General features: G+C 49.2%; 1 protein-coding gene across 1 annotated transcript in view; it reads left to right on the top strand.

Moving 5' to 3' along the window:
* The first annotated feature begins 71,358 nt into the window (after window positions 1-71,358).
* Window positions 71,359-72,089, top strand: part of LOC136508389 (5'-adenylylsulfate reductase-like 6) — a 9,099-nt gene continuing 8,368 nt past the window's right edge. Inside the window, exon 1 of the mRNA XM_066503059.1 lies at window positions 71,359-71,646. Within this exon, the coding sequence (XP_066359156.1) occupies window positions 71,449-71,646 (198 nt within the window). The 5' untranslated portion in view covers window positions 71,359-71,448. The remainder of the gene's footprint in view (window positions 71,647-72,089) is intronic.

Here is a 72,089-nt window from a genome sequence, read left to right as displayed (position 1 = left end):
TTCATTAAATTAAAATGCATCATAAGGAGTAGCAATATGGATGTGCATACATGCCGATGCATTTTATTTATTGATATGAGTAGTTATGTCCAAAATTCAAATGAACTTAAAACTATTTTAAAATGGATTTGAAAATTTCTTTCACATAAAAGAAAAAGAAAGGAAATTAGAAAAACCCTCTTCCTATCTCTTTTCGGCCTAGTGGCCTAGCTAGCCCGGCCTGTTCCACAACCGGCGGCCCACTCTCCCTCTCTCTCCTGGTGCCTCCTCACTCCAATCCCATAGGCCCAACCGTAAAGGCCCAGCAGGCCTAGTCACTCGGCATAGCATGCGCCCGACCTGCTCTGCCTCCTCTCTTCCTCTGTCCGGCTGACACCTAGGCCCACTAGTCAGCTCCTTCCCCTATCTTCCGCTCGTGTTCAAACCGGACACCATCGCCGCTGAGTCCGCGCCCGCTCCATCTCCTCCTTGCCATGCTCCCCACGCCGCATCACCCCCATAAATAGTGGTTGCATCCGCGCCGCCTCTCGATTAAGTCCCAAAAGCTAGCCGCCTCCCCTCAAGTTGCCAAAGCCGCTTCGCTCAAGCCGCAGCGCTACCATAACCCTAGCTCTGCCGCTGCCATGCTTGCCTCGCCACTGCTTAACCTCGCTGTCGACGTGGTTCACTTGCCTGCCTTCACATCTCAGTAAGGAGCCCTATGGCACCTCGTGCCCTCTTTCTCTCGCCCTGTGACGTTCACACGCCACTGTCGATTCTTCGCTAGCGACCCTTAGCCGCCCTAGGGAGCCACAGACCGTAGTCGAGCATCCGCCGTCGTTCCTAACCTTTCGGATGTGTTCGCGGCTCACCTCTCTCCCTCCCCGTGCCACTCTCTTGGCCAGCAGCGGCCGGAGTCGCCGCCTTAGCAAACTCTGGTGAGGAGCGGAGCTCCCAACCATGGTGCTGCCGCCTAGAAGCAGCACGTCGGCGACCTCGACTTCCCCTTTCACTCACGACCATCCAATCTAAGATCAAGGGACAGAATTAGAACATACCGATTCGTCTGGCAAGTTTGTAAAAAGGCCCTTATAATTGTTTGGGTCACAACCCGCCGTCCCTGGTATCTTTCAAAAGAGCCCCTGTCTTTCTTCAAAATAGGATCCGCAGTCCTCGGCCAGATTTAGAAACTTGATTTTATTTATTTTAATTCAAAAATTAAGTTTCATCTATTTATAAAATTGTCATTACCTTCTGTAGGCCATATTTTCTCTGTTTTAACTCTGATTTGACCCGTTCAACTTGCATTAGGTTCGTTATTCCATAGTCTACATATTCATACTACTGTTAGATATGTTTTTAACTTTTAAAATTCAAGGTTACATTTATTATATTATTTTAATAAAGGAAATCTTGTTTATTTCATATCTTCTACGTTTTAACTTCGAATTGACCTGTTCAAGTTGTGCTAGATTCATTACAATGAGATCTATGTGTTAGTAACAATGTTTATCATGTCACTATTTCTAGAATTTAATGGTTTAACTCCTAACTTGAATAATAATTATGCAACTAGATTTTATAAATAAAATATGATTTGTTTTACTTTAGTTTTATAATCTAAATTTGACTTAATTCAATTTATATAAGCTTTTATATAGTTAAAACATGTGAAGCTTATAGTTTTATATTTTCTCTTATGAGTAGATCTTTCGGGAGCCGTTTCTTTCAAATCGTAGCTTCGATTAGTGTATCTCTTGCGATTGTGTGTTCGTAGCGATGTGTAGAATCTTGTTTCAAACTCTTTTACTTATTTTTCTATGATTGATGTACTGTTTTAATTTAGATCTATTGTTTGCTTCACGTATGATTGCATGGATGCTTGTGTGGTGCTTTATGATCATGTCCAGTTGGTGAGCTATATGGGGTGAATCAAGAAGCAAATCTTTGAAGATTTGGACTAGAAGAAGATCTGAGTTTTAAGGCAAATATAGCATGGGATCTTCTTTGTTATCCTATACACCTTTAATCTTTTAATTCATACTGCATGTGTCAACCTTGAATACCACTAAGGATTTCCTAGTACTTTGTTACCTCATACCTTGATACCTATGGGGTATTGCATTGGGTAGTATGATGCTAGTGCTCAACTAAAGCCATGATCTTGTAACTTGACTAATGGTATATGCAATAAATACTAAAAGATACTTTTTAGCAACATGGAACAAGGGGGCTAGAGCATTGGGCTATTTTATAATGCTCTAGATTCGTCTCGCTAAGGACTTATCTGTAAGTGATCATCCAGGACTTACAGTATAACTGTGAGGGCTACATGGCTCTGGCTTTAGCTCAGTATGAGGACCTTTTCTAGCTTGTTAGAGGTTACCTTTATGGCATAAGAATGGCTTGACGAATCGGGTATAGGATAGCCTCTACTCTTATGTGTATAGGTTGCATGTCATTGTGCCATTCGACAGGGGGGGTTCCTATATCTGTTTGCTAAGTGAATCTAATGGCCCTAACTTGTTAGATGAACCTTTGAAAGGCTTCATAGTGAACCCTGCTGACCTTCCTTGGAGGTGGGTCAAGAGATTAGCTACCTCAGGTGAAAGGGTAAATCATGACTCATAGTGAAAGTGTACATCCTCTGCAGAGTGTAAAACTGGTATATCAGCCATGCTCACGATTACGAGTGGCCTTGGACCCTTACGGAATAGATGATGAACATTAATGATACTGAGGATAAAGATGCTCACTAATGATTATTGTTTATGCTATTCATTATTCATGTTTACCTGATCATGTGTTTATATGGGCTTGTGAATAAACTTGTTGCCACCCAATTGCTAAAAGATGACTCATTAAAAGCTAATCATAGTTAAACCAGTGTCAACCTTTTGAGCCTCATGAACCCCATGATATATTTGTTGTGTACGATATGTACTTACGTTTGCTTTATTTTTCAATTATTTGGATAAAAATCCCAGATGGGTACCAGATTGCTAGAGTTTGGAGGAGTTAGACTTGTGATCAACCAGTCTGTTGTCCATGTGGAATTGGAGTCTTCACCCGAAGATCGGAGTTGTCTTTCCACCGTTTGTTGTCTAAGGTTATATCCTGTATACTAAGTATGTTATATATTAAGCATTGTCTATTGATATTACCTTTATTTGTAGCTATATGTGAGATTTGACTTCATGGGCTCACATATGGTGTATATCTGGTTTTGTTCTTAAAACCGGGTACTACACTTTTTGGATGGTTTTGCTGATATTGCAGAGGGCCCAGCTATATGATGTTTCCTCTTTCTCTTATTTAAAAACATCACAACTTTTTTGTATGAAATCGTATGAACACAAACTTAATATAAAAATTATAGAGATTGATTTCTACAACTTTGTTATGAAAGTTTGCATTCATGAAAAGGTTGTAGATCGTGTAAATCTCTACAATGTTGATATAAAAGTTTGTATTGGTATGGCTTCATGTGAAAAAGTTATGATTTTTTATATAAGAGAGCCCATCGGATAGGTGGACTTTAAAATAGGGGGATATTTTGTTCGGTTTGAAAGTTAATGTGTGTTTGTTCCCGATACTGAAGTTTGAGAGGGTTTCCAAATTCAGCGACTAGATTAGTGTGAATGGAACTTTACTCTTTCTCAAATCAATGAGGGTGGTTCTATGGTCCAACTTCTATAATACCTTAGGTGAGACAAATTGGCAACTAAGAACATCTTCAGAAGCTTTATATAATTTACTTGCTAACTTAATGACTTTTGCAAGTTAATAAAATAAGTAACAACCTCAATTTATCTTTCCCTCTAATAGTTTGCTATACTAGCTTTTTAAAAAAAACAAAACAGGATACACAACTTAATTTTTTTTGTAGCATCCTAGCAATGCACATCCCCATCGCTGCTCATGGTGGTCTGCAGGGCCGTGCGCCAGTTGTGATCGCAAAGTTGTCAAGGAAGCCGGTGTGGGAGGAGGTGGCCAGCGAAAGTGCTTTGGGAAAGGAAGCTCTTTAATGGCAACTGGAGGACCTAGGGACTCTTCTGCTTTCTACAATAAGGCAGCCCGATTGCTAAGAGTCCCATTGTGGGCGGCAGACGGTTGGATTGATGATGTGGTCAGCTTGGCAATGGCCAGAGGAAGCTACACATGTATCGGCTTGATAGGTTGCAATGGATTGCAGTGGCTAGCCCTGCATGCACGGCATGGATTAGTCCAGTGCGGGGCAGCGTCGACAAGCGGTGCAAGCGGAGGCGATGGCATGGCTGCTTGCAGCGTCCTGCAGCAGTTAGCCTACATGACAATGACCGGCTCAGTGTGGGACATCGTTGGTAACAGATGGCACGTCGACATGATGGCTTTGCCATCCATTGATGGTGGTGCTTTGTGGTGACTACAGGAGCGCGGGTGCGGTGCTTGTGGATTGGTGGTAGCTGACTAGCTATCTATTGCCCTTGTTGCTTTGCTTGAGTGGAGCATTGTTGCGACAATGTTGTGCGGCACGTGTTGAGGTCTTGGTCCTACCGATTGCTATCAATAGTTTGAGATAGTTGCTTTACAGGTGTTAGTTTAGCTTTGTTGTCTTCGTTATTGTTGTCTATTGTTGTTGCTTTGTTGCAATGCATAATCTAATTATTGTTGCAATGCTTCTTTTTAATATAATCGATAGCTTCTCCTGCCTGATTCTTAGAAAAAATTACTTCATAAAAAAGGTACTTCATAGTCCCTCATGGCTTGATAGCGATTGATGATGTGAAAATCCTTGACTTCCAAAAAAAACTCAAGCTCAATAAGTGTGACCCATCAATCATTCAAGTATTGGTCTCACATCCTATTTCTCAACTTATTCTTTACAAAATTCATTATTGAAAACACTCTCAACACTAGCCGTTGCTACAGGAAGTACTAGCACCAACTTATGAAGCCTACACATAGTCTCATGTTTGGTGTGCTTCTTTGTTTCAACACGCAAAACGAAAGGTCAGCAACTCTTCAGTTTTCTAAATTTTCATCTCAACGCACATCAGTAGTAAAGAGTTCAAGTTGATGATAAGCACATCTTTAATAAAAGAATTGAAGTTGACAAGGGAGATGGTCTAACTCTCTTGTTGAGAAATCATTAGGACAAATTGATCGAGCAAGCTTAACCAAATTGACTTTGTCATAAGCAGCAAATAAATCAGCTGGATCAAATATAATGATGCCATGCTGGGGTGTTTGGTTTCACTGCATCGGATGTTTGGATATTAATTAGGAGTATTAAATATAGACTAATTACAAAACTAATTGCACGGATAGAGACTAATTTGCAAGACGGATCTATTAAACCTAATTAGTCAATGATTTGATAATGTGGTGCTTTAGTAAACATGTGCTAATAATGAATTAATTATGCTTAATATAAATTCGTCTCGTAAATTAGTCTCCATATATGAAATTAATTTTATAATTAGCTTATATTTAATCCTCCTAACTAGCATCTGAAAGTCCGATATGATCCAAACACCCCTAAGAAACAAATCTGTGTTTACATCTTCGCACCTATCGTTGAACTCTCGAAGTTGTCTTTCAATGAGAACATGTCAACATGCATGATAATGGCAGCTAGGCGCTGCTAGGGTATCTGCCTCGCAGGCTCACAGTCACACTCACATGCCTGCTGCGGCCTTGTAGAAGAAACAAGAAAGACTACGATCGTCTACAGGGAGGGGAAAACTCGAGGAGAGGGTGGGCAAGCGCGTGTAGCAAGCACCTGAAAGCCTGAACTCTGAAGCCTCAACAAAAGCCAAAGTTTCAGGCTTTAAGCGCACCTGCACCGTGCCACTGCCAACGAATGCCAACGAATGCCTTCAGAACCGATTCGGCGCGCTCACAAGTGTCTCCATTCGGCATCAGTGCATGCATGCATCACACCGTGCGTTGTCGGTCTGCACTCTCTAGTGCTGCACCCTATATCATACTCGGCAGCGCTAGCGTCTAGACACCTGCGTTGCACTACCGTTTTCCACGCTCAGGCCAGCACATCCGAGCCCGCATTTCGCGCGTTCACACGGGCCCGCGCCGCCCTGACGATGCCCGCGTCACCAGACCGCGCGCATGGTCTGATCGCGCCCCTCCGTTTCTCTCACGCGCATTGCAACAGCTGATCTACTTTTGCAACAACTAAATAAAACACTTACAACATATGTCTGAAACAGCTAAAACAATTGCAACATACATTTGAAATACTTGTAAAACACCAGAAAAAACTTAAAAACACATGTGTAGCCATTGCAAACATATGCAAACATCAAGATGAAACACTTACAACGTACGTAAACACTTGCATATATATGCAACATCCCAATCTAGTTTTGCAACATCCAAATAAAAAAAACATTTAGAACATACACTTAAAATATACATGTATACCCCATTGCAACATGTGCAACATCCCTATAAAACACTTGCAACATACCTCTAAAACATCTGAAATATTTAAAATGTACACTTACAACATGCATCGTATCTCGGTGTGGCCTCCTCCGCCGTCTACATCGGGGCGCCGCAGCCGTAGCAGGAGGCGAGGCTGGAGGGCTTCCACGCCAGAGCCCGATGCTTCTCCTTGCGTAGCAGCGGTCGAGGGACCGGTTGCCAGCGTGGGCACGGCGGTGCCCGCGCCGTCAAGCGAAGCGGGCGGCAGAGCAGAAGCAGCGGCAGGAAGCAGCGAGGCGTTGTGGTGGAGCAGGGGAAGGAGCAGCCCGGGGTGACCATCGACGGCGGAGCAGGCCACAAAGCAGGAGCAATGGGGCAGCCGACGGAGCAGGAGCAGGCAGGGTCACCGTCGACGTACGGAGCAGAGCGGAGCAAGTCTCTCGTCTCCTCCTAGAAATGGACGAGAATACCATAATAAAAAAAACAAGGGAGCATAGAGCAACGGTTTACTGGGCTAGTATGCAGGTCCATGAAGGGACGTATGGACGGACGAACGCCTACGTAGCATTTCTCCCACAACTAAAAAGACTAAAGAGTGGACACTGTTTTGGTGCGAGATTCTACTATGGGTCCATGGTTCTGCCTTCTGTGATCCTGCACCCCTCGCTCCTTCTTCCCCATCCTTTTTGCAACAAAATTCAAAAGGAAGGAAAGTCTATCGATCCCGCACCCCTCGCTCCCTTCCCCCTTCACCGCGGTCCGCATCCACTGCGCCACGTAGCCTGCGATACCGCAGCCTTGTGCCCCGTCCCTCGCTACGCCTCACGTCACGCCCGATCTTCCCTCCTCCTCGCGCCTCCCATCGATGATCCCGAGACCTCGCACTCTCCCTCACTCTGCCGTCGCCAGCAACACCGCCTCCTGCTCGCGCCAGAGTTGCTCCGGCGACCCGACACCGTTGGACGCCGCTGCCGCCCCGACGCGCCACCGCGGGATCCTCAGGTGTGCCAATCCCTTCCTGTTGTGCGAAACCAAGCACCGAACCCTAACAGATCCCCAGGTGTGCCTTTCACATGGCTGCAGGCCAGGAAGACACGAATATGCAAATAAGGTAAATGACATTTCCTTACTTCTTCTAGTTTCTAATTCCTATATGACTTTAGAGAAAAAACATTAGTACTCAGGGTTGATGGTATGGTTGGCATGAAGAAAAAAAACTTTAGAACATTACTGATGTAGTGTCAAAACATGAAATAGTTTTTTACATTAGTTATTTAGCGTCTTTTTTTCTAAGAAATATGATATATCACACTAAGCAGTCCATTGGCTTTACAGCTGCAAGCCTGGTGTTCACCGACATTTGGTCCGGTCATTATGACTCTATGATATTTCTGGGTATGACTACTATGAAATTTCAATGAATCGAGCTCTCTTTCTATTTGTGACTGGAGATGGCCATGTAGTTGCTTCTATTTCGATCTGATCAGGTTTGGTCTGCCACTAATTCCTCTTTTTTTGATAATTCCTCTTTTTCTGCAAGATTTGTTGGTGCATAGTTTTCTCATATAATCCGTCTGACAGTCCTCGTCATTACTAAGAATATGTTGCGCTTTGGTACAAGTAGTAAGACATAATGGTGAAAAAGATCTAAAATGTACATATGATGTAATCCTTTGTTTCTTGACCTATGAGATTAATTCCCCAGCTATGTTGCTTTAGCAAAGTTGTTGCATAGTATAATGCTCTGGAACTATGGCTACTTCCTATTGAAAGCACAATGATGACAGCTTTGGTGTTTCAGTTCCCCAAGGGCATGTAGGCTTGGTCTGTGACCTGATGCCTTCTATAATATTTAATTTATACTATTGTTTGTGTCGGGTATCGATATTAGGGATACCCAAAGCAAGAAAGTTAGCGTCCACGCTGACTTCCTTGAATGGAGCAAGACATATTAAAAGGTTTTACCCGACCCCAAGGCCGCGGGCTCCGTCACGCCCGACCTCGAGGCCGTGGGCTCCGTCTCACCCGACCCATTGGGTACGGATTTCGTCTCGCTCGACCCCTTGGGTGCGAGCTCCATCTTGCCTGACCCTAAGGACGCGGTTTCCGTCTCGCCCGACCCCTTGGGTGTGGGCTCCGTCTCGCCTGATCCCTTGGGTACGGGCTCCGTCTCGACTAACCCCAAGGACACGGTTTCTGTCTCGCCCGAGGCCGCGGGCTCCGTCTCGTTTGACCCCAAGGACGCGATTTCCGTCTCGTCTGACGGGGACCCATACCGCCGCCAACCACTCTAGGTCCAAGCGTATGGGCCTGGGTCAAAACTCTAACACCAAGAAATAGACTGGCATGCCTCGATGTAACCTGTGGCCATGACGAGCCATACCGGAGGACTCAGATCAAGAACAGTGACAGGCGTGCCTGTGCTGTTCTGCCTAACCCTCGTAGGAACGCTAATAGGCGCGTCAGTTCACCACGACATCCACCGGGACAGAATGGAACGCCATGACCAGCAGATGACGTTTGCGCATGGCACCAATGATGAACAGGGCCACAACGTGGAACCATCCCTGTTGACATCTACAGGATCGGTGAGACCCGCATGAAGGAGAAGAAGGACCCAGCGACCTTGGAAGCCTTCTTCCCCCCCCCCCCCCTCTCTCATTCTTCTCCTCTTCCTCCGCTGTAACCCGCGCTTCCCTTCGCCTATAAAAGGGGAAGCCGGGTGCCCCATGAAGGGGGGATGAAAAAAGAGAACCAAAACATAAGAACACGACATGAATGCATGGCTGAGCGGCAAGGAAGCTCTCAGCTCTCGTTTACTCCTTCCACTAGAGACTTGAGATCCTCTCTCTCTCTCTCTCCTGTTTCTAACCCCTACTGCAAACCAAGTGCCGGTAACACGAGCAGCAGCGAACTGGACGTAGGGGCGTTCCGCCCAAACCAGTATAAACCCTTGTGTCCTCTAAGCACACCATCCGAGCTAGATGTGTAAATACAAATTTACTCGTCAGTGGTCCAAAAAACACCGACAGTTGGCGTGCCAGGTAGGGGTCTTTTTGCACATCTCGATGTCCACATCAGGCCTCGGATGGCTAGTCATGGCGTCAGCTAGGTCCCGGGTGCGCACATGCACTTCGGGAACCTAGACTTCATCGTTATGATGGGGGGAGAGTTGGTGTAGGCTCCTATCATTGTCCAACTTCTCCACTCCACCGGCCTCAACACTATTGTCGAGGCGCTTGAGGAGTTATGGCTGCATGCACCGGAGGCTCACGCCCCTAGGAGCGACCAGCTCCTTGGCTTCGATTACGGGAGGCTAGAGCGCCCGCTCGGCGCCTTCCTAGGACCCCGACCATCCTGGGAGGACCTGGGCCACCTCACCTTCTTGTTCGCCAATGTCATGATGCAGCTTGCCGGAGGAGAGTCGCTCTCCCCATAATACCTCATCTAAAGCGCCCCGACAGCACTCCTGTCCATTCTGCGTAATGCCGCAGAGACCGTTGGCCATCTTGTAGCGCAACGCACGCCCTCATCCCCTACGAATGACGAGTTCATGGGGATGACCGAATATGTCATGGAATCTTTCCACAACCTCCTCATGGGAGAATTGGAGTCGCCCTTCGACTCCAACTCCAGCAGGGGGAGACATCACCCCTTGCGTGAATGTTTCATGCCAGGTACCCTCGAGGGATACCTCAAAAGCATCCACGAGGGAGGGGCTACCCTAGTAGATGACCTCAACGATGAGGTCGAGGGGGACATAGGGGCCCCACCTCACCTGCGGGTAGAGTAGCTGAGGGCGCGACACCAAGAGCTCGAAGAAGCACAACTCTAGCTCGAGCAAGAACACGTGAAGCTCGAGGGAGAGATCGAACGCCATGGAGATGGTGGGCGTGCGTGTGTTGTGGCCTACGATGTGAATCAGAGGATCATCAAGGATGACAAAGCCCTTCCACACTTCACCTAGGCAAGCCAAAACATCACTGCCACAGCGGCCTTACTCCGAGGGCTACCGGAGCCCGCGACACCCGAGGATCGTTAGGCCCATCATGAGATTGGAACGCTACTCGAGCGTGCGGTGGCGCAGCAGGTCGAGAGCTCGCTGTCCCAATGACACGAGCTCGACGCCAGCCAGCGCACGCCCTCAGAGCAACCCAACAAGGATGTGTTAGTCCACCAGGGGTAGCAAGGCGGTAGGGCACGCGCCGCGGTCCCGGTGCATGAACATCTCGGCCTCCACCATGACGCACGCAACACCCTCGATACCCATAGGCGTACCCACGGCGATGCGAGGGAGGAGGCTATCCACGGGTACCACCCTCGTCGTGGCGGACGCTACAACAGTGGCAAGGACCAAAGCCCGAGCCCCAACTTGCCGGTGCCTTAGGTCTTTGGACGGCACACCCTCAATGTCATCTTCCCACCACGGTACCTACCACCGACCAACATCCCAAAATACTCTAGGGAAACAAACCCCGGACTATGGCTCGAGGATTATCGGCTTGCTTGCCAAGCCAGTGGAGCGGATAGTGATGATTTCATTATCCGCAACCTTCCATTGTTCCTGGCCAATTCGGCGCTGATGAGGACATCGCCACGCTGGACACACCGACGCCATGGTCTTCCCCAAGTTGCAATTCATTTCCAACTCAGCTGCCACGTCGTCCTCGGATTCAGCAGACACGTTGTTACTGTTTCGGTCATAACTTCCTCATACGACATCGAAACGGGCCATTCTTGGATGCGTTGGAAAGGGGACGACGATGCCGTCGTTTTGGATCTGGTCCCAGCTCCAGAAGGTCCGTGGATCATTCTGTGTGACCACGGCAAGGTGCTGCGTCACCTATTTGGGCCAACTTGGCCATGTATCGTGTCGGGCCTTAAGCCCAAGTTGTGGGCGCCCAACCCCTGGCCGTCCCCAACCCTAGGTCGAGTCTTAGACTATAAACACAGCCGCCGCCGCTGCTACACAATTGGCTTTTGTTTAGAGTTTAGTTTTCCCTCGAGAAACTGAATCGTTCATTGTAACTGTGGTGACAAATCCTTTTACAGTGATCCAGGGCCCCCGTTCTTGATCTCCTCCACTGTGTCGATTAGTCCTTTGGAACCAAGTTCTTGAACCCTCTATTGATATTCGCGTCATTCATATTTGCAATTTCAGATTGCGTGTTTTACCTTCTTGCTTGTGCTCTTCGATTCGCTTGCAGGAAAAGCCTTCTTGGCGAGGTCAATCAAGTTGTGCTTGGTTGATAACCAACGGAGCGGTGGTGTAACGGTTGCAGGGTTTGAATCGTGTCTGATTTGAAGCCGGATCGCCAACATCGAGATCTCCACAAATCGAACTTACCGGCTACCTCTCGGAAGATCGGGCCTGTACTCATCAATTGGTATCAGAGATTTCAGGTTTACCGTGAGGTATAATCTCGTTTGCCTTAGATTCATATTTGTTCATTACCTAGAGTCCACAAAAAGCCCAAAAATATTTCAATTTCCGCTGTCCTATCGCCCTTTGTGCCTTTGCAATTTCGTTTCAGATTCGTGTTGTTGAGTTTGTGTCCGTGGTCGAGTCTTGTTGTTGGTTTAGGATTGTGTTCGTGGTCATAGTTCAATCGCCCGTTGCTGTGATTTTGTTTTCCGCCGCTATCCCATCCACCGTTCCCAAACAACAAGTCGAAGCCACCACATTACTTGACTTGCCCCGCTAGCCGCCTTGTGTAACTTCTCGCCGCCGCGTAAACCCTAGATAGGTTGCCAGCCGCTCTTATTTTGCCTGCATCGCAGCCCTCCTTACATCATCAGGCGAATACCTACTGCTGTGATCGGTGTTAGAGTTTAGGGACGCTTTGCCCTAACTGCCGCCGCCGTGTTGTGCCTCCCGGAAAACATACCTTGAGATACCTTCGGTAAAACAGGCATAACTTTTCGCTCGTTTATCAGAAAAATCTGAAATTTTTTGTGCAGCTTCTTAACACCATTTGGACCCGACCCAAACACTGCCCTGTTTGGTTTCATCAGAATTGCCAAAAAAATTCGGGAAAATATAGAAAAAAAATTGTCAAAGTTTTTGCACGCTTTTCAGAGAACGTGCTGAATTTCTGTAGACCACATCCCACCTCAGTTGTAGGTGCCAATTTTTGTGGTTGCATCTTTTGTGATCCTTGTTCAGAGAAAAGTATAAAAAAATAGTAAAAAAAAGTTTGTTTCCTACTAGTGCCTTTTGGAAAAATCCGGGAAAAATTCAGGAAAAAGGAGAAATCCGGGTTATTTGCTTGTTCTGTGAGTTCTTTCGATCGTCCTTTGTTTTCACCTTGTTGCGCTACGTCTTGACACGTCTTAGCCAGCACCTGTGATTTGTACTTTGGATCCAGATTGAACAATCGCTACTCTACACTCGTTAATTGCTAATCCTTGCTGTCATATTGTGTGCCTACCCATAGCTCCACATATTCTTCTGTCAGCACAGGTTCATCTTGCAACTGTTACCCACGCTCAACAACAGATTGCTTCGCCACTTTGGTTTTGCTCCTATTTGGCGTTGGTAAGAATACAGGCAAGACGGTGGTAAGCCGCTTGTGATTTTGCATTCCACTTTCACCACCACCACTTGTTTCCTTTTAGTTGATAGGGATAATACTTTGGTGTTGTCTTTTTCTATCTTCTAACCATGGCAGGAACTCCGACGGACTTCAATGAGTGCGTGTCCAAGGGCGAGCTTGCAACGTTCATGACTGAACAACGCAATCTTATGACCGAGTTGACGCGCAATGTGAACAATCTGGTCACCCGCATTGAACAGCTTGAGCAACGCCCTCCACCTTATCGTGCTGATGATGAAGATGCTGGTGATGAAGATGCGTATGCTGACGGTGGTGCCCGTCGCCGCCTCAACTTCAATCATCGCGGTATGGCAGGTAATAATCATGGTAATAATGATCCTTTTGCTAAAATTAAATTTAGTCTACCACCTTTTGCTGGTAATGTTGATCCAGAGGCATATTTAGATTGGGAGCTTGCTGTTCAACAAAAATTTGATTCTCATAATGTTCCTGCTGAGCATAGAGTTAGACTTGCTACTAGTGAGTTTACTAATTTTGCTTTGTTCTGGTGGAGTGATCTTTGCAATGCCAATAATGCTGCTGCTGTGCCTCAAACTTGGAATGTTTTAAAGCAACGTATGAAATCTCATTTTGTTCCTCCTTATTACCAACGTGATTTACGTTTGAAACTACAAACTTTAAAACAAGGTGATAAAGGAGTAGAAGCATACTATCAAGAATTGCTTATTGGTTTAGCACATTGTGGTATAAATGAAGATGATGATGATGCTAGTGCTAGATTTTTTGGTGGTTTAAACCATGATATACAGAACATACTTGATTACAAAGAATGGCGCAATTTTTCCCAATTGTATCATCTTGCTATTAAGGCCGAACGAGAAGTACAGGGACGCAAACAACACCAGCCTCTCAGGTCTAACAATGGGAGGAATTTTCAGCAGCGTTCCGAGCCGGAGACGCCCAACCTTCCTGTTGCACCACAGCCATCTACACCTCCATTTTCTTCCGGAGTAAGTAAATTGTCTAATGTGCAGTTTCCACAGCTGAAGAAAGGTGGCACTCCGGGTGCTTCTACTAGCTCCTCCTCGTCCAGCTCTAAAATCATTTGCCACCGATGCAAAGGCATGGGACATGTCATGAAGGAATGCCCCAGTCGTCGCGCTTTCATTGCTACCGAGGATGGATATGTAAGTGCTAGTGATGTTGAAGATGATTTAGCCCTTGCTGCTAACATTGATGCAAATCCCATCGAGGGCGATCATGACAAGGAGGCCATCACCATTGACTCTATGGTTGCTGCTGCGGACTACCCTAGCCTTCTCGTGTAGCGTGTGTTGAGTACACATGTGGGTCATGAAGAAGAGATGAAGATCCAACGCCACAATTTGTTCCACATGTATCTCATTGTGCAGGGTTGTCGTGTTCTCACTATCATTGATAGCGGGAGTTGCAACAACTTGGTGAGTTCAGATTTGGTTGACAAGCTTGGCTTGACCACACGACAACATTCGTATCCATATAAACTTCAATGGTTCAATAATAGTGGTAAGACTAAGGTAACTAAATCAGCATGCATTAGCTTTTTCACAGGCTCTTATCATGATACTGCTGATTTTGATGTTGTCCCTATGCAAGCTTGTTCCATTTTGTTAGGTCGCCCATGGGAATTTGATAATGATGCTTTACACCATGGTAGAACGAATACATACACTATCATACATAAGGACAAGAAAATTACATTGCTGCCTTTGTCTCCTACGGATATTATTAAACATGCTAATGAGATAAAAAATAAACCTCCAACAGACATTGCTAAAAATAATGGGATTAAGTTAAAAGGAGGTGCTTTTCTTGCTACAACTCCTGCTACTGCTGAGTTATGTGATAATCCTGATGCACCATGTTATACTATGTTTTGTCAACCTTTTATGTCTGGTGCATTGCCTGCTGTCACTAACCTTTTGCAGGAGTTCGCTGATGATGGGATGGAGTCGAGGACGACTCCAATTCTACAAGGAGGGGATAATGAGGACATCGCCAAGATGGAGTCGAGGACGACTCCAATTCGAGAAGGGGAGGATGATGAGGACATCGCCACGCTGGACACACCGACGCCATGGTCTTCCCCAAGTTGCAATTCGTTTCCAACTCAGCTGCCACGTCGTCCTCGGATTCAGCAGACACGTCATTACTGTTTCAGTCATAACTTCCTCATACGACATCGAAATGGGCCGTTCTTGGATGCGTTGGAAAGGGGACGACGATGCCGTCGTTTTGGATCTGGTCCTAGCTCCAGAAGGTCCGTGGATCATTCTGTGTGACCACGGCAAGGTGCTGCGTCACCTATTTGGGCCAACTTGGCCATGTATCATGTCGGGCCTTAAGCCCAAGTTATGGGCGCCCAACCCCTGGCCGTCCCCAACCCTAGGTCGAGTCTTAGACTATAAACACAGCCGCCGCCGCTGCTACACAATTGGCTTTTGTTTAGAGTTTAGTTTTCCCTCGAGAAACTGAATCGTTCATTGTAACTGTGGTGACAAATCCTTTTACAGTGATCCAGGGCCCCCGTTCTTGATCTCCTCCACTGTGTCGATTAGTCCTTTGGAACCGAGTTCTTGAACCCTCTATTGATATTCGTGTCATTCATATTTGCAATTTCAGATTGCGTGTTTTACCTTCTTGCTTGTGCTCTTTGATTCGCTTGCAGGAAAAGCCTTCTTGGCGAGGTCAATCAAGTTGTGCTTGGTTGATAACCAACGGAGCGGTGGTGTAACGGTTGCAGGGTTTGAATTGTGTCTGATTTGAAGCCGGATCGCCAACATCGAGATCTCCACAAATCGAACTTACCGGCTACCTCTCGGAAGATCGGGCCTGTACTCATCAGGTGCGAACGTGGTTGGAACACCTTCCGCCCAACTGAATCCAAAGTTGGGCGGACCTAAAAGAGATCTTCATGGGAAACCTCTAGGGCACACATGCGTGTCCTAGGAACCCACGGGATCTCAAAAACTACCAATAGAAGTCCGGGGAAACTCTTTGTGGATACATCGGGCACTTTTCTCAGCAGTGCAACGAGCTGCCCAACGTCGCCAACGTTGACGTCATAGGAGCTTTCTTGTCTAGGACCACCTGTGAGTCCCTAGTTCACAAGCTGGGATATAAGGGCCCATGAACCACCAAGGAGCTCCTCAACATCGCCACCAGCCATGCCTCGGGCGAGGAGGTGGTCGGGGTGATTTTTTACCGCCTCAAAGGCAAGGCAAAGCATAACGAGGACATCGGCGAAGGCACCTCCAGACGTCCCAACAAGAAGAAGAACAAGCAGTGGCACGAGGGCTCACTCGTGGCCACCACCGACCGCAAGGGGGGTCAGAAGCCTACCGAGAGTACCCTAGACCACTTCGAGAAGCTGCTCGAAGGGCCATGCCCGAACCATGCTTTCCCCGTCAAGCACCTATACGAGGACTGCATCCTCATGAAGTGGTTCTTATCTGGAGGTTCCAACATGGGGAGCATAGGAAGGAGCCCAAACCAGCCATAGACGATGCCGAGGGAAAGGATGGTGGATTTCTAACACTGGATGGCTGCCTCATGATCATCGGAGGGTCGACGGCCTACGACTCCAAGCGCCACCAGAAGCTTGCATGCCGCGAGGTCTATACTACCGAGCCAGCCATGCCTACCTTCCTTCGATGGTCGGAGTCTGCCATAACCTTTGATCGAACCGACCACCCAGAAAGCATCCCACAGCCGGGAAGATATCTGCTCATGATCGACCCGATCATCGGTACGAAGCGGCTCACCAAGGTGCTGATGGATGGAGGTAGCGGCCTCAACATCATGTACGCTAAACCACTCGATGCCATGGGCATCGATCGATCATGCATCTGATCGACCGGGGCGCCTTTCCATGACATCATACCTGGAAAGTAGGCCATCACCTTCGGGAATCCGACCAATTATAGGACAGAGTCCCTTACATTCGAGGTGGTCGGGTTCCACGGGACCTACCACACCATCCTGGGACGTCCATGCTACACGAAGTTCATGACTGTCCCCAACTACACCTATCTAAAGGTGAAGATGCTGGGTCCACGCGGGGTTATCACCATCGGCACCTCCTTCTAGCGTGCCTACAAGTGCGAGGTCGAGTGCTGCGAACACACCATGGCAATTATCGCCTCCAAAGAGCTTACGGCCATCCGAGAGGAGGTCACTGAAGAAACACCCGACCCAAGCGGATGGCTGGGCCTTTTGAGCCTATAGAGGGTGCCAAGGAGGTCCTCATAGACCCCAGTGGCTCCAAGGGCAAAGTGGTGCGCATCGACACCATGCTTTCCTCCGAATAGGAAAGCACGCTCATCGACTTCCTCCATGCCAATAGAGACATCTTTGCGTGGAAACCCTCGGACATGCCAGTCATTCCGAGAGAAGTCACCGAGCATGCCTTGAAGATTAGGCTAGGCTCTAGGCTGGTGAAGCAGCGCCTGCATCGCTTTGATGAGGAAAAATGTAGGGTCATCGGCAAGGAGATTGTGAAGCTTTTGGCGGCCGAGTTCATCAAGGAAGTATACCACCCCGAGTGGTTAGCCAACCCCATTCTTGTATGAAAAAAGAGTGGGAAATAGAGAATGTGCGTTGACTACACGGGTCTCAACAAAGCGTGTCCAAAGGATCCATTCCTTTTCCACGCATAGACCAAGTAGTCGACTCGAACTCAGGGTCGAAACCCTTTGCTTCCTTGATGTGTACTCCGAGTACCATCAAATCATGATGAAAGAGTCCGACCAGCTCATGACATCTTTCATCACCCCATTCAAATCATTCTGCTATGTTACAATGTCGTTCGGCCTGAAGAACACTAGGGCTACGTACCAACGTTGCATGCTTAAGTGTTTTGGAGATCTCATCGGGCAAACTATTGGGTCCTATGTGGATGACATCGTGGTCAAATCCAAATGGGCTGACCAGGTCATAGCTGACCTAGAGTAGACCTTCGTGAAACTCTGAGCAAACGGCATCAAACCCAACCCTAAGAAGTGCATTTTTGGGGTCCCAAGGGGTATGCTGCTGGGTTTTATCATCTTCGAGCATGGCATCGAAGCCAACCCAAAGAAGATCTCAGCCATCACGAGGATGGGCCAATTTAGAACATAAAGGGGGTACAGCGAGTTATCGGGTGCCTCGTCGCACTCAGCCACTTTTATCTCGTGCCTCGGCGAACGAGGTCTCCCCCTTTATCAGCTTCTGAAGAAGGCCGACCACTTCAAATGGATGCCCAAGGCCTAGGAGGCACTTGACAAGGTCAAGCAGCTCCTGACAAAGGCCTCGATCCTGGTCCCCCAAATGATGGGGAACCACTTCTGCTCTACATTTCAGCCACCACACAAGTGGTCAGCACCACCATAGTGGTAGAGCGAGAAGAAGAGGGACACACCCTCAAACTACAGTGTCCCATGTACTTCATCAGCGAGGTCTTGACCGATTCCAAGACCCGCTACCCCCAAATCCAGAAGCTCCTGTACGCCATCCTTATCACCAAGAGGAAGTTGCATCACTACTTTGAGTCGCATCCAGTGATGGTCGTGACATCCTTCCCTCTTGGTGAGGTTGTCCAAAACTGGGATGCCAAGGGAAGAATCGTGAAGTGGGCACTCGAGCTGATGGGTCAAGGCATTTCATATGCCCCCTAGACGGCCATCAAGTCCCAAGTGCTGGCTGATTTCATTGTAGAGTGGACCAAGATCCAAATGCTGCCAACAGTCATCGACCAAGAGTACTAGACGATGTACTTCGATAGATCACTGATGAAGAAAGGCGCTGGTGTGGGGCTGGTCTTCGTTTCACCCCTCGAGGTATGCATGAGGTGCATGGTCCACATCCATTTCCCCTCCTTCAACAATGTGGCCGAGTATGAGGCACTCATCAATGGCCTACACATCGCCAATGAGTTGGGTATCCAATGGCTTGATGTTTGGGGTGACTCCCAACTAGTCATCAACCAAGTCATGAAGGAATCAAGCTACCACAATGCCAAGATGGCTGCATATTGCCGAGAAGTCCGCCAGCTGGAGGACAAGTTCGATGGTCTTGAGCTCAATCACATCCCGAGGCGTCTCAACAAGGCGGCCGATGTGCTGGCAAAAACAGCGTCCGGTCGAGAGCCAGTGCCAATGGGCGTCTTCACCGGTGATCAGTATAAGCCCTCGGTCCATTACGAGGAGCCAAAATAGACCAGTGATGGGCTGCCTTCCCTGGGCTCGGGGGCTAACTAGCCGGTGGCTCCATCCAACCCCAAAGTCATGGAGCTTGACGAGGATCCAACGATAGAGCCTGACCCTCTGGCCGACTAGAGGAGGCCTTACCTCGACTACCTTTTCTGTGAGGCACTACCAATGGACAAAATAGAGGCTTGGTGGCTCACGCATCGTGCCGAGTCCTTTGTCGTTATTGAGGGTGAGCTCTATAGGTGAAGCCACACCGAGATCCTACAGCGCTGCATCCCTATCGAATAAGGGAAGCGGTTGCTGAGTGATATCCACGGTGGGGTCTGCGAGCACCATGCCACACCTAGGACCTTGGTCAGAAACATGTTTAGACAAGGCTTCTACTAGCCGACCACAGTAGCAGACGCTAAACAGATTGTGCGCACCTATAAAGAGTGTCAATACTATGCTTGGTAGACCCACCTGTTGGCCCAAGCACTCCAAACGATCCCCATCACATGGCCATTTGTGGTCTAGGGGCTCGATCTGGTCAGACCTCTCAAGAGGGCGTCTGGGGGCTATACGCACTTGCTTGTCGCTGTAGATAAGTTTACAAAGTGGATAGAGGCTCAACCGATCTTCGTGATCAAATCCGAGCAAGCCGTGTTGTTCTTCCTTGACATCGTCCATCGCTTTGGAGTCCCGAACTCTATTATCATGGACAATGACACGCAGTTCACCGGGAAGAAGTTCCTCTGATTCTATGATGAATACCACATTCGCGTTGATTGGGCCGCCGTGGTGCACCCCCGCATGAATGGGCAGGTCGAGCGCACGAATGGCATGGTCCTACAAGGCCTCAAGCCTAGGATCTTCAACCAGTTGAACAAGTTTGGTAGATGAAGGGTCGCGAAGCTTCTCGTGGTACTCTAGAGCCTAAGGATGACCCCCAGCCGGGCCACCGATACACGCCATTCTTCATGGTCTACAGTTCTGAGGCTATCCTCCCGACTGACCTCGACTATGGAGCGCCAAGGGTTAGGGCGTATGACGAACAAGGAGATGAGGCATCCCTCGAGGATGCCATGGACCAGCTAGATGAAGCGCGTGACATTGCCCTCCTCCGCTCAGCCAAGCACTAGAAAGCATTATGCTGGTACTATAGCCATCGAGTGCGGGGTTGGGCCTTCAACGTTGGGGGCCTTGTCGACGGAATATCGTCGGCAGTCCACCGAGGGGCACCCCGCGATGGTTGATTGATCGGTAGAGGAGCGTGTAATCGAGAACAAGAAGGCAACAGAGACACATGAGTTATACAGGTTCAGGCCATCGGTACGACGTAATACCTTACTCCTATGGTCTATTGATTTGCAATAGCTATCGTATGATTTGCCGTGAATTCGTAGGGGTCCCTACCCGCCTTATATGGTCCGGGGGCAAGGTTACAAGTCGGTTAGATCTGAGAGATAACCAGAAAGTAATAACAGATTACAAGAAACATGGGATCGTATATATCCTATCAGATCTTGTAACATCTTTAGGATATCCTCTCCGTGCCTTGCGGGGGTCGCCGAACAGAATCGTGCCCTGCAAGGCTCCTTCTTGCGGGCTGGACCGCCCCTAGAGGCATAGCCCATGTGACCTACCGTGGGTATCCGGGGTCGTACCCCCCACAGCTAGTCCCCGAGCGCCTTGTACCCGCTGCGCAATGCCGTCTTTAGACTTTCCGAGCAGGTGCGATCCAAGACCGAGCTGTCCAAATCATGGTCCGACCACCATAAGGAGCAGCCGATCAGTCGTGAGCAACTACCGAGCAGTGTACAACATCGTCGTGTAGTGTGTTCCGAACATGGCTTGTCATAAGGGTGTAAGGAGCTCAAGTCCAAAATTAAAAATTCCTGCATGGTAAAGTGAAGTGTGCCCACTTAGAATCCGAAAACAATGGTAAAGATACCTGGTTTATCCTTTGGATGCTCGGATGCTTTCAGAAAAACAAACACATTCACCGCAAGGTGAAGTGTGCCCACTTAGTCCCCAAGCCTGACAGTAGGTGACGTAGTCACGTGGTGCTAGGCTCAGAAATTAGTGAACCGTCCGAGCAGGTAGCCAGTCCCCGAGCGTAGCCTTGAGACAAAAAACAAGCACATTCACTGCAAGGTGAAGTGTGCCCACTTAGTCCCCAAGCCTGATAGTAGGTGACGTAGTCACGTGGTGCCAGGCTCAGAAAGTAGTGAACCGTCCGAGCAGGTAGCCAGTCCCCGAGTTTCTGGCGTAGATATCGGATAAATCAAATTGCGGCGAGTAATTCGGAGTAATGGCCGTTCAGTATCAGTTACTAAGCCTCATTAGAATGCGGAGAATTCGGAGACAGTGGCGGTGATAAATCAGCGGCGTGGGCTACTATGACGCGATAGCCCAAGTTGCGGCCCATCAAACCATTTTGGAGGAATCGATGTAGCGCTGATCGCGGGAACGGTTTCCCAAAAACCCTCAGAGTTAAGGTAGAGTGGGGGAACTGCTTTATAACCGCGCCGCCACTCATATCGCTTCCTTCCTCCGTCAAACCACCCTGCTTCCTGCCTTCGCAATCCTTGTGCTTCACCTTCCACATCCATTGCGAGCATTCCCCTTCAACCCTAGGACCAAACCATAGGAGATGGCGCTGAAAAAAGGAGCCATAAAGCCGAAGAAAGTGGCCACCGGAGGTAGCCGTGATGAGGAGTGGGTGCCGTCGAGGACGTCGACGGCTGATCTCGATAAGATGGTGGCGGCGGGCGTTATCCCCGACTGTCTTACTGCTGGATGGCGGCCAGCTAGCGGTGAGCCCTTCCCGACACCACATACTGACGAGGCTGTAGTATTTGAGGATTATTTCTGGCGAGGGTTAGGGTTTCCTGTCCACCCCTTTCTGAGGGATCTTATGGAGTTTTGGGCGATTAGCCTCTGTAATCTACACCCCAACACCATTCTGCATGTTTCTATCTTCATCCATTTCTGCGAGGCATTTCTCGGTGTTCTGCCGCACTTCAACCTCTTCAGGCACTTGTTCTATCTAAAGAAGAAGGGGGGCAGCGGTTCAAAGGTGGTCGGCGGTGTGTACCTGCAGCTCAGGGATGGGATGGCCAGCGAGTATATGAACGTTCTGCTGAATACCTCCCTGAAAGGTTGGAACTCTAGATGGTTCTATATCAAACAGAGTCACCCGTTGATTCGATGCGACGTCCACTACATCCCGGTTAACCACAGTAACTGGTCGGAGAGACCCAACAACGCTGAAATGGAGCAGGTAATGGAACTTTTGGAATTGAGTAAAGGCTTGGAGCTTAGGGGTGAACTGGTTGCAGCTAGTTTCATAGTTCGGCGCATCCAACCCTGCAAAGAGAGGGCCCACCTGGCGTTCGACTTTAAAGGTGACAACAACGGTACCCGTGAAAGCACGGACCGCCTATCGAAGAAAGAAGTGATGGACCATGCCATGGATCTATTTTCTTCGAATGTCTCGTTCAGCTGGCCTAAAGGGACGAAGGATTTCAACTGCACCAACCCGCCTCCTCAGGTAACCATTTCACTTCGCGTCTATCAGGCAATAATTGCCGAGCATAGTACTGACTCACTTATGAAAAGATTCATTCGCAGGATAGGTCAATATACTTTTCAAACGTGCCGAGAGCCGATTGGCCAAAAGGAGTAGATCCTTGGCGGCCACTGCAGCATGAAGAAGGTGAGCCGAGCTCCTCGTCGGATAGTCCATCCCCAGTGTCAGAGAAGGTCCGCGGGAAGAGACCAGCAGTAGATGAGCCAGCCCAAAAAAGGAGAAAAACCGCCAGCTCTCATGCACACAAACCAGGAGGCATCTCTCTTGGAGAGGACCGAGCAGTTCGGCCGCCACGAACTGTTGTGCTGGAGTGGTCAGACGAGGACGAAGACCAGTCAGCACCTCCGCCGAGCACAACGGAGGTGCTGGCGGATAGTGTCGCTCCCAAGCATCGAGCAGGGGAAAGTTATGGTTGAGCAACGGCGGACGCCCTGGCGATGCAAAGTACCGAAGCCCCCGAACAGCGCATGGAAGGTGGGGCCACCGAGCACCAAGAAGAGCGGCAGCCCGCCACGGAGGCGCAGGAGTCCTCCCACAAGGTCGACCAAGCAGCCGTGCCTGGGGGGTCAGGTAGGCACCGCCGATTCAAGAAAATCAATCGGAAGACCAAACCGTGAGTATATTTGCCTTGGAGTAATTATATTGTTCTTTGATTTCACCTTGTTACTAAGAAGCCAATATGACACAGTGCGACACCAAGGCCCGTGACCTCAGAAGAAAAGATGACGACTGGCCCTGTCCAAGAGTCCCCGAGTGTTCAGCGAGCAGAGGACGAGCCAGCCGTTGCTCCCAGCAGACCTGGCGACGGTGAATCGTTGGCGCACACGATGGGCGAGTCGGTGACCGCAACCACAGCTATGACCGAAAAGGTCGTTACCATGGAAATGGAAGCTGCGGCTGCTGTGGATGTGCTGGAGGTTACAGACGCCACCCCATCAACTACTGAGGAGCAAACGTTGTCCCCTGTAGGGGCGCTAGGAGTGGTCGGTGCGGCGGTCCGACCATGGAGCCCGCCGAAGGTGCCTCAAGCGACGATGGATGAGGACGAGGTCATGGAGATCGAGCGCACCACACCTGAGCCCCAGTCCGTCTGGATTCTCCGGAAATGCGGGGAAGAGGTGGTAGTCGTCGAAGAAGAAAACACCACCAGAGAGATAAAGAGGTTGAAATCCACCGTCGCCGGAGTTATGACTCAAATTGAGGTGAGTGCCACGCCGATAAATGTTGTCAGAAGATCAAGGTTTATCTTTTGCACTGTTAACCCGCAGGGGATAGCTCGGACAGCCAAACAATGGCATCAATTGATAAAGAGGATGGAGCCCCTCGCCGAGGAAAATAAGATACTCCAGGAGGCTTTAAGTCTTTCGGAAAAAAGTATTCAAAGGGCCCATCGGGAGCGGGACCTTGCGGAGTCGAATTCGTGGGACCTTGAACATCAAAATGGGGTTCTGTTCGAGCGACTAACGGCGTCGTCCGAGCAACTAAAAAGGACATCCGAGGAGCTGGCAATTGCATCCGAGGAAATTAAGAAGATGTCCGAGCAGTTGAGCGAGAAGAACGTAGAACTCATTAGTAAAACTGAACAGCTCGACCGGAAGTGTCAGCAGTTGGAGGATGCATCCAAGCTAAAATCGGGTATTCTTTTTCACATAATGTGCTTTGCAGTAAGTCGCCATATTGTTTTTTTGTCTTATCTTTTTGTGCTGGCAGAGCAAGATGTAGAACTCAACCGGCTTCGCCAGACCGTCGAACAAATCCGACAAGAGAAAACGAAGGAGTCGAATCGAGCCGACAAACTGGCCGAAGAATTGAAAGGTAGGCTTCCCCTGATCGGAAGTGACGCCGTAATTCTTTTCTCTTTTTTTTGTTTTTGCCGTGATGAACCATTGTAATTCTTGCAGATTATCGACATAAAACCAAGGCACAGTTCGATGTGCTGGTGCAAGAGGCCAAAGTCTAGAAGGACAACTTCAACACTATAACTGCCACAATAAAACCAGTGCTGGACTGCGTCAACGTTGAACCGGCGCCCCGTCCTAATGGTAGGCAGCAGGGGCCAGACACCATCATGTAGAGATGCAAGGCGATGTGGGAAAACTTCAAAAACTTCAACCGCGACGCCGTTTTGACCGCCGCTACTCATGCCCTTGTGGTTGTTTGGTCCCATTATCCATCCATCGACATCCAGTCGATAGGTGGTGGGTTTGCCGATGGGCTGAGCGACGCACAGACCTAGCAGCTGGAGGATGATGTGGAGGATGTGGCAAAAGTGCTTGTCGGTGATATAGACTTGTTTGGCGAAACCGAAGCTATTGGCGAAGCTTAAAGAGCTGCTCAGATGTTACCTCCTGTATTACATGATTTATCTGGCTAAGAAGAATCTGTGTATTATGGACCCGATGCTTTTTTTTCAATATAAGCTGTGTTTGATCTTTTAGTTTTCACTGAACTAAATGCCTTAGTTAGGTCGTGATCCGTAACGCATAACGCGGAGCCCATGCGTATGTTGGAGAAATAGGCGTTGTCATAAGACCGTGTCCTGCCGGCCAACATGCCGGGCACCGAGCACATGGTGCGTTTGGTGGGGTGTTAGAGCCTTGTTGCCCTCTAGAATTGCTATTGCGAAAAAACGTTCTGCCTAGCAGCCAACGTGAATAACGTGGCCAGGGAAATGGCTCAAGCGGCGTCCGAGCGATTAATTCATAACTAAAATCTAGGCCTTGACTAGCCCATAGTCCATAACGTTGAGCACGGAGGCACTGACACATGTAGGATGAACAGGCATGGCCAAGGAACCGCAGCTGACCAACCGTAACGCAGAGGGCAGAGCCCCTAGGCACGTGTAGGATGTAGTCAAGGACTGGGTCGTTTCCATAGATAATAGAAGGAAAAAAGGGTGTGCTGTTTGACGATCGGCGGGCTATGTTGCAAAAATTGAAAGTGCAACACCACCGTTGTTTTTGTAGGAAAACCTACGTGTCCCGAAGGAAGCATGGTAGGCGATTTTCGAAAAAAAAATCGTGTTCGGTGATTGGGAGTTAATGTGCTCGGCGATTTGGAGGAATCGTGCTCGGCGATTTGGAGGAATCGTACTCAACGATTTGGAGGAATCGTGCTCGGCGATTTGGAGAAATCGTGCTCGGTGGTTTGGAGGAAACGTTCTCGGTGATTTGGAGGAATTGTGCTCGGCGATTTGTAGGAATCGTGCTCGGCGATTTGGAGAAATCGTGCTCGGCGATTTGGAGGAAACGTTCTCGGCGATTTGGAGGAATCGTGCTCGGCGATTTGGAGAAATCATGCTTGGCGATTTGGAGGAAACGTTCTCGGCGATTTGGAGGAATCGTGCTCGGTGATTTGGAGGAAATTGTGCTCGGCGATTTGGAGGAAACGTTCTCGGCGATTTGGAGGAATCGTTCTCGGCGATTTGGAGGAATCGGTCGTGCGTATTGGAGGTCATCGCGGTGTGGCTTACATTTCGTGAATGGTAGTTGAAGCTTATGATGAAGGAAAAAATGTAGACAAATTATGGAGACCAGAACTTTATTAATATTAAAGTAAAGAATACATATCTATGTTATTTCATGGGAAGAAACGTATAAGGTGCTCTATGTGCCAGGAGTTGGGAACCTCGAGTCCATCTAGGTCGCATAAACGATAAGACCCTGGTCGGGTGACACCTTTTACGATGTAAGGGCCCTCCCATGGTGAAGACAGCTTGTGAAGCCCTTCGGTTTTTTGTTTCCGACGTAAGACGAGGTCGCCGATCGCGAATGAACGACCTTTGACGTTACGGTTGTAATACCTCCACAGACCTTCGATGTACTTGGTTGTGTGAACGCAAGTAATCAGACATTCTTCCTCGGCTCGATCAATGTCTTCTGTCCGAACAGCTGTGGCTTGGTCTTCGTCATAGTTTTCTACTCTGGGTGCTCGGAATGCAATATCTGCTGGAAGTATGGCCTCTGAGCCGTAGACCATAAAATATGGAGATACGCCGGTACTGCGACTAGCTTGAGTGCGCAGTCCCCAGACCACAGCTGGTAGTTCTTTGAGCCATCTGCCCAGGTGCTTCTCTTCTTTCTAATAGAGCCTTTTCTTGAGGGCGTCGAGGATCATACCGTTAGCTCGCTCGACCTGACCGTTAGCTCTAGGGTGAGCGATGGAAACGTATTTAACAGAAATGCACCTGTCCTCGTAGAAGTCCCAAAAATGATGGCCGGTAAAAGTTGTCCTAAGGTCGGTGATGATGCTATTCGGGAGACCGAATCTGTGTACGATGTCTTCAAAGAGCTCGACTGCTTTTTTAGCGGTAGTTGCGATGAGTGGTTTGTATTCGATCCACTTGGAGAACTTATCGATGGCGACGTACACGTACCGGAAACCTCCTGGCGTAGGTTTGAAAGGCCCGATCATATCTAGTCCCCAGCATGCGAATGGCCAGGAAGCTAGAATGGTTTGTAATTCTTGTGTCGGCACATGTATTTGCTTGGCGAAAAATTGACATCCCTCACATCGCCGGACAAGATCTTCTGCATCGGTAATGGCTGTGGGCCAGTAGAAACCTGCTCAGAAAGCTTTGCCGACCAGTGTTCTCGAAGCCGCATGATTGCCACAGGAGCTAGAGTGAATTTCAGATAATAGCTTCACCCCGTCGTCTTGGATGATGCATTTCTGCAGTATCCCCTCCTTGGCACTTTTCCTCATCAGGCTACCATCTACCAACACGTAGTGCTTACTTCGGCGAATTAGTCGTTCGGTTTCGATTTTGTCGGCGGGTACTTCGCCATTGGAGAGGTACTTGATGAACTGTTCCCTCCAATCGGTGAGCTACGAAGGTATCGTGAGCACCAACTGCTCGGCAGGGGTACTTCTACAACTTCCTTGTCTTCCTTAATGGATGGTGTCAAGAGGTCCTGAACGAAGATCCCCGCCGGAGCCATGGTACGAGAAGATCCTATCTTCGATAGTTGGTCAACTATTTGGTTTTGATCCCGTACCACGTGGTGGTACTCAATGCCGTAGAATTTTCCTTCCAGCTTCCTGATTTCGGCGCAGTAAGCGTCCATCTTTTCACTAGAACAGGACCAATCTTTATTGAGTTGATTGATAACCAGCGCGGAATCCCCGTATACCATAAGGCGTTTGACGCCAAGCTCGACGGCTATACGAAGGCCGTGGAGACATGCTTCGTATTCCGCGGCGTTGTTAGAGACCGGGAAGTGTATGCGAAGAACGTATCAGAGTTTATCCTTTGTCGGTGTGATGAACAGAATGCCCGCACCAGCTCCATTAACATTAAGGGCGCCGTCGAAGTACATCACCCAGTGTTCGGGGCAAGTGGCGGCGACGGGTTCTTGGATTTCGGTCCACTCAGCGATGAAATCGGCGAGCGCTTGCGACTTTATGGTCGGACTGCTTCTGAAGTCAATGGAGTAGGTGCCGAGCTCAACAGCCCACTTGATGATACGACCGTTGGCCTCTTTATTTCGGAGAATGTCTCCTAGAGGAAACTCGGTGACCACGGCGATCTTGTAGTATTCGAAGTAATGTCGGAGCTTGCGTGAGGTGATTAAGATTGCATATAACAGCTTTTGCACCTGAGGATAGTGAGTTTTGGGCTCATTAAGTACCTCGCTGATGAAATAGACCGGACGCTGTACCTTGTAGGCATGTCCAGTTTCCTCGCGTTCGACGACAATAGACGTACTGACAACTCGAGAAGTGGCGGCGATGTAAACCAGCAGAGTTTCATCCGGTCATGGCACTGTCATGATTGGAGGTTTTGTTAAAAACAATTTGAGCTGCTCGAAAGCTATGTCTGCCTCCTCCGACCAAGAAAAAAGCTCGGAGGCCTTGAGAAGCTTGAAGAAAGGCAGCCCTTTTTCACCGAGGCATGAGATAAATCGGCTTAATGCAGCCATGCAGCCTGTGAGCTTCTGTATATCCTTGACGCACGTCGGCCATTTCATGTTGGTGATGGCAGAGACTTTGTCGGGGTTTGGTTCGATGCCCCGAGCGCTGACGATGTAGCCGAGCAGGATACCGGATGGAACTCCAAAGATGCACATTGAAGGGTTCAACTTCCATCGGTATTTGCTTAGGTTGGAGAAAGTTTCTTCAAGGTCGGAGATAAGATTGTCGGCGGTTCTGGTCTTGATGACCATGTCGTTGATGTAGGCTTCGATGTTGTGGCCGATCTGTTGGTCGAGGCACGTCTGGATAGCCCTCTGGTAGGTCGCGCCGACGTTCTTTAGTCCGAAGGACATAGTGGTGTAACAATATGCACCGAAAGGCGTAATGAACGATGTTTTAGCCTGGTCTTCCTCTTTGAGGGAGATCTGATGGTAGCCTGAGTAACAGTCAAGAAAGGAGAGCAACTCGCAGCCGGCGGTGGAGTCGACAACCTCGTCTATCCGAGGCAAGCCAAAGGGGTCTTTAGGGTAGTGTTTGTTAAGATCAGTATAATCAACACACATTCTCCATTCTTTATTCTTTTTCTTAACAAGAACAGGATTAGCTAACCAATCTGGATGATACACTTCTTTTATGAATCCGGCAGCTAAAAGCCATTTTATTTCTACCCTAATTGCCTCCTTTTTGTCCGGCACGAATCGTTAAAGTTTCTGCTTGATCGGCTTAGCGGTCGGCGAGACATTCAAGGAGTGCTCGATCTTCTCCCATGGTACCCCCAGCATGTCTGCAGGTTTCCAAGCAAACACATCGGCGTTGGCACGTAGGAAGGAGACGAGCGTGCTTTCCTATTTGGGGTCAAGGTGAGCCCCAATTTTCACCGTCTTGGAAGTGTCGTCGAGGCCGAGGTCGATCTCCTTGACTTCTTTGGACTTGGCGGAGGCTCGAGGAGGCTCTAGGATCTCCATGTCGTGTGCAGATGCGGTCTTGGCTTCGGTGACCACGCTGGCCATCTAGATGGAGAGGTCGGTGGCTTTGGCGAGGGCGAGACTTTCCATCTCGTAGGCATAGGCGACGGAGAGGTTGGCTCGCAGAGATAGGACTCCAGCAGGCAAAGGCATCTTCAACACCAGATACGCATAGTGAGGAACGGCCATGAACTTGGTCAGAGCCGGGCGCCCTAGTATGGCGTGGTAGGCAGTGTCGAAGTCGGCGACATAAAAGTTGATATGTTCCACACTGTAGTTGGTTGCCGTGTCGAACTGTACTGGTAGGGTAATTTCCCCCAGTGGTCTGGATGCCCTACCGGGCACCACACCCCAAAAGGAGGAGTCTGAAGGTGTGAGGTCTGTTGTCCTGAGTCCGAGCTCCCTTAGGGCCCCGGCGAAGAGTAGATTCAAAGCGCTCCCACCGTCGACGAGGACTTTCCTAAAGAGCACCTTCTGAATAGTCACGTCAAGGACGAGGGGAAAATGCCCTGTGTAGGGTATGTCTACCCACTGGTCGGCCCTGCTGAAGGTGATGGAGATTTCGGACCACGGGCGATAGCTAGGGTTGGCGGTAGTTTCTTCTGAAGCTATGGCGAGCACTCGTCGGGCGGCGAGCTTCCGTTCCCTTCTGCTTTCGTTGGAGGCAAGACCCCCGAAGATGGTGGCGACCACCTTGTCGTGGTCCTGGAAGGCGTTATTATTATCCCCTGGTGGTTGGCGTCCTCTGTTCCCACCATTGTCGTCATTGTACTTTTTCTCCTGGAATTCCTTAGCCAAACCAAGGCAATCTTTCATCTTGTGTTTGGTGTTCTTGTGCAGGGGGCACGGACCATCCAGAATCTTTTTGTACTGCTCGTCGTAGTTATGCTTTGCGCGTGGCTCATTGACGTTAGCGACAAAGTGATCTGGTCGGCGGCGGCGATTCTGACCAGGTTTGAATCCATCTGGCCGATCACGTCTGCTGTCCCGGTGGAAACTACGGTCGTCGTAGCGGCGATCGTTGTACTGTCGGTTGTTGTTGCGGTCGTCGTGGCGGTGAACGTTGTGCTGTCGGTCATCGTTGCGGTCGTCATGGCGGCGAGACGGGCGATTAGTGCCCGTGTCTTCGTTAAAATGCACCTCTGCTTCCTCGGCGTCGGCGTACTGATTGGCTGTTGTGATCATCTCACCGATGCCGGTGGGTGGCTTTCTATTGAACTTAGAACGGAGTTCTTGGTGATGAAGTCCTCGGATGAAGGCGGTGATGACTTCGGCCTCCGTGATGTTGGGAATATAATTCCTCATCTCGAAGAAACATCTGATGTAGCTGCAGAGTAGTTCGGACGGCTTTTGGTTGATGCGATTGAGGTCGTGCTTGGTGCCTGGCCGCCTGCATGTGGCCATGTAGTTGTCGGTGAAGACTCTCTTCAGATCTTCCCAAGAGCCGATGGAGTCTGGGGCGAGGCTTGTGAACCAGCTCATGGCGGCTAGCGTGAGCATGACAGGGAGATAGTTTGCCATGACATTGGTGTCTCCCCCGGTGGCTCGGACGGCGGTGGCGTAAGCCTGCAGCCACTGAGTTGGGTTCATCCTTCCTTCATAGGGCTCAACTCCAGTGATTTTGAAACCACGAGGCCACTAGAGCATTCGGAATGCCCTTGTGAATGCAGGGGGGCCTTCCGGGCTGTCAGGACCAACATCGGCAGTGTTGCCGACGATGATTGGCTCCAGAGCTGCGTCTGGGTTGCCGTATTCCTGCTCGTACTCCTAGCGACGTCATACTTCATCTTCATGGCGCCCGAAACGTTGTTGGTCAATACGCCGTCATGCGTCCCGAAGATTGCTGAGGTGCACTCGGGCGTCCTGTTCGACCTCTTGGTCGTGCTGGCGATGATGCTCGGCGCGGTGGCCTCTAACTCCCCCCTAGGGAGGTGGTGACTGATCGGTGAAGCAGCTTTGACTAGGGCGGCGATTGGATCTAGGATCAACTGATCGGCGGATCGCGCTTGTGGAGCACGAAGGTCTCTGAACTTCTCGGATCTCGTTAACTTGACAATGTGCCGCTTTAAGCATGGCAGCGACCTTGGCGAGCTTGGGCGTCTACAGGAGGTGAGCGAGTTCATTGGCGGCCACGGCCAAATTAGCGCTCAAAGTCTTGAAAACGTCGTGGCCATCAACACAGAGGAATTCTTCGTTGAGGTTGCGATGAAGGGGCCTTCCTTATGAATCGATCTGGTTATCACGAGCGGCCTCGGCCATCGCGATGGCACGTTCGTTATCACGCCGTTGCGCGCGATTGGCGTTCCTGTTTTCACGGGCGGCGCGTTCCTCGTCTGTTTTGCCATTCCGGGGGGGCTGTCGATACTGACGTTGAAAATCATGCCACCCCAGAAAAGCAGGAGAGGAGGTTGCTTGGTGAAGGTCTCGGCGAGGGGCTCGGTGGATCCTTGAGATTCAGAGTCTGGATTTTCCTTGAGGATAGTTTGGAGGGATGCTCTGAGATCCCGGCCGGCGTGCAGCATGTTGACGGTTGGTGGAAATTGGTCGGCGAGCTGGTCGGCGAATTTGCCCCTCAGGGCGTCCTGATATGTAGTTGCGGTGTTGGTGAGCCCGAAAGGTAGGGCGGCGGGCCCTAGAGTCTGCCGAGCATTGATCGTTGATAGATTGGGATCGGAGGGTGCTCGGTGCTGAACAAGGGTGTCCAGAGCCGACTTAGCAATGGAGAGGCAATCGGCGAGTTTCAGGCCAACCTAATCGATAGATTCGATCAGATCGTCGTTGTTGACATGCCTCCTCTGGTAGCAGGGAAGCGAGCGGTGGGTGGCTGATGGAGCCAACCTCGGAAGTGGTTCCGAGATTGGATCTGCAGTTGCGGATGCGAGGGTGATCGGTGCAGAGCCGATATGCACCGGCTCGAGAAGCTCTCCAACTCCGTCGGCGTTGATGACCCATGTGATGGATCCGACCGTGAAGATCTGGCCGGGCTACGGGAGGGACGAAGAGCCTGCGGAAAAAACCATCTTGTTCGACAAGGAAATAGCACGCACACCCCTACCTGGCATGCCAACTGTCGACGGAATATCGTTGGCAGTCCACCGAGGGGCACCCCGTGATGGTAGATTGATCGGTAGAGGAGCGTGTAATCGAGAACAAGAAGGCAACAGAGACACACGAGTTATACAGGTTCAGGCCATCGGTACGACGTAATACCTTACTCCTGTGGTCTGTTGATTTGCATTAGCTATCGTATGATTTGTCGTGAATTCGTAGGGGGTCCCTGCCCGCCTTATATGGTCCGGGGGGCAAGGTTACAAGTCGGTTAGATCTAAGAGATAACTGAAAAGTAATAACAGATTACAAGAAACATGGGATCGTATATATCCTATTAGATCTCGTAACATCTTTAGGATATCCTCTCCGTGCCTTACGGGGGTCGCCGAACAGAATCGTGCCCCGTAAGGCTCCTTCTTGCAGGCTGGACCGCCCCTGGAGGCATAGCCCATGTGACCTACCATGGGTATCCGGGGTCGTACCCCCCATAGACCTGGTGCTCCACCTCATCCAGAGCAACAAGAACTGCCACAAACTCTCTCTGCCGTGGAAGGGACCGTATGTCGTAGCGGAGGTTCTCTGACCAGGCACCTATAAGCTCAAGACCATCAACGGCGAAGTCTTTGTCAATGTCTGTAACGTCGAACAGCTATGTGGGGGATATACCCCCGGGTACCACAGGATGGTACATGGCTCGCACCATCCGAGGTGGCCCAGCCCGTAAGATCGAGGCGTGCACGGCAAGATTACAAGTTGTACTAGATATTGTAATAGTACCAAATAGGATACTTTACTTGTAACCCTCCTCCTCCAGAGTATACAAGGAGAGGCAGGGGTCCCCCTTAGAGATCACCTCAATCAATACAGAATAATGAGACATAGGACATAGGTATTACGCCAACACGGCGGCCGAACCTGTATAAATCTTGTGTCTTGTGCCTCTGTAACCATCTGGTTCCTGATTACATGCACTGTCTACCGACAATCTACCATCATGGGAATACCCCTAGATGGACTGTCGACCATATTTCGTCGATAGTGGCGTGCCAGATAGGGGTCCCCTTTAGGGGTTGTGCGTGCTGATCCTTTGGCAAGCCAGATGGGAAATTTCTATTAACATCTGCTAAAAATCGGGTGAGTCGTTCTTAGCAACGTTGTTGATTAGATCCATCTATTCTTCGAATATCTAATACAGATTAATTGTTTCTGCATGTGCCAACCCATCTCTCTCATTCACGATATGATTCATCTTCGTCGCTTGGCGGCGAGCGTTTTTTTTCATGTCACACGCGGCTACACGAGGAGACGGAACTTGACGCCACACGCACATGTCCATGGTGGACCGGTGGTTACTGCGTCGACGATCAGCAGCACGGCTTCGGATCTCATGGCCACTTCACGGTGGACAGCCAGATCGGCACACCCGTCTTCGGCCTCACGGTGTTCGTGCAAGCGACGGACTCCTATTCCTGTACGGTTCGATCATGCATGCATGAAGATTTCAATCCGAACAGAAGAAGATTCAATAAGCCAATAAGTGAGGATGACGTATATCTTACATGCAAGATGATTAGCAAGACCACATCGCAATGATGATCGCCGCGAAGAACGGCGCTACGACAACCACGACCACCGTCATGACGACAGGTCGGAAAGCTCGAGGACCGAACAACTTCATCACTGTCGACCAGATTTCTATCCAAAGATAAGTACACTTCTAATATTTATATTTAATATAATTTTTCATTATGACGTTTGTCCACAAACGTCCTCGTCATGATTATTCTTCAAATAACATTTGTCCATGTATACCATCTTAAAGATAACAAATAGCTATACTTAACGCAAATCCCTGACTAGTCACGTTGACGCTCGATGTCTCCAGAAACAGCCCTGTCTACTGACTCTCTCTACACATGTATGAGCGTCCGCCCTCTGCGTTATGGGTCATCGGTAGCGGCTCCTTAGCGACGCCTTCCTACACGCACACGGGCTCCGTGCTCCACGCTATAGTGAAGCTAGCTAGGGCTGGAGGCTCAGCTACATACTAACTGGTCGGACGATTTATATTAAGTATAAACACAAACTTCACATTAACACTGATGTTTACAAAGCACCAACTACTTTATCACATCATGCTCATTTGCAAGTGACTGTTGAGCGTCATACACTACTTCTTCACCACTGATTTTTCTCCATAATTTATTATTTTATACATCATGTACTACCATTCTACATATTTATATTGCAGGAATTTCGAGCTATGCTCGGGGACTTCATCGCTCACTTCTCGACCTATGCTCGAGGACTGCCTCGATCACTCTCTGACCATAGCTCGGGGACTTCGTCGCTCGCTTCTCGACCTATGCATGGGGACTGCCTCGATCACTCTTTGATCATAGCTCGGGGACTTCGTCGCTCGCTCCTCGACCTATGCTCGGGGACTGCCTCAACCACTCTCCGACCATGGCTCGGGGAGTTTGTGTGTCGACTACATGCGACTGGCAACTCGCATATAGTTGGGATATTTTTTCTCCTTTAGACCTTGCTATAAGGCTCATACCTCACCTTCCAGCAAGCTCAAGGACTACATCGGTACGATGCACCTGCTGGTGCATCTTGTATCGCCTGTACGATGATTGGATTCTCAACTTAACTATGAATTCTTTTTAGACCCTGGCACCACGTGCCTACGTCACCTACTACCAGGCTCAGGGACTAAGTGGGCACACTTCACCTTGCGGTGAATGTGTTTGTTTTTTGACCCCCTATGCTTCTGATGATCAAAGACGCTACGCTTCAAGACACCCTTATGTTTCTTCACAGAAACCCAAGTGGGCACACTTCCCAAGATGGAAATCTTTTTCTTTCTTCTTAAGAGCACCATACATTCTTCGGACAACCTACTTCTCCGGCGACAACGGTGGTCGGAGATGTCAAGAACTCACACTGTTCAGAGAAGGTTAAAATGGCATGTCGCATCAGAATACATGGCGCTCGGGGACTAGCTATGGGGGATATACCCCTGGGTACCATAGGATGGTACATGGGGTGCACCATCCGAGGTGGCCCGGCCCGTAAGATTGAGGCGTGCACGACAAGATTACAAGTTGTACTAGATATTATAATAGTACCAAATAGGATACTTTACTTATAACCCTCCTCCTCTAGAGTATACAAGGAGAGGCAGGGGTCCCCCTCAGAGATCACCTCAATCAATATAGAATAATGAGACACAGGACATAGGTATTACGCCAACACGGTGGCCAAACCTATATAAATCTTGTGTCTTGTGCCTCTGTAACCATCTGGTTCCTGATTACACGCATTGTCTACCGACAATCTACCATCATGGGCATACCATCAACGGCAAAGTCTTCGCCAACGCCTGTAACATCGAACATCTACGTCACTTTTACCCCTAATTTACACACGCTTTCTCTTATTACTTTCGCTATCAACTCCTCAATCTTTAGTGACGCCCGACCCCAGCAACGGTAGGGGGTTAGACCTCACTCGGGGGCTAATAAGAGCATATCTATCCGACCCCTTCTCATGTTAAGACCTAGAAGCAAGGTTTATGGAAACAAACACTGAGTAAAACTGGTCAGACCGCAAGAAACCTATGCTCCAGCAGCTATGGCGTTTTTGCTCACCAGCGTGATCAGAGTTTTTTCTCGCACCCCAAGCTTTTTAAGCCTTAACTACAGAAAGAGTCGGAACACATTTGAGAGTATATCCACTTGGCAAACATTCTCTATGCCCAACCCTCTCTCACATTACGATCTAGAAGCAAAGGTTGCAGAAATGAACACTGAGTAAAACTAGTCGGACTGCAAGAAACCTACGCCCTAGAGGCTATGGCATTTTTGCTCACTAGTGTGATCAGAGTTTGTTCACCCGCACCCCAAGCATTATAGCCTTAACAATAGAAAGCATCGAAACGCATTAACCTTTTTATACACAAAAGGGAAGAAGGGCTAAAAATCTGTTTGGCCATAACAAAATTTAAGAGCTTGTCCACTTATTATGAGTTCACCGCTTGGCTTATCTATCTAGCTAATTTCTTGGGGGGGTGATCTCATCCTCTATCTCCATAGGTAAGTCCTATGCTAGCGGGTCACCCAAGTCAATCAGATGGCTCAGGCCATTGCTAAGAGACGAGAAAGGAGCAATAGGATGCCCCATGTGGGTTATGCCAAATCTGTCATGAACGACGGACCCAGATTCCGATAAGAGCTCCTTGAACCCATCACTCAAGCCATCAAGGTAAGTCCTATGCTAGCGGGCCACCCAAGTTGATCAAACGGCTTGAGCCACTGCCGAGAGATGGGTAAGGAGCGGTAGGATGCCCCATATAGGTTATGTCAACTCCATCACGAACAATGTTCCCAGATTCCACTCGAACATATCTGATAAGAGCTCCCTAAACCCATCACTCGAGCCATCGAGGTAACTTTACCAACCCCCACTTTACTTTTCTAGTACATGAGCATTCATTCATCCACTCTCATACATCCAAGCATCGCATATACAATTATTGCATCACTACACTTCGTGTTGTGTCATGAAGCGGTAGTTGTCTCATTCAACATGAGTGGCGACCAACCAGGGTTCAAAGGATGGCCCATGAAGGGCTTGAGGCCGCCTCGCATCGAATAGAGCCAGGGGAGAAAACACAGATGAGCCCCAGTGGCCTTTACTCAGAACCGGATAGGGTCATCTCGACCTTCTCGTTCAATCCTTACCTTGAGCGATGCCCACAGAATCTCCATCGAGGGGAGGCCAGCAGGGCACCTAAGTTGGTCTCTGGAATGACTTAGGCATCTGCTGGGAGGCAGGTTAAGGAGCAGTGGAATGCCACAAGAGGGCTATGCTGACCCCATTATGAATGATGAACCCGGATTCCACTCAGACATGCCTATTAGCGAGCTCACCAAGTGCGACACTCGAGCCATCGAGGCAAGTGATGTTAGCTCAACCCCTCTACTTGCGGAAACCACGGACGGGGTGACGATCACAAAGATGAGCTGACCCCTCGACCCGACCCCTACAACGCGTTGGGCCTCAAGGGAAGTTGAACTCGCAAGGAGACTGGATACGCGGTCATAGAACAATGGCTCAGATCCTAGGGAGGGGGTACATACAAAAACTAAGAATAATATTTCTGAAACAAAAAATGCTTTCTCCTACCAGTTTCGCTATCATCTCCTCGATCTTTAGTGAAACACGACCCCGACAATGGAAAGGGGTTGGGTCTCACTCGGGGGCTGATAAGGGTAAACATATACCCTTTTTGAAATAGTCACTGTGCCCAACCCTTTCTCACATTAAAAACCTAGAGGCAAGGTTTACAGAAATGAACGTCGAGTAAAACTGGTCGGACTGCAACAAACCTATGCCCTAGTGGCTATGGCGCTCTTGCTTACCAGCGTGGCCAGAGTTTCTCACCCACACCTCGAGCTCTACAGTCTTAAACAATAGGAAGGATCAGAACGCATTAACTGTTTTCACACATAAAAAGGAAAAAGAACAAATTTGTTCAACCGAAACGAGAAAACAAGCTTGTTTAGACGAAATGGAAGGGTTGGAACTTGTCCGCTTATTACAAGTGCATCACCTGACCTATCTGACTAAAGTAACTCCTTAGGGGGATGTTTTTATCTTCTATCTTGGTAGAAAGGTCATGCACTTGGGGGGCCACCTCCTTCTCAATGTCATCTAGCTCGGCGTCGGTATAGACGAGCGCGAAGCCTTGGCTCATCATCGCTAGATTGATGTTCTCGTAATGAGAACGGGCGATCACGTATGATTAGTGAATGCCAAAGTGAAGCGCGCTCCTGGCCATATCATGTGCCCGGTCCATGATCCGGGTGGAGCGAACCGTGAGCGAGCTTGTCTCCTGATCTAAGGCCAGCTCGAGCTTGTCGTAGACCAGATGGACCGCGACACGTAGGTTGTCATGTTCGTCGCTCTCCTTCTAGAGGGTGTCCTTCACCTCACTGAGCTCCTTCTCCAGGCCATGGCTCTTCACCACCTCTGCCCCGAGCTTGTCATCAAGGCCTACCTAAGTCACGTGCTGACCGTGTCAAAAGGCTTACCATGGATTCCAAGGAGAAAGACAACAAGGGAAACTAGGGACTTACCATTCACATCCGCTCAAAGCCTATGCACCTCATCACACTGCCAGATCACCTCGGCCTCCAAGCACTAAACCTCCTCTTAGCGCTGCCCGACCTTAGGGGCGAGCCCGACGGACATGCCCTTGGCTGCAACCTTTAGGTCCCCCTCCCTCTGGAGCTCATTCTCAAGGTGGTTGACCCACTGCTGAGCATCGGCGCACTCCTGGCGAGCCAGCTCACTCCCCGTGTGGAGCTCCTCTATGGCCTAGAGGAAATCGTCTCGATCCTTCCATAGCCGTTTGGCCTCCATAGCATCCATGCGCACCCTCTCAATTAGGGCCACGAGCTTCTCCTTGGCCTTGTGGGCATCATTGCAAGCGTCCTTCTACCTGACTTGGAGGTCAGCCACCTCCCAGGCGGTAGGGGCAGGCTCAGCCACCTCCTAATGGACGATAGCAAGCTATGCAGCTAGCCCCTCACTCCGCTGCATCTCCTTAGTAAGGAACCAGGACTTCTCTTGGCTGCGGGCCATAAGGATCTGCAAAGAAGGCAAGACTTAGAGGCACTGAAAGAGAACATGGAGGTCGGAAGCATGGTCATATCATACCTAGCCAACCGGTTCGACAATGTCATGCATCGAGCTCAGCATTATGGTCAGGGCATGAACCACATTCCCAACCTCCATGTGGATGCTCCCACATTCCCTCTCCTCTTCCGCTTCATCAAGGGCAGCCACCCAGACTAAAGACCGAGACATCCCTGCACCAACCTTAAGTGACACTGACCTCTCTAGCAGTGGCAGCTCCTCCAGAGCGGCTCCTCTAATGATAGAGGGGGCGGGTGACATGGACACAGAGGCCTACCCTGTTGCCATATCCATGAAGGTGCCTCAGGTGTGCCCCCTTCTGTCTGCCTCATCGTGGACATGGCCACCTACACAGACGATAGCTCCGACTGTGCTGCATCCGCCTGCAACGTCGAGGACATGACTGGCCACGCCACACCCACCATGGGCACCTCAGACGTGCCCTCCTTTGCTTGCTCTCCCATGGACGCAGCCATCAGCTGTGCCTCCCTGATCAACATTGTGGCCGCCCTGACGCCACTCACGCACTCCATCAGTGCGGCGCCAGCTGGCTCTAGGCATGTTTGCTGGAGGAGGATCTTTTTTGGGGCAAGCCATAGGAGAGTCCCACGTCCTCCGATCCTACAAGGGACATGGCGGTCAGTTCGCGGCAAAAATTCATTAGGACAAAAGGATGGCAAAAAATCCTTACTCACCTTGACGCCATCATATGAGGGCATTTTGGGGCCGGCTTGCCTAACCCTGGCTGCTCCTCGTCGGCATGTTGCCGCTTTGAGCCCTCTCTTGGCTCGAAGGGCTCAGACGAATCAGAACAGCCGCCTCCCGCCGACTCTGAAGGCTCCATCAAAGGTCCGAACGGGGTGGGGCTACTTGATTCCGCTGGCTCTGGGGGCGTGTCCTCCCCCTCGTGCCTTGTGACATGCCACAGGAAGGGCCCTGCCTATGGCAAAGGTGGGTCCTCATCCTCGATAGCCAGATCATCCTACGGGATGGGCAACATGGAGCCATCCTCCTCCTCCTCCTCCTCTTCTTCCTCCTCTTCTTCCGATGAGCCTTGACGTCACTTCCCTCACTGCAGCTTTGCTCGCTGCTTCAACCACCATTTCTTCTCCTAGTCATCCTTCTTCTTCTTCCTTTGTTCATCCACAGCATGGTTCACCGCCCTCATGGCCACGTGCTCTAGCAGCGGCGTGATAGAATCTCAGAAGGCTAGCCCCGTCTGTAGCTCTATGAAGCCCATGTCTGACCACATCACGGGAAGCCCTGGGATTGGGAACATGACATCGGCCTCCCCTGTGGCCTCCTTGGCATGCTGCGCGACCTCGCTATCGCAAAGCAGCCCCTAGGCGAGCGTTGTCCCGATGAGCTATGCGTCGAGCGTCATCCCGTATAGCGGGAGGACACACGCCATCAATGGTGCCACCCTCCTCACATGATACCCCATGATGATGCCATCCCTATGGAGGTCGTGGGTCTTCAGGAACATGATGACCTCAAGGAGGTCGAGCATCCCCTTCTTCTCCTTGATGGGTGGCCCCCATGACCATGACGACTGAACCTCTTCGATCAGACACCCAAAGAAGACTAGCAAGGGAGCAGCAGGGTTGTTCTTCAAGTAGAACCAATGCGAGTGCCACCCCTTGTTGGATCTGGAGAGTTGGCAGAGCATGTACTCGGCCACTCACTGCCCTCAGAGGTAGATGTCAGCGCATCCCATCGGCACTGGGGTCTCCTAGCCTCTCTCATTCTTCTTGATCAGGGAGATGGAGAAGAAATACCACCAGAGCTCGAAGTGGGGCTCTATCCCCAGGTACCCCTCGCACATCACGATGAAGGTCATGATGTGCTAGATCCCGTTGAGGTTCAAGTGCTGCAGCTCGATCTGATAGTGGTGCAGCAGACCCTGGAAGAATGGGTGAGGAAGAACCATGAGTCCACGCTCATGGAAGAGTGCGAAGGAGACGACATAGCCATCGGGCGGTGCCAGCGCATCCTCACGGCCGGGCACAAGCCACTCCGCCACATCGGTCCTCCCATGGAGAAGACCATGCTTGACAAGGCCCTCCATGCATGCATGGGTAACATCAGAGTGGTACCACAAATCCATGGAGGATGGAGGTGGCTGTGGAGAAGCAAAGGTGGCAGCGAAGGAGTGGAAGCAATAGATCTAGGGCTTCGGCGGTAGATTAGCAAGCATGGTAGATCTGAACGGCGGTGGCGGAGAAACGGAGAAGATAAGGTTGTAGTTTTGGCGTGCAGGAGTGCAAAGGGGGAGGCCACTATTTATAGGGCGGAGTGGGGCGAGAAGGCGAACCATCTACCTAGATTCACATGCCCACTGCACCGCATCACCATACCTCCCTCTGAAGATTGCACGCACACAATCTCTAGCCATGCCCTCAAAGGATATGTCGGATGACGGTTCGCCCATTCAATGGGTGAAGAATCGTCAAAGGTAAGGTGGGATACAGAGCTAAAAATGCTCCTATGACCCATTTAGGCCCAAGAGTTTGAAGGCTAGCCCTCCGATGTGTTCACAACCGCTCTAGGGCATCCGTGGTTTTTCCTTGAAGAAAGGCAACGAGCCCTTGGGACCGGTCGAACGGACCTTAGAACTATATGGATTGTCCACTGAGAATCTGGAGTCGATCATCAGCTAACCCATGCCAGACCCCCATGAATGGGAAGCCAAGGCCCCACTTGGACTAGCTTGTTAATAGCTCACTGAGCACCATGTTTCGTCCATCGAGGAAAAACGTGGCATGGCTCAACCCCTCCATTTTATCGAAAAACAATGCTTGAGGGACGACGATCACAAAGATGAGCCAACCCTCGACCAGACCCCTACTACACGTGGGGGCTCGAGGAAAGTTGGACTCGCAAGGAGACCGAACGTGCGGTCGTAGTACGACGACGGGCCAATCGAATCCTAGGGGACCAGAATCAAGGAAAAATTTTCCGACCTCCCGAATCCTACGGTTACATGTCCCCAAGAAGACCGATCGCGACAAAAGGGAACCGCCATCCTACCAGGACACGCCGCGGGCTACAAAAAGAAGGCCAAGGCCCTCAGAGTCCTCCCATCCAGAAAAGCCTCCAAAGGAGTATTCTACTCCTCCGTAGGCTCGGGGGCTACTGTGGAGTATCGATATTAGGGATACCTAAAGCAAGGAAGTTAGCGCCCATGCTGACTTCCTTGGATGGAGCAAGATATATTAAAAGGTCTTACCCAACCCCAAGGCCGCGGGCTCTGTCTTGCCTAACCCCAAGGATGTGGTTTCCATCTCGCCTGACCCCTTAGGTGCGGGCTCCGTCTCGCCCGACCCCTTGGGTGCGGTCTCTATCTCGCCCAACCCAAGGATGTGGTTTTCGTCTCGCCCGAGGCCACGGGCTCTGTCTCGCCCGACCCCAAGGACGCGGTTTCTATCTCGTCTGACAGGGACCCATACCGCCGCCAACCACTCTAGGTCCAAGCGTATGGGCCTGGGTCAAAACTCTGACACCAAGGAAGAGACTGGCACACCTCGATGTAACCCATGGCCGTGATGGGCCATACCTGAGGACTCAAATCAAGAACAGTGTTGGGCATGCCGGTACTGTTCTGCCTAACCCTAATACAAACGCTGACAGGCGCGTCAGTTCAACACGACGTCTGTCGGGACAGAATGGAACGCCATGATCGACAGATGACGCTTGCACATGGCGCCAATGATGAATAGGGCCGCGACGTAGAGCCATCCCTATTGACATCTACAGGATCAGCGAGACCCGCATGAAGGAGAAGAAGGACCCGGTGACCTTGGAAGCCTTCTTCTCTCTCTCTCTCTTGTTCTTCTCCTCTTCCTCTGCTATAACCCGCGCTTTTCCTTCGTCTATAAAAGGGGAAGTAGGGCGCCCTATGAATGGGAAAGGAAAAAAGAGAACCGAAACACAAGAGCACGACATGAGCACACGGCTGAGCGGCAATCGAGCTCTTAGCACCCGTTTACTCCTTCCACCAGAGACTTGGGATTCTCTCCCTCTCTCGCCTGTTTGTAACCCCTACTTCAAACCAAATGTCGGTAACATGAGCAGCAGCAAACTGGATGTAGGGACGTTCCGCTCGAACCAGTATAAACCCTTGTGTCCTCCGAGCACACCATCCGAGCCAGATACGCAAATACAAATTTACTCGTCAGTGGTCCGAAAAACACCGACAGTTTGTGCCATTGTTAGCTTGCTCCTAGATTAGCTACATCTTCTGCTTTGCTGTGTACAGAGGACCTGCATTTCTTGTGAAGGTTTATCAGTTCTTTTATTTTCTTTATATAACCTGACATGTCTGGTATCTTCTCTGAGCTTCAAGAGTAATTATCAGTATGTAGTGTAGCTAGCTTTTTCTGCCACTACTGTTTGTTTGATAATAAGTCTCCATTTCTAGGTACATGTATTTGAGCAAATTAATGACAATCAGTGGGGCATTGCTCGCCTTATACTTGATCAGGTCTGCATTTTCACTTCCCTCCCCTTGCAACCCGAATGATAGATTTATAGCCATGAACTTTGATTCCATGTCCTGCAATTTATTCGTGTCTATAACTGTTGCTTTAGTGGGACATGAGCTATTGTATTTTTATGGCAACAACTTGGACATCAACTGTTGTATTCGGTCAAAAGTTCGACCGCCCTTCCACTACTTACAGTCGCTGAAAACTGCGTCAGAAAATCACTTCTATTGCCAGCAAGCTAGATGCCGCATCGATTCACTGTAGGCTATCACAGTCCTTGGTGAACCTTCGTAGTGAGCTATTGTCTTTTCTTGAAGATCTAGTCTTGGACAGTGCCATACTTCCCAAATAAAAGCAGACTTTGGCCAAGAGAGCACATGCAGCTTTGTGTTTAGTCTCAAACACCTATGTAATCTTGATGATATTAAGTTATTACTGCAACTTTACAAAATCATATTATGACAATAAAATGTGTTGTATGAAAGATCATGCCGTGGATGATGCCTAATTTAAAGGCATTGGAAAAGTGAAGGGGGACTATCCTGCACGCCAATTTTAAAATGGAATTTGAGTTTGATCAGTTTTATCAGTTGTTGAACATTTAATTAGTTTTATCAGGGGCTGAACATGGAGTTTGGTTAGAACTGTTTGGTGTCTACGGTTATTTTTTATAGCATCTGATAATTAGCACAAGAACGTGAATTAATTTAGTTGGCAACTATACATGTTATCTTCACAACAATCATTTGGAGTGAACCTTCCGTCGGCACAATAGAAAGATCCGAGTTTTTCAAATAGGCTTCGGCATGCCAATTATTTTTCAAATACCTTCAGTGTGTATTTCATTTTGGGCCACTTTTCTGATATATAGTTTTTTCCCTACTGATTTAGCATACCAGTTTACCTTTCATAGTTTTGATGTGGTATATCAAATGCAGGTGCGCAAAAGACCAGTTAGTAAAAAGGAAATATTAAAGAAAGAAAAAAATATATCAAACAGATTCAATTTTTCTTTTTCTTTTGCTGGTGGCTACCGTGCTCCTATGCTTCATTTCTTTATCTCTTGATTTTGATATATACATCGATCGGAGAAAATCAGAATACTCATTATGCGGCATTGTGTAGTGCCATCAGTTTCTCCAATTTCACTCTTATCGTGCGATCCGTGTGTCTGCAGTACAATAATATAGCTGTCCCGTAACAACGCATGGGCACGAACCTAGTCCAATACTATTTTTGTCACCATGTGGATGAAGCGGCAGGCAGACAATATATGCATCCTTAACTTCTAGAACCACCGCTAAGCCAGAGTGTGGCACGGACGGTGTTACGGGCCGTCGTCATGGCCGATCGAATGTCGTACAAAGCCCATTTCTCGAATCGAGCCCACAAGACCAATCACAGGAAAGCCCACTAGATATTTTTGAGGGCTGTGTGTGGAGGATTCGTATGCAGTCGGCCCGTGCCAACCTCACTGCGCATTGTGGACTACTCCCCCAAAAGAAAAAAGAAAAAAGAAAAGAAAACACACACCTATCATTTTGTTCCAACTCAAATAATTTCAAGTCACCAAGTTTATAAGAAATGTATCTATATTTATTACAACAAATAAGTATCATTACATTCATTGAGAAATATACTTTCGTAATACATATGCTTGACATCATAAAAATTGTTATTCTTTTCTTCAACTCGGTCAAACTTAAAAATAATTTGGCTTACAGTACAGCTAAAATGAAATCATCGAATTTTGATTATTACTTGAATTAGTGTGTTGATGTTCCATTTTCCTTTTAATTATACATCACTAAAAGGTTGTTTTTTAAAATAAAAAAAACTATGGTCACATAGAGGCTTTATTAGGCGGCGCGAAAACATCTTTAAGTGCTCTAGGCTTCAAAAATTTTAAGCATGACACATGCATCGCAGAATGAAATAAACTTTGTGCTGAACCCAATAGTTTGCTGACAAAAGCAACTATTGTGTTCGGCTGCAAATGTCGCTACCTAATGTTATGTGATAAGTTGTGACTGGAACATTGTACCTTACCTACACCTGTCATTTATAACGCCATTAGATGATGAGCAGTTGTTGTTGGTTAAAGTAAAACATGGTACTTTCCTTTATATAAACTAGAAGATATCCCTCGCGTTGCTATGAGAATTACGAAAAAATTGAAATGAAATTAAGTGGAGATGATGCAGGTATCTTGTATTAAGATGTTGAAAGTTAGTGGTATAACATATGTTATTAGTCGGGGGTGATGTGTAAAGATTGCATGTTGAGATAGACACTGGCCGTGATTGCAGAAGTGTGATGATCAGAAATAGTGCATCTTCTCGGTGTGTCAGACTCTTGAAACAGTAGCCCTTGCGCTTCTTATGGATGGCAATTTAATCTTAAAATTGAGTTTTGATTTAAAAACTTTGTGTGAGTTGTGTATTTTATTTGAGTAGACGTTGCAACTTTCTATAATAAAGTGGTATAGGCTTTACGAAGGATTAGCCTATTTAGATTAACTTTGGACTATAGTAAGCAAATAGAATAATCTTTAGGTGAGATCCAAACATTCCGGATCAATGGATTATTGGAACACTTTAATCCATCTCGAACCTACTAATAGTAGATTATAGGTGAATGGAGAACAAACAATCTAGATTATTATATTTACATTCGCAATCCAAATTATAATAATCCAAACATAATGCTTTAAGCAGGAGGGGATCGAAGGAGGTTGAAAGGGATTTTGACTCGTAGGAGATTGAATCCCCTCCAGCCCCTTCCATAATCTACCAAACCGAACAAGGCCTAAGGGCAGCTCTGTTGCGTCGAACCGTTTAATTCCATGAGGCCGAACGCAAACAGAGTTCACTGCCTCTAGTGTATGTGACGGCTTGTGGGACCTGAATGAAATTGAATAATCGTGTTTATCCAAGCGGGTGCTGGCAAGAGCAGGCCAGCGGTGGCGTCGGAAAAGATTTTTATACTCATCTAGTTGTGTCTAAAACTTGCCAAGAGAAAATTTTGATCATTGAAGTTTGCATCTATTTCTTATGTATGAGCAGGGTGCTGTCATTTATGCTAGTTACAGATTTGCACACTTTGACTTAATCATATGTTGGATTTGGTCATTAATGAAATTCAATTGTATATGGATTTGGATGGATTCTGGCTGATTGATTTAACATTTGATTTGGGTCTCAATGTGTTAAATGGGCTAGGCTTATATTTGTTTCGTATGATCGCTTGTAATGGGATTTGCCCAATAAAAACTTGTACAATATGCAAATGGATATGTGGCAAGGTCTAAGAACCTATGACGTTGAAACAAAAGTCATAAACATTTATGACTTCAAAACCAATGTCATAGATCTATGACATAAACATGTAAACGACACAAAGCATGGTTTAAGGCGCATGGTTTGTGACTCAAGCTTTTTCGTCATACTGAACGTCACAAATGCTAATATGTGACATAAATTTCACATATTATGACTTAGATTAATTATCATAGAACCTCACATCTCTTGTAGTGTGCAGAGTGCGATTTTGCCTCTAGCATCCAAGATTCAAATGATCTAGTGTGCTCGGTTTCGTTTTTTCTCTTCCCACGGTTCGATTACGGGCAACACTAGAGCTCCTCTAAAAGTGTTACCAGTAGTCAAACTTTTGAGTGACATATGTGGAGTCAGACCATGACCATTTTTCATGCGACGAGTAAAATTAGAGACAAAATCGGTAGACCAGGATTATAACATTCCGATTCAAAATTCTATGTGTTTTTCATGTTGAAGGCCGTCCCTGCTGCAAAGATGCAATCATGCAAAAACTGGAGATCGAGCAACAAATAAAATATAGAGGAGCATTGTGTATTATTCAAACGTACCGCCTGTTCGGCCGGCTGGCTGGGCTGGCGCTGGCCAGCCCACTCACACGGGCACTGTTCATATAAACAATGTCTTTTTCTCACAATAATTCAGCCGGAACAGTATTTTGACTTATTTTTTTAGACCAGCCAACAGCCTGGTAGCTCGGGGGGCCTGGTTCAACTTTACCCAGCCCAGCTTGCCAAGCAAACCCGGCCTGCATCCAGATTGAGAATTCAGCAGCCGACCAGCCGTGCTAACAGTAGGTGACAACTGCAAAGAAAGCGTAAAGGGCCAGCTTGGACTTTGGACGGCGCAAAACGGCAGGGAACACGATGGACTGACGTGGTTTCCCAGCTCACCACTCTTTTTTCTTCTTTTTGTTCATTTCACCCTGGCATAAGGCACAGCTCATCACATTTGCAGCATGACATATAAGCTGACCTGACATTGACAAGGTCTAAAAAACCATATTACGACTAGTAATATCTCAAGAAATATATTAGCTAAAATAAAAAGAAATATATGCTATGCAAATATTTTTGTAGAGAATATAGTAGCCTTTGTAAGGAAATTAGGCAAAGTTAGGCATAATTTCATCCAGAAAAATAGAAGAAAAAAAGTTGTGACAACATGTATGTGCTTGTGTGATTTACTTGCAACAATTATCATGATACACATACTGAACATCAATCTAAAAATAACATAATTGTAGTTTCAGAGGTTGTCGGTGCGAAAAGTGACCAACTAGTAAATATTTATCGTTTTGCCGTACGTTGTGATCAGATGTGGCCTAGCACTCAATGACACAGGGTTTATACTAGTTCAGGCAACGTGCTCTACGTCCAGTTTGAGTCGGTCGATGACTTTATTCCTGAGCCCAGGTGCTCAAAGTTTGTTGTGGGGTTACAAACGAGTGGGAGTAAGATGGGACGTGTTAGAGGTCCGGTCGAACTCTGGACCGAAGGGCCAAGCGTGACGGGAGCTCCTACGTACGCTAAGTATTCGAACATGTGCTCTGTGTAGCTTTAGAATATCTAAAGCTAGCAGAGAGTGAGCTGGAATGATCCGTCTGTTGTTCGTGGTTTTTTCATCTCTCTTTGTTGGGAGAGGGCGCATTCCCTTTTATAGATGAAGGGGACGGCCTTATAAGTGAGAGAAAGAGAGTGTGTGCTACCTAGTCTTGTTGCCCACGTCGTCGGGTACGAGACGGTTTTGTCGGCGCCTACAATACTGTTGACGCCCTGATGCATGTGGTTGGTTCCATCGTGTTCTTCTGGTATGACAAATGTCGGCGCCTACCATACTATAGGACAAATATCGACGCCCACAATACTGTTCGTGTCCTAACATGTCTGAAAGGTTGCAAAGTACCCTTCTGACATGGCCTGATAGTACTGTCCTGTAGGTGTGCAGGGTTCGATCCTCGATATTGCGGTTGACTTGTGCGCCTTACCTTACCTGCTTCACCTGATTTCTCGGGTCCTCACCGAGTGGGCATCCCCGTTCGGTCGTTCCCAGTCGGCCCCGACCGCGCCGGTTGGAGAAGAGCCGCAGGTAGAGGTTTGGTGTGTTCTCGGTCGGAGACGCGGGTCGGAGTCAGAAGCGAGCGTCGCCCCTCCTTGGCTAGGCCTTTCGATCGGAGAGGCGGGTCAGAGTCGGAGGCCTTCCGGTCGAAAACTGGATCACTCTTCTGGCCTGTCGTTAGGTATCTAGGCCGACCTAGGAGTTGCGCGTCGTCCGCAACGTCTGGGCCGAGCTTTTTACTGGGAAGCAGGCCTATTAGGGACCCCGGGTTTATGAATCCGACAGGAGCCCCCGAGCCCTCGGGCGATTTAGGTAGAATCGTCTGGTGGATTTTTCGTTTTGATAGCGGGTGCGCGTGAGCTCACCCGGTGGGTGTAGTCCCTAAGCCCCCGAACGATTTGGGTAGAATCGTCTGGGGGTTTTTTGACTTATCGGCGGGTGTAGCCCCTGAGCCTACGTTCGACTGGTGAGTCGGTTGGAGGCTGAGCATCTTGGTACTCTTTCCTAGGGTCGCAGATTTCTATGTTTCTACCGTTCAGGGTGTTCGCCCAAGTTTGTCCCGCCCGTGACCTGCGCGGTCGGTTGATTTCCTGAGTCGGCGTCGGGCGACCTGAGCCATGTCGGGTTCGGTAGGGGTAGGTCTAGTTCCGTGCGTTACCCCGTCTACGGTTTCCACAACCCGAGAGGCTGAGCTAACGTCGCTTGTCTCGATGGCTCGAGTGACGCGCTCGGTGAGCTCACTAACGGGCGTGTTCGAGCGGAATCTGGGTCCATCGTTCGTGATGGGGTCGGCATAGCCCTCATGTGACATTCCACTGCTCCTTAACCCGCCTCCCGGCAGATGCCCGGGTCATTTCGGAGATTGATTTAGGTGGCCCACTGGCCTCCCCTTGATGGAGATTCTATGGGCATGGCTCGAGGCTAGGATCGAACGAGATGGTTGAGATGACCCTGTCTACTTCTAGGCAAATCGGGCGAGGGCCGTTGGGGCTCATTGTGGCAGAACTGCCTAATCTAATGCCTCCTAGGAGTGCTCGTCTTCTATTAGACACTAAGCACCCAAAGGATAACACTAAATTACTCGGTTCCGTCAGGCACACCCTAGGGGAGAACCCAAAAATCCATATTTTTTCATCAGGTTCACAAACGAGAGAATAAAGCTTACATCATTCTTAACCATTTCTTACATCGCTTTTAATACAACATTAGAGTATAATATTTATTATTATAACAACGTAATGTAATCATATTATCAGAGTTATGAACAATTTAATGTAACAGCGGAATATAAACATGTGATCAGAATTACAGCGAAAATAATTATCTATTTATGGTATGATGAAGCATTGATAAATAAACTATGACAATAGATTATAAACTTTCATTTATAAAAACATTTAGTAAGAGTTATAAATAAAAACTACGATCACAGCGTGAAGGAATCCTCTTTGAGCCCAATAGGAGGAATCCACACATAAAAGTAAGCTCTAGCATCCACATGTCACCTGCAATAGGGGAAATAAACCCTGAGTACTCAATTGTACTCAGCAAGACTTACCTGATAGGAGAAAAAAAGATTCCAAAGATATGCAAGGCTATCTGGCTTGTGGGTTTATTGCATTTGCATGAGCATTACTAAAAGTGTGTCCTTATATTCGATTTTCGTTAACAGCCACATTAGTTCATTAACCAACCATTCTATGTAAGCACCTGGGCTACTTTCAAGCAGGTGGTAAGCAATCAGATTTATGCAACGGTACGGCTGGGGGCAATTGTACAGGATATGTGACTTGCCTCGAGACTTATGCAACGGCCGGTCCTTAACCGATACAGATAGGGACAGCAGTGTAACCAAGTTATGCCCTGCGTCCGCAGCAACACAACCTCTTACACCCACCAATACCCAAACCATATCCCTACCCGGTCACCATTTTTCCTTTCCACCATTTATATTTTCCAAGTGATAATAATACAGTAATATATTTCCTATCTCTCGCGAGTGACAGGCAATCACTCAACTTCTACCGGAGTCTTGTAGCATAGCATTCTACACGATCCTATAATACTAATAAGACTCATAGGATAAAGATATATATATATATATATATATATATATATATATATATATATATGCAAGTGGATTTCATTCAACTCCTGAAAACTTAATGCACAAATATAATTTAAAGTGCAGAAAAGTAGGGGTTATGCACCGGGACTTGCCTGGGTAAAATATAATCAGAAGTTAGCTTTCCATCATGACGACATGATCTCCAAAAGCACCATTTCTCCAGCAATTCCCTATGACTCCACGATCCATCGACGTCCCTATTATGATATGCGATGCAATACAAAGACACAATTAATCAACTGCAACCGTGACTCGTAAAAGTACGATTTACGCCTCTCAAGTTAACGAGCTAGTTTTAACGATGACCGTACTTACGCTACATATCCATGTTGTCGAATAAGCCGTTATTTTCCAACAAATATTTTAGTTATATAAACCAATGTTGTTTCTTTATTTCATTATATCGATTTAATCATTATTTGAAATAGAGCTTCATTATCTACCTAGCAACTAATTATTATTGAGCCACAAAAATTACAATGAGTACATAATATTGCTAGGAGCCTACTGTAAAAATATCAGATTCAACACTATTACCAATTTATCACAATAATTTCTAAAAGTTTATATTTTTACAATATTAAGTACCTTAAATTAATTATATAGCTTCCAAGAATATCATCAAACTAGGTGAACAAAATATACTAACAGGTAGATCATGATTTTAGGAGACTAACAAAATTGGTTTTATAATTTTTGGATTCCTATACCATTTTATATTGATTTTACAATTTAAACTAGAAACCTATTTAGAAAAGCATTTCAGAAATGGAAAGGGCCGGCGGCCACTAACTGGCCCAGCAGAAAATTGTGCACACGCGGCCCAGGCACGGTGGCATAGGCTGGCCCAAGCACGTGGGCGTGAACGGCCCAGCAACGCGGGAGCATGTCAGCCCAGGCGGGGCGAGCGGCCCAGCAGCGCGGCGCGACCCACAGGAGCGCGCGCGGCCCACCGACCAGGCGGCCCAACGCGAGCAAGCTGGACCACGATAGAAAACCTAGCGGCTGCAGCCCATTTTGCAAAAACGCCCCTGCATTATCTTGAAACTAATCCGCAGTCCAACATATACTATTCGTATGAGTCATGTATTTCGCAGTAAGGACCCTATATAAAATTTCTGCTTGGATTCATACCCTTCACTTCATCTTCTACATACAAAGGAGTAGAGGAGCACCGACCGACGGGCATAGCCGGCCAAATCCTGGCGTGTGGTGGCGCAATGGCGGTGCGCACGTGGGGAAGGAGTGCGCGGTCAGGTGGTGGCGGCCACGGAGCAGCAAGCTCCTCGGCATCAGGCAGCATGGCATGCACGTGCGCACAGGGGGACGGTGGAAGCGGACGACAATAGTCGTTGTAGGATCACGGTCCAGCATGGGGATGCGGCGTGGGAGCCAGCGCACCTACGCGTGCGACGATCGGCGACAGGAGCGGCCACAGAGCCAGCAGGAGGTCGCCCAGAGCAACGGGTTCCACATGGGGCCGAAGGGCACGACCTGCGCTCGCAAGGAGGAAGAGGCGAGGCCAAGCCCCACAGCAGCAGCAGCAGTAGCAGCAGGTCGGGCCGACGAACGATGGTAGAGACGTAGTAGGGCTGCGGTAGCGGATGAGCAGCGCGCTCAAGGACGCCTCGGCGGCAGTGGGCCAGGAGGCTCGTGCGCGCAACGCTCCCACGCGAGGTGACCACGACGGCTCTCTCGGGGCTCGATGGCATAGCAAGGAAGGTGAGGTTAGGGGTGATGGAGGCTCAGGCGTGGGGATGCGTGGCCACGATCGGCTTGCCTAGCCATGGTGCGGGGCTAGGCGGAGGAGGCACCTAGGAGAGGCAGCACTGTGGGCAGAGCAGCGGTAGAAGCCAACACCAGCGGACATAGCCATGGCAGGGGTGTTGTGGCTCGAACATGGTGCACGATAGCATGGGCATGGGTGCGCTACGTGTACGATGGCGGGGAATCGGACGGAGCAGCGCTGGGAGCGAGGTGGAGACGTGCGTGGACGGAGTGCACAGGCGAGCGATGTGGGCGTAGATAAGCAGAGGAAGGGCGAGGGAGGCGAAGTGGCATCGTGCGGTCACGGAGTGGAGGGCAAGCAGTGAGCTAGGATCTAGCGCGGGAGGATGGCGCAATCCTGAGGAAGGGCGAGCAGGGGCAGATAACAAAGGCAGACACGACATGCTACAGAGACATGGAAAGCAGGTAATCGAGGCAAGGGAATAGAGCGAGCAGTGACTTGATAGTAGCAAGGACGCGAGCGAGGCCAACGAGGAAGCAAATGCACATGGGCGGCCAGCAAGGCGCACACCAGGGTAGTACCAGCGAGGGCAGTGGCCATGTGCCAGCATAGACATGCACCTAGCCGGCGCAGGATAGCAGTGCATGGACAATATGATTCAGTCTTGGCAGGACGTGAAGACAGGACAGACCACGGCACTGCGAAACTCGTGGCCAGGGAGATCGTGACCAGGACACGACGCGAGACGGTAAGAGCATAGCGTAGAACAAGGCAGTGGCAGCGGCTGGGCTGGTTGGAACGATGTCGTGCATGCTTTTAAAAGCAAACCGAAAACAACTTACTAATGCGATGAAGGCGCAAGTACACACCTTGACACGACAAATCATACCAAACACGAAACTAAGATTTAGAAAATTTTGTTAGAATTCAAACGCTGGAAAATAGCATTTTATCTACTAAGCTTGCACTTCAAACTTTTATCTAAATATGAACTACCCGCTATATTTTATTTGGTTTATAAAAATTGTTTTTCACACTTAATCCCATAGAACCAACCATTCACCATTTACTTGCTAGAATCGTTATCAGACATTCCTAAATATCTTTATGCACTGAACAATTCAACTTGGCATTGATTCGAGTCCACAAAACTGAGTCACACATGATTCCCTTATCACTTCAAGTATGTTTTAAATCAAAATCCGAGTGACTCGTTTCAGAAATTTTTCTTAGGCCTAAATCACCGTGCTAAACGAGCTCATAACACCCGGGGTGTTACACTCATCTATGTTTTCTCCCTGACTCTATTTGATGCGAGGCAGCCTCGAGCCCTTCGCGGGCCGGCCTTCGAACCCCGGTCGATCGTTGCTCATGTTGAATGAGGCAACTACCGCCTCATGACGCAACACGAAGCATTGTGATGCATTAATTAGCATATGCAATGCTTTGGATGTATGGGATGAATGAATGATGGTATGAATGTGTTGTATGAGAATGGATGAAATGAGTGATCAAGCATCAGGAAATAAAGTAAGAACGTTTGGTAAAGTTACCTTGATGACTCGAGTGATGGGTTTGAGGAGTTCTTATAGGATATGTCCGAAAGGGATCCGTGTTCGTCGTTCATGATGGGGATGGCATGGCCCACATGGGGTGTCCCACTACTCCTTACTTGTCTCTCGGCAGTTGCCTAAGCTATCCGATCGACTCTGGAAGCCCGTTGGTCTCTCCATGACGGGGATCCCATTGTTGGGCCCTTCCAAGTCTAGCTTGGGGAGGCGGAGGGCCGCCTATGTGCGGTTGCGCCTTGTTTCCTATGCCCGGTGTACGGTAGTGGTGGGCCATGCCTAGACCACGTCCCATCTAACCAGGTATCATTTCATTGGGCAGGGCACATCCCATCAGTTAGGACGCATCCCATCCGCATTGAATGGGGGAAGGGAGAGGGGTTTTTGCCCCAATCCTTCACCTTTCTCCAACTGCTGCATCTCCTCCTTAAATAGGGGAAGGGTGAGGGTTTTCGTCTCGTTCCTTGGCCTATTCTCCAACCGCTGCCTCTCCTCCTTCTTCCTTCTTGCCAAGCGTGTTCGTGTGTCGCGGTGGTTCCTAAGTGACAGAGGGTAAAGTGAGGGAGAGAAGAACTCATAGATCTGTTCATGAATTCGGAGTGCAATGTCGAGCTAGAGGCCATCCACTGTAGATGAGGCAGTGCTGGCCGCCTTCACCGATAAGGGGTTGCTACCACCAAAGGAGGTGGTGCACTGGAGGGCTCTTGTGGGGGAGGCTTTTCTGTGGCCTCAGTCCGATGAGGTTGTCTCCTTCCTCGCCTTCCACGAGCACGGGCTAGGATATCCTACACATTGGTTCTTGTGCGAGCTCCTCAATGAGTGGGGCCTAGAGCTGCGCACCTCAATCCAACTAGGGTGCTGCACATCATTGGTTTCATGACCGTCTGCGAGGCCTTCCTCGAGATGGAGCTGCATGTGGACTTCTTCTGGTGGATCTTCACCGAGCGTGCCTTGTCAGAGGGGAAGCAGCCCAAGACCGCACCGGTTGGGGGCTTCGTGCTGTAGAAGAAGCCAAGGCCACTGGGCTCCTACCCCATGTACTCCCCCTATGACTCCAATCGGGGTGGCATGGGGAGTGGTTCTATATCAGGAACCCAGCAGAGGCGCCATTCCCGCTGTTCACCAGAAGGAGGACAGAGAGGTGGGACAGCTGGTCGTGGGTCCTCTAGTCAGTAGAACAAGCTGGAGATCATCGAGGTGAAGCTCCAGAAGTTGGTGCAGCACGGCCTCGATGGGCTATGGGTGTTCTACACCTTCTTCCTCCATCGAGTCGCCCCGCTGGCGGAGAGGAGGCAGCCGATGTGGAACTACTTGGGCCCAACTGACCCCACCGTGCATCGCCGGAGGAGCTAGCGAAGGACAAGGTCTGGAGTCGGCTTGACCTGGTGCTGCAATTGAGGGCCCAAGAGTCCCTCGATGGAAAGCTCAGACCCCTCCACGCCACAAAGCTGTCCACCCTGGTACGCTCCCTTCTCCTTATTTCGTGTCTTTTTCTCTTTTGCTCTCCCATATTTTGACTTTGAGTCGCCCATTTTGTAGGGACTCACTGGTTACAAATCCTAGCTGCATCTTCCGAGTGGGCTGGAGGGCGCGGCTTGGCAAGTTGCCTAGAAGGAGGCGGCGGACTCCAAGAAGAAGAAGTGAGCTGAGAAGGCTCAGCGTCGGCACCAGAAGGAGAAGGAGGTCACCCATCGGGTATGGGCCAAGGAAAATAGGAGCGATGTGGAGGCAGAGCTTGAGTTAGAGGAGCCCATGGAGGTGGGTGGCAACACAAGCTCCTTCGAGAATGAAGGTGGCCGGGATGTCGTCGTGACCTCGGTGAAGCGTCGTGAGCCTACGGCCATGTCTGCCAGCGATAGGTGGGATACAGAGAGGGGCAATGATGTTCCCGCATTAAGGAAGCATGCCACAAGCTCGGACGCCACCGTTGAGCGAGAAGCAAAACGGATACGATCACCGTGGCTTTCGGAGGCATCGCTGGCGTCGCCCCCCTTCTCCAAGCATGGTAGGGCAGTTCGGCTGGTCGGAGGAGCGGGCTCACAGCCCCACATCTTTGGGGGTGGCACTAGCATGTGACCCATAATGGGGGGATGCCCCACCAGCTGCTCCAGTGGGCACGCCACGAGCCGATGGTCGTGGCAACTCGTGGACCAATCGGGAACCGACCAGGTCGACTCCCTCCTCGGTCGATGTGAGGGGGCGCGGGTCATGACCCGTGAGCGGTCCTCCTCTGGTGGGCTCATTACCAACCGATCAGGGCTTTAGGGTCCTACCCCTTTCATCTAGGTATGTGCCCATGCTTCTTTTGATCTCATAGTTTGAGTTTTTCGAGTGCGACTGACCTGTACTTTATTTACAGCGGCCAGATACTAATGGGATTGAGCATCGCCCTACCTCCCATGTGCGAGGAGTGGAGACCTAGCCTACAGTGAGTCGCGATGAGCAGTGGGGAAAGCAGGTTAGTGGTGGTGTGACCTTCCCCTCTAGGGGTCACGCCCTCCTAGTCAGTCGTGAGCATGGCGGCAGCGACAGTGGTGGCGATCCTAGTGGCGACGGCGGAGGCTGGGTCAGAAGTGACCCTTGCGATCCCTCCAGCACCGGCTACAATGGAAGAGAGGCGAGAGACCAGTCTCCCTACCTTGCTCGGTGGAGGGACGCGTGGCTCACCCTCCTGGTCGGAACTAGAGGCATCAGGAGGTCATGTGGCCAGGCCAGAGGTAGAACATCCGCCGGCGGGCTGTAGGGTCAAGGAGGTGGAGATCTGCTGCCTAGGCGAGGTAGGCACCAGGGTGGAGCCGCTGGCCATCCCGCTGTCATGGGAGTTGGTAATGGTCGAGTCATCGGTTGGCCTTCTAGTGGGTTGGGGGTGACCCACGACCTGGTGTGGCCCTGCCCCAGTGACCCAAGGAGGTGGCGCTCTGGCACTTCCTAGAGGAGAGCGGACTGTCGATGGAGTTCGATCTCGCCCAAACCAAAGTGAAGCTCAAGGAGGCCTTAGAGCGGGTTGAGCTCGCCCATCAGGCGGTCTTAGTCGACTTGCCGCGCGTTACCGAGGTAAGCCTTATATGCTTTTAGCATTTGTCCTTGACTCCTTTGTCTTCCGCTGGTTGTGTCAGCATGCTTGATTCTTGCTTTACAGGAGTTAGAGGCGAAGTCGCTCCGCAAGTCCCATTTCATTTAGGAGGAGCACGGTCGGATGGAGCGGGAAGCTATGATGTCACGGCGGGTCAACAAGCTCAAGTGCCAGCTGGAGTCTACAAACCATGAGTCCAAAGACTAGGCGGCCGAGGCGATGGGAGCACGGGTGGCGGAGCTGTTCACGGCAGAACGAGCGACCGCTGTCGAGCGGGGACTCACGGTGGCAATGGAATGAGCGACTGCTGCTGAGTGGGGACTCAAGGTGGTGAAGGTCCACCTGACGAAGACCGAGGTAGCACTCCAAAAGTCCTTGGAGACCCTAGTGACGAAGCAAAAGGCTCGGTCGGAGGTCGATCGGGAAGTGCTCGCGCTTCGGGGGCAAGTTCTTGGGGTGGAGGTGTCGAACGCTCGGCTGCTCGAGAAGGTGACCCAGCAGGAGGAAGGACTCTCCATCCTCAAGAACACCTGCCTCGGTACATACCTATTGTGCCTTTGGTTGATGCCTTGGTTTTCACTTTCCTTTGCTTCTAAGCTTGTTGTCCTTCTTCTAGAACTAGGTGGAAGGATTAGATCGCTACAGCAGGAACTAGAGATAGCCAAGGCTACGATCCGTCAGAGTGCGGAGGTGCTGGCTAAGTCCCTTGAAGAGCGATGTGTTCTCAAGGGGGAGCTCGACCAGATCCACAACGTCACCTAGGTCATCATCTCAGAGGTGTTCGGGTCAGCGCAGAGCACCAGCACGCCTGCCATCCAGCTAGCAGAGATCCCAAATGAGGTTCGGGCGCTTATCTCCAATGGGATGTTCTACAGGACATCGGGGGTGCTGACCTCAGTGGTGACACACCACCCGGACTTGGACTTCGCTGCCATCTGTAGCGGGTACGCCGACAGCTAGAGCGTGGACGCCATCCATGTGCTCGGGGAGAGCTTGATGCCATGCACACAGATGGTGGCCGAGCAAGTCTCCATGCAATGGGTGATGGAGGCTCATCGTGCGAGCATGGCCGAAGGTGTGCATCAAGATGACGTCATCCTGCTTGCGGATGGAGTGTAGGCCGGATTGGAAGCGAGCGTCATCCCACCTCCGACCACACCGAACGTCGCCTCATCAAAGAGCGAGCAAGCCTTATCTTTATCAATCGCGCCGTCAGTCGATGCCACCGGGCAGCCACAGTGGAATTTAGAGTAGAAGTAGTTAGCAAATGTAAAAGTTAAGTTCATGGGGGAGCCCCTATGTGAACAGTTGTATTCATGAATACATCAATTTCATTTTGTGATGGAATCACTTCATAAGGGGGACTTATCCCATCCGTTCTTTGTTTTTACCCTACCATAGCTCTATTTTTTATCCTTTCTTTTTCGCACCTGCCTGTTTGACCCATAGGCTGTAACTTTAAGAACCCGGGCATGGCCTGTGAGGCTCAGCTGCTCGTAACTATAGGTCATGGTGGGGTGTGATCGGTCAGGAGTTTAAGGCAAAGTTACGTAGGGTAATTAAAGGAACGGACTACCCTTTCATTTGGGTAAAAAGTATTTACTATATGATAGTAAAAAAGAGAGGTGGTATCAAACCCTCGTGGAGCCCCCGAGTGACCTAGGCTGAGAGTGTTCGGGCTAGGGTGCTTGTAGGAGCAAATGTTGAATGAAAGAAAGTGGTAAGACCGAATTTTTAGGGGAAGAAACGACATAACTGTTCGATGTTCCAAGTGTTGGCGAGAACATTGTTGTTGTCGTCTTTTAGTCGGTAGTTGCCTGGTCAGGTCACCTCGGTCACCATATAGGGACCTTCCCATGGGGGAGAGAGTTTGTGTTTCTCCTTGGTTGATTGGGTTCTTCAGAGTACGAGGTCTCTGACTTCGAGGATCCTCCCTCTGATTTTCCTTTCTAGTAGCTGCGAAGAGTTTGCTGGTAGTGAGTAGAGTGGATGATGGCCATCTCATGGGCCTCCTCGAGTAGGTCGACCATGTCCTGCTGAGCCTCCGCTGCTCGGTTGTGGTCGAAGGCCTTCACTCTTGGGGTGCCGTGGTCGAGGTCAGAGGGCAACACTGCTTCAGCTCCGTAGGCCAGGAAGAAGGGTGTGAACTTTGTGGATCGGTTCGGGGTCATTCTCAGGCTCTAGAGGATCATTGGGACTTCTGCAACCCATCTCCTGGTGTACTTCTTGAGTCAGTCGAAGATGCATGGCTTAAGTCCTTGGAGGACCATGCCATTGGCCCTCTCGACCTGACCATTGGTACATGGATATCCGACCGAGGCCTAGTAGATCCTGATGTTGTATCCATCACAAAAGTCCAGGAACTTCTTATCGGTGAAGTTAGTTCCATGGTCAGTGATGATACAGTTAGGAACACCGAACTGGTAGATGATGTCAAGGAAGAACTTGACCACCTCTTTCGAACAAATGTTGGTGATGGGCTTTGCCTCTATCCACTTGGTGAATTTGTCCACCGCTATGAGTAGGTGAGTGAAGCCGCACAGACCCTTTTTGAGGGGTCCTACCATGTTGAGGCCCTAGACCACAAATGGCCAAGTGATAAGGATGGTTTGAAGCTCTTGTGCCGGCAAATGAGTTTGTTGAGCATAGAACTGGCATCCCTCGCACCTACGGACGACCTCCTCTGCATCTCGTAGCGCGGTGGGCTAGTAAAAACCTTAGCGAAAGGCTTTTTCGACCAGCGACCTTGGGGCCATGTGATGTCCGCAGATTCTAGCGTGGACCTCGAGAAGGAGTTGTTTCCCTTGGTTGGTAGGGACGCACTTCATGAGTACTCCCGACGGACTTCATTTGTAAAGTTCATTACCGAATGCGATGAACATCTTGGCGCATCGAGCGATCCGCCGTGCTTTAGTCCTTTTGGGTGGGAGAACCTCCTCAAGGACATAGGCGAGTAGTGGCGCTCGCCAGTCGGTTTGATCGAGTGCTACCACGGTGATGTTGACGGGCAACGTCGTCACAGAGGCACCAAGGTCGGAGCCCCCGAGAGGGTTGGCATCAAGGTGTGTCTAGATCAAACCTTCCAGGATGCGAGCGGATGGCTTGTGAAGGTCATTGATGAAGACCCCATCCAGAGATGGAACCTACCTAGTGGCCAATTTTGCGAGAAAATCGGCGGCATCATTATCCTTTTGGGGGACATGATGTAGTTCGATCCCCTGGAATTTGTCCTCGAGCTTGAGCACCTCCTAGCAGTATGCTGCCATGAGGGTGTTTTTGCAAGAGGACTCCTTCATGATTTGGTCAACGACCAACTCTGAGTCACTACGGACGTAGAGCCATGTAGCGTCAAGCTCGATGGCGATGCATAATCCATTGATGAGGGCCTCGTATTCCACGGTGTTGTTTGAGGCCAAAAAGTGGAGGCGGATCACATAGTAGAGCCTGCTACCATCCAAGGAGATCAGAACCATTCCAGCCCCCAAGATGGGTGCCATTACGGACCCATCGAAGTACATCATCTAATACTCGTGGGTGATGTCTAGGGTCAGTAGCTGGACCTCCATCCATTCAGCGACAAAATCCATGGGAGCCTGAGACTTAATAGCAGTGCGAGGGATATACCTGATGTCGTGGCCCATTAGTTCGAGTGCCCACTTGGAGATCCATCCCGTGGCGTTATGGTTGCGGACAATGTCTCCCAATGGGTATGAAGTGATGACCAGGACTTCATGGTCGGTGAAGTAGTGTAGAAGCTTCCGGGTTGCCATTAGCACGATGTATAGAAGTTTCTACACCTAGGGGTACCAAACCTTGGCGTCGGTGAGTACCTATCCGACAAAGTATATGGGTCGTTGGACCTAAAGGTGGTGTCCCGGCTCCTCCCTTTTGATAACTAGGGCGGCGCTCACCATAGGGTTACTTGTCACGACATAGAGGAGGAGGGGTTCTCCCCGTTCAGGAGCGACAAGGATTGGGGCCAACGTCAGTGACGTTTTGAGGCTCTTCAAAGCTTGGTGCACTTTTTCAGTCTAGATGAAAGTATCCATCTTTTTGAGAAGCATGTAGAGAGGCATCCCCCGCTTGCCTAGCCGGGAGATGAACTGGCTTAGGGCGGCCAAACAGTCGGTGAGCCTTTGTATGCCCTTGACATTGTGTATAGGGCCCATATTGGAGATGGCCATGATTTTCTCAGGGTTGGCCTTGATACCGTGTTCGGACACAATGTATCCAAGCAGCTTCCCCTTCAAAACCCTGAAAACACATTTTTCAGGATTCAATTTGATGTTGAACCTTTGGAGGTTCGTAAACATTGCGGCTAAGTTTGCAATCAAGTTGCAAGCTTGAGCCATTTTGACCACTATGTCATCGACATAGACAACGATCATTGGTTTTGGCCACTCGACTTGGTCAGGCTGATCGAGCGGATCGATTTGATCGGTGAAGCATTGCTGCATCCACCATTGATAGGTGGCGCCAGCGTTCTTCAGACCGAAAGGCATGGTTACATAATAGTACGAACCATACAGGGTGATGAACAAGGTTGCGAGCTGGTCGGACTCTTTCATCATGATCTAGTGATAGCCTGAATAGGCATCTAGAAATGAGAGGATTTCGCATCCTGAGGTAGAGTCTATGCATGGTAAAGGAAAATGGTCCTTTGAGCATGCCTTGTTGAGGCTGGTATAATCAACACACATTCTCTATTTCCCGGTCTTCTTTTTAACTAGAACAGGATTAGCAAGCCAGTTAGAGTGGTATACCTCCTTGATGAATCTGGCTACTAGGAGTTTGCCGACCTCCTCGCCTATGGCCCTACGCCTCTCATCGTCAAAGTGAAGCAGGTGTTGCTTGGTGGGCTTTGAGCCTAGGACGAGGCATAAAGCGTGCTCGGTGACCTCCCATGGTATGCCTAGCATGTCAGAAGGTTTCCATACGAAGACATCACAATTGGTGCATAGAAAGTTGGTGAGCTCGCATTCCTATTTGGCCGAGAGCTGGGTCCTGATCCGCTCCATCTTGGTTGGGTCGGTGGGGTCGATCCCCACCGCCTTAGTCTTCTTGAGTGGGTGGAAGGCAGTCGAGGAGGTTGGCTTGTTGCAGTCCAGGGCTGCTAGGGTCAATGATGCTCTAAGCCGAGGGAGCTCGGTTGAGTTGATGACGGTAGTGGCGAGCTTGTAATGCTCGTGGTCACACATGTAGGCGTGCAAAAAGGTGCTACCCATAGTGATGACGCCGTTTGGTCCTGGCATCTTCAACTTCAGGTAGGTGTAGTTGGGGATCGCCATGAACCTGGCGTAGCATGGCCGCCCCACGATGGTGTGATAAGACCCCAGGAAGTCCACCACCTCGAAGGTAAGGACCTCTGAGTGGATGTTGGCTTGGTAGCCAAATGTGATGGGTAGATCGATCTGCCCCAGCGGGTATGCCTGTGTTCCTAGGATCACACCATGGAAGGGAGAGCTCACTGGGCAGAGCTCCAACCGTAGGATGCGCATGGCATCAAGGGTGTCGACGTAGAGGATGTTGAGGCCACTGCCTCCATCCATCAGCACCTTAGTGAGGCACTTCTTACAGACAATGGGGTCGATGATGAGCGGGTAGTGACCTAGTCTGGTGATGAGGGAAGGATGGTCCCTCTAATCAAAAGTGATCGAAGATTCTGACCAGCTAAGGAAGGAGGGGATGGCCATTTCGGTGATGCATGCCTCTCTATAGCGCACTTTGTGCTGGCGCTTGGAGTAGATGGTGTTAGATCCCCCAAAGATCATGAGGCACTCCTCAAGATTAGGAAAGTCATCCCCTTCCTTTCCTGCCGTGCCTCCTTTCTTGGCCGCTGCCTCCTTGCCCTTTCCTTCTTTTGGCCTGTCGGCCTATCGTAGGAAGCGCTCGAGGAGTTCGCAGTCCTTGTAGAGGTGCTTGACAGGGTAGGTGTGGTTCATGCATGGACTCTCCATGAGCTTGTCGAAGTGGTCGAGTAGGCCCTGCTGGGGCTGCTTGCCCGCACGATCGGTCGTGGCGACCAACATGGAGTTGGCCGGTCAGCACTGATCCTTCTTGTTCTTTTTGCCCCTCTGTGTGGAGGGGCCCTCATCTTGATCCTCATGCTTGGCCTTGCCCTTGTCCCAGCCTCCATTAAAGACCGCTCCGACTGCCTCCTCATCAGAGGCGCGGTTCATGGCGACGTCAAGCAGGTCGCAGGTGGTCCGAGGCTTCAGACAGCCAAACTTGTGAATCAAAGACTCACAGGTTGTCCCAGAGAGGAACACGCTAATGACATCTACGTCAACGACCTTAGAAAGGGAGTTGCATTGTTTTGAGAACCTACGGATGTAATCCCATAGGGACTTATTAGGCTCCTGCTGGCAGCTCTTGAGGTCCTAGGAATTCCTAGGATGGACATACGTCCCCTAGAAATTCCTAATGAAGATACTCTTGAGATCCACCTAGTCACGGATGCTATCATGCGGGAGGAATTCGAGCCATGCTCGAACATGTTCCCCCACGCAGATGGGGAGGTATTGAATGATGAAGTGGTCATCATCCACTCTTCTGGCTCGGTAGGTGAGCCTGAAGTCTTTGTGCCATATACTAGGATTCGTCTCCCCGGTATATTTGGCGATGTTGATAGGCGGTCAGAAGCACTGTGGGAACGGTGCTCTCTGGATGCATTGGCCAAAGGCCCATGGTCCTAGGCCATCTGGGCTAGGACTCCAGTCGTTAGGTCAGCAACCATGCCTAGGGTGCGTTTCACCGTTCCTCTCGATGGTCCGGCCAGGGCCCTTACCGCCTGCTCTCACCACCCCTCGATGGACATCATCATCATGCCGAGCTTGACGTCGATTGTTGATGACGCTGCGAGCATCTCAGTTCGGCCTAAGGCATTAATGCATAGGTGGTCAGTGTGGAGCGGGCACCGGGTCAAGCCGTGGTGCAGCTGCAGCCTCCTGTTCCACGCCTAGCGACTGTAGTGGTGAGCGGATGGAGTGGTGTGACTGGTGCATCCCCATGCCTATGGTGGGGAGAGAGGCCATGAGTCGGTGTCTCAATGTGGAGCTCTCTGCCTATTGCACGGTGGTGGTTTCCACCAGCGCCCAGAGGTTCCAGTGCACCACCTGCTCCTAGGGGTCAATAGGCTCTGGAAGGCCACGCAGAAGCATCACCGCAGCGGCGATGTTTTGGACAGCTCGAGCAAACCATAAGGGATCGTTCCCCCCGTCCATGATGTTGCACTAGACCTGGCGGGCGTGACCCTGGGTGCCGCTCATCGGGTTTCACGTGTGGGGTGAAGCGTGCTGCGCTGAGTGCACCAGTGCAGCTAGCGACAGGTTCTACCACCTTTGTCGTAGCTCCTCGCCATGCTCCTATGCACACATGAGGGCCTCTGCATGAGGGTCCGGAGGGGTGTGGGTCTGTAGAGACTCCGTTACCACCGGCGGTTATCCCGGAACATCCGCCATAGCTCACGCTCGGGATAGAGGGTGGCTAGGTGCCATGACGCCGCTGATGCTGGAGCCATCGCTCTCAACCTCATCATCCATGAGGTTGTGAAAAGAGGCGGGAGTGTAGCCCGCCATCCCCATAAATTTAGATGTGAGAGGGGCGGCATCAGCATCTTTTAGAGCCCCCGTGCGTACATGTCTATGGGGGACGCAAGGCCATAGGGGAACCGGTCGCATGGTGGTTGCGGTGAGGACAACGGGGTCCCTCCGGAGAGTCGGTGGAAGATAGTAAATAGCGAGTAAATAACAATATGTACATTACTCACAGTGGGGTGTGAGCCCAGCGTAGGCTCAGAGCGAAGCATAGGTGCCTCGTTGTTGAGGTCGCTGGGTGTCCTAAAGCCAGCGGAAGGCGCTCCTCCTCTGATGGGCGCCAGGACAAGTGCCTCCTCGTGAAGGCGAAGCACGCCGAGTCGGTCGGCGATGAAGTCCAGGCTTCCGAAGAGGAAGGTCTAGGATGGCTCAAAGACAGGAGGAACCCACATCCCAATAGGTGGGAGCACGAGAAACTCCAACGAGCTGAAGCGAGTCATATCGCTTGAGCCCACCATGCCAAAGATGGTGGAAAGGTGGGCCATCCGATGACCAAAAGCATGAACGTACGACGTCTTCCCCACGGATGGCGCCAACTGTCGGCACGAAAAGTGACCAACTAGTAAATATTTGTCATTTTGCCATACGTTGTGATCGGATGTGGCCTAGCACTCAATGACATAGGGTTTATACCGGTTGAGGCAACATGCCCTACGTCTAGTTTGAGTTAGTCGGTGACTTTATTCCTGAGCCTAGGTGCTCAGAGTTTGCTGTGGAGTTACAAATGAGTGGGAGTAAGATGGGGGTGTTAGAGGTCCGGTCGGACTCTGGACTGAAGGGCCAAGAGTGACGGGAGCTTCTACGTGCGCTAAGTATTCGAACGTGTGCTCTATGTAGCTTTAGAATATCTAAAGCTAGCAGAGAGTGAGCTGGAATGATTCGTCTGTTGTTCGTTGTTTTTTGTCTCTCTTTGTTGGGAGAGGGTGCATCCCCTTTTATAGATGAAGGGGACGGCCTTACAAGTGTGTGAGAGAGAGCGTGTGCTACCTAGTCTTGTTGCCCACGCCATCGGGTGTGAGACGGTTTTGTCGGCGCCTACAATATTGTTGACGCCCTGATTCATGTGGTTGGTTCCATCGTGTTCTTCTGGTATGGCAAATGTCGATGCCTACCATACTGTAGGACAAATATTGGCTCCCACAACACTGTTCATGTCCTGACATATCTAGAAGGTTACAAAGTACCCTTCTAACATGGCCTGATAGTACTATCCTGCAGGTGTGCAGGGTTCGGTCCTCGATATTGCAGTTGACTTGTGCGCCTTACCTTTTCTGCTCTGCCTTATTTCTTGGGTCCTCACCGAGCGGGCGTCCCTGTTCGGTCGTTCCTAGTCAGCTCCGACCGCGCCAGCCAAAGAAGAGCCATAGGCAGAGGTTTGGTGTGTTCCCGGTCGGAGTTGGAAGCGAGCGTCGCCCCTCCTTGGCTAGGCCTTCCAGTCGGAGAGGAGGTTCAGAGTCGAAGGCCTTCTAGTCAGAGACTGGATCACTCTTCTGGCCTGTCATTAGGTATCTGGGTTGGCCTAGGAGTTGCGTGTCATGCGCAACGTCGTCTGCTGGGCTGAGCTTTTTGCTAGGAAGCAGGCCCATTAGGGACCCCGAGTTTATGAACCCGACAGAGGTATACCTAGAAACAGGGCTAGAGTCAACAGATGTGTCGTTCCCACTAATCAACACAGTGAGCTATTAGATGTAGCCGATCATGCTCAATGTAGTGTAGGAAGGGGAGCCATGCCGACCGTCACACCACAACAGGAGGCCACCAGGGAGTAGTAGGAAGGAGTCATGCCGTTAATAGGAGGATACCAATGTAGTGTGGTCATATATACATCGAAGAACAAGAAGCAAGTAATGGCACGATGGAGGTGTGCTCCTAAAAATTTCATCGCCTGCACACCCAAGCAGATGTTATAGACAAATGCCAGTTCTGGATACCTACTCTTCCAACACATATGCACACAAGCTAGAACGGTGAATACTCAAGTTGTTGCTGGAACAGAGAATGGGGCGGTGGTGCAACTATATTTGTATGCAAGGTTTTTAGGAGAACACTTCTCTCTTATGCGCCCATGAGGAACACGAAGGGATAGGGGATGTATTTGGACACCAGAGGAGTTACCGAGAGGGAGTAACACAGAGTAACAGATACAATTTCCTTTTAGATACCCAATTTGCATCACTATAACCCTCAAGTACCATAGGTTACCCAACATAGTGAATGTCATAGTTCACAGTTCCTTTTAGATAGTGCAACACTCTCTCAAGAGCACTGCCAATGATTATCTCTCAGATTTGAAACAGACCAGCTTATTTTGCTCACAACAAATGAGGTGTCAAGCCTCGTAGCGCTAGCTAAATACATAAGTGACCCTGTGATTTAGTAGTACCTCAATTGATCCATTGTTGTTCTTTAATTTTTCTTTAATAGCATATTTGGATCATAAGGCATTGAAGTAGGCTTGCAGTCATTGTACCCAAAGCTACTCAATACCTTTTTCCATGTAGTGGAATTGCAAGAGTGTGGCCCCACCAATATATTCTATTAGTAACATGGTATTAAGAATAACATCAACCACTCCCATATCCTTCATCTCAAAATTATTGGACAAGAAGTTTGTCACCTCCTTAATCACATTAAGACTAGTTTTTTAAGTATTAGTATGGAAGGACCAAGGGTGAATAGGTGTTCCTAAAAATGTAGCTTGGAAAACCATTATAGGACCGAATGTCTAGTCTGGACCTAAAATTTGATATGCACCAGATCTGATCTAGACCGGATGTCTGGTCTAGATTGAATGGCTGGTACTGGGTGATGGGAATAGCACAAATTGAGAGGGATTTTTCCTATTTAATCAATCCTAATTGTTACCAAGGCTTTTTGGAGATGTGGTGAGATGATTACTCTAAAGATCTAGAACCACAAACTCAAGAACAGGTAGAACGGGGCAATTTTCCCAAAAGTAAATTGCACAATAAGAACATGAGAACACTAAAGAAGACACTTGATTACTTAAGTTTAGAGTCACCACCATGAAACCTATGTCTTTGTTGAGGAGCTCCTAATGAAGTTGGGTCTCTTTCAACCACTTCCCTTGCTTTGCTACCTTGATTTCTTTCTTGTGGAGGTGAAATTGAAACCTTCACAAACTTCTTGTGGCTCACCATAAGCTTGGATGTTCATTGAGTAACTTCTTGTCGTCTAGGAGACTTCACCTCCAAGAGTACCACATGCTTCATGTATCGCTTCACGAAGACCACAAGTGTTCAAGGATGGGATTACTCCCTCTTCCTCTCAATCAACCAATCTTTCAACCCAACTCTCTAGATTTCTCACAAATCGCAAAAGCCTCACAAAGAGGGAGAGGGCAGAGTTTCTTTGGCCTCTAAAAATGTTATTTAGGTGGAAGAAGAGCTACCATAAGAGGAGGGTGATAGAGTATATATACTCGCCCCCAAAATCTAGCCGTTATGGTGTAGAAACATAAATTTTCAGACCGGTTAGGACCAGACATCTGAAAAAGCTAGGGTAGAACAAAGTAGTTAGCACAGATACCTTATATCTGGTACCCAAAGTGTTGGGTGAAACAATCACACAAGCATCGAATTTGAACACAAACACAAAGTTGTATTAATTTCATGATCGTACAATACATGTCAGAGGGGGTATTTATAGAGGTCCTAGCCTTCGCAATTTATATACAAATGACCATTATACCCCTCTCTCTAATCAATACAACCCCTTTGAACTATAGGGGCGAAGTTGTCTTTTCACTCTTGGGAACTACATTCTTCACGCTATCTTGTTTGATCATCAAAGTTGCTTCGATCACGGTTGTCTTCGCAATCTTCAACTTGAGAGCTCACTTGTTGAATCCTTTTGACCTCGCGTGTTGAGCGAAGTCAAAAGTCTGTCTTCGCTCTTGATGTCTTTCACATTTTCTGCTTGTTTTGAGTGAAGTCAAACTTTCTTCTTCGCTCTTGAATCCTGCAAGCAAACTTTGACATGAAATTTTGGTAACCAACTCTGAAGTTACGTTGTTGTGTTTTCAGGTGAAGTTAAATCCCGAACATAAAGACATTCAGAAATTGCAAGCAGAAAAGCTAAGAAGACATTTAGTGAAAATTTTCTAGACATTCAGAAACCTTTCACTAGGTATTTACTTGCAATATCTTGTGCCAGTGTTGTTGCTCTTGCGCTTGTGTAGCTCTAGTAGTTGTGCTTGTATAGCTCACTCGACTAGTTGAGTGGCCATCTCAAGTAGAGATTACTAGTGTAGCTAGTTCTTAATGTTTGCATTTGCTCACTAGTGTGTGTAGGAGCTCCCTTGTGCTTGGTTGAGTTCTAGTTTAGGTTTGTATGACCTTATGAACTAGACATGTGTAGATGAGCTCTCGTTAGCTCGACATCTACCTGATATCCTATGTAGGATCTTTTACAAGGTGTTTTTGTGAAATTAGATAAAGGGGTGTAGTCATGGTTAGATGATTAGTTTTATTCTACTGCTTTTATATCAGCTAGCCATAGCAATTAAGATTTAGAACTGATTATCCCCACCCCCTATAGTCCATCCTCTCGACCTACATAGAACCCATGTGGTGGAGTTGGAGGAGGCCAACGGTAGCCATATCAGCGACAAGGTGTAGTTTGAGGAGGTGGAGGGTGGCAGTGGGCAAGGATAAAGATGTAGCAGTTGCTGTAAAAGAGAGGTGATGGTGAAAACGAGGGTGAAATGGAGAGTCACATGTGATCGGGATGAAGGATCTAGAAGACATAAGGGATGCAAGTGGTTGGAGCCGTGGGAAGAAATGTTCCTTTTGCTAAGCCTCCATAGTATAAAAATGGATCGAACTTCCCTAGCTCCATGAGCATGTCGTTTTTCACCAGATTGGTAGGGCTTCTCAAGAATCAGCACAAGGAGCAAGTGGCACAACTCTAACTAAGGGATCCTGTATTTTTCAATTTTACTTTCTCCATCCCAGTTTAAATGCACTTCTAGCTTTCAAACAGCCAACTTAATAACCATGTGAAATGACATTGCTACCCCTACGAGGCAATGGCACGATCCATCTGGTAGTCCACTCGCCCAGACCAGTAGGTACAGTGAATCACTAAAATGAGTGGACAAGAGAGCATAGCATGTAGCTTTCCGTCAGTTTTCGTTTTTTTAATTGGTTTTTGGTCTTCGTCCAAAGGCCATACTTGAAAGTGTTTACTTATTTCGGGAAAAAATCTGAATCCTAAACATGTGATTATTTCGGGACGGAGGGAGTACATTTGTTGAATAGGAAAATTAGATCTTAGGTTGCACTTGAGAGATTTTAAATATGAAGACCATTTTCAACCAGTTGATACCTTTCCTAAGTAGGGCCTCCTAATAATTCACTAAAAGAATCAGTTACATTTTCGTCGTTGGACGAGGATCCAACGGCTCTGATATCATGTTGTTTGACGTCTAGCGCTCTCTGCATGGCTGGTTTCTTTTCTGCATGGCTACCAATTAATTCTTACTCATTGTCAACGTACCCAACTCCTGCAACCATCCCTCCTCTTTGAGCACATTCCCATGCCATCTTCTATGATCGTCAACATTGACCACCTAAACTGTCGTTTCGACTTCGCACATAATAAGACTTGCTTCACACTTCGGTCTAACTCTCCATCTATGTCCACACCTCATTCATCACTAAACCTTAACCTCAGTCAGTGGCTAATGTAACTAGTCCACCTAGGTTTCATTAACCCCAATTGACAAAGATGGTCTCTTCTGCTTTTTTCTCATATAGTCCACGACCATAGGAAGAAGCTACCAATATTGTTGTTCACCAAGGGAAAATATCAATCAAAATATCAGTCAACGAGCAGTAAACAAACCACAAACCCTAAAATATCCACACTCCCTAAATACAAAATACACCTGGGTATACGGTATACCTACCTATCCAAAGTACGGGTAGTAGTCTAATCCAACCCTGATTCCAAGAAGGGCACCACCAAACCTCGAAAGATTCCCAAAGCTGACCCTCCAGAAAACCAAGAAATCTCACTCCTCCCCCCTCTCTCTCTCTGGCCTCCCTCGCCATGTCCCGCCGCCTCCTCCCCCTGCTCCTGCTGCTGGCGCTGCTCCCCTCCCTGGCGCCGCCTGGTGCGTCCGCACGCCCGGGCTCGGGGAAGGATTTGGGACAGTGTCCGGTGCTGGAGGACGGGCTGCCGCCGTTCGCCGCCGCGTTCCGGGCAAGCTGCCCCGTCTCGACGGAGGGGTACTCGCCCCCCGAGGAGGTGCGTGTCTCCGAGCCCTAGCTCCGGCCATCTGGTTGTCTAGTTGGCCGCAAGATTAGTTCTTTCTCGGGGAGGGCGAAGCCGAATCGGGCGGTGAGGTGTACGGTTCCGGCGGATCTCACACTTGCGCGAGCGTTCCGATGCTCGTGTCGAGGAATTCCTGTGCTGTTCATACTTCTCGATCGATGCTGTGTTGCTGTTTCCACCTCAGAAGATTAGTTCCCTTTGTTTACTTCACTGATTAGCGTGGATTCTGCTGGGGAGCCATGGGCAGATAATTTGTTTTCGAAGTTTTTACGGGATGATTAGAGGCGTCTGAATCAAGCTGTGCTTTAGTAGATTCGTTCATTCTTTTTTCTTTTTAGATAGGATCGCTTTCTTTTGATCCCCTTCCCTTGTGGTTGACGGAATTTACATGTTCTTGTGTGTTTTTCAAGTATAAA

This window comes from Miscanthus floridulus, chromosome 15 (assembly GCF_019320115.1).
Source record: "Miscanthus floridulus cultivar M001 chromosome 15, ASM1932011v1, whole genome shotgun sequence".
In the NCBI taxonomy this organism is placed as follows: Eukaryota; Viridiplantae; Streptophyta; class Magnoliopsida; order Poales; family Poaceae; genus Miscanthus; species Miscanthus floridulus.
Note: the sequence above shows the minus strand (reverse complement) of the source record. Positions and strands in the feature narration are given on the sequence as shown.